Source organism: Dasypus novemcinctus, chromosome 9, assembly GCF_030445035.2.
Source record: "Dasypus novemcinctus isolate mDasNov1 chromosome 9, mDasNov1.1.hap2, whole genome shotgun sequence".
Classification (NCBI taxonomy): domain Eukaryota; kingdom Metazoa; phylum Chordata; class Mammalia; order Cingulata; family Dasypodidae; genus Dasypus; species Dasypus novemcinctus.
In genome coordinates this window covers 14,281,560-14,349,915 of record NC_080681.1, presented here as the reverse complement: position 1 = coordinate 14,349,915, position 68,356 = coordinate 14,281,560, and the positions used below count along the sequence as shown (strand labels likewise).

The 68,356-nt window shown below is 53.5% G+C and overlaps 3 protein-coding genes and 1 long non-coding RNA gene across 5 annotated transcripts; 1 reads left to right on the top strand and 3 right to left on the bottom strand.

Annotated features, from left to right (window-relative positions):
• The first annotated feature begins 3,320 nt into the window (after positions 1-3,320).
• Positions 3,321-8,376, top strand: LOC101437898 (glutathione S-transferase Mu 2). The gene is made up of 8 exons (XM_004448946.5): positions 3,321-3,545; positions 3,825-3,900; positions 4,282-4,346; positions 4,661-4,742; positions 4,837-4,937; positions 5,684-5,779; positions 5,867-5,977; positions 7,855-8,376. Exons 1-8 carry the CDS (start codon positions 3,336-3,338, stop codon positions 7,942-7,944), a joined length of 831 nt encoding a protein of 276 aa, XP_004449003.2. The 5' UTR covers positions 3,321-3,335; the 3' UTR covers positions 7,945-8,376.
• Positions 8,377-24,932: 16,556 nt separating this feature from the next.
• On the bottom strand, positions 24,933-27,915 carry GSTM3 (glutathione S-transferase mu 3). The gene is made up of 8 exons (XM_004448942.5): positions 27,780-27,915; positions 27,378-27,453; positions 26,983-27,047; positions 26,211-26,292; positions 26,017-26,117; positions 25,581-25,676; positions 25,380-25,490; positions 24,933-25,130 (listed from the first exon to the last, which is right to left on the bottom strand). The coding sequence occupies exons 1-8, from the start codon at positions 27,831-27,833 to the stop codon at positions 25,032-25,034; spliced, it is 684 nt and encodes a 227-aa protein (XP_004448999.3). The 5' UTR covers positions 27,834-27,915; the 3' UTR covers positions 24,933-25,031.
• Positions 27,916-33,598: 5,683 nt separating this feature from the next.
• EPS8L3 (EPS8 signaling adaptor L3) lies at positions 33,599-46,572 on the bottom strand. 2 transcript variants are annotated; one of them, XM_004448939.3, is made up of 19 exons: positions 46,432-46,572; positions 44,592-44,646; positions 44,361-44,425; positions 42,716-42,874; positions 42,289-42,438; positions 42,141-42,196; positions 41,541-41,755; positions 41,337-41,452; positions 40,943-41,066; positions 40,798-40,859; positions 40,494-40,568; positions 39,981-40,129; positions 36,474-36,558; positions 36,195-36,229; positions 35,534-35,729; positions 35,192-35,320; positions 34,793-34,866; positions 34,154-34,286; positions 33,599-33,893 (listed from the first exon to the last, which is right to left on the bottom strand). In XM_004448939.3, the coding sequence occupies exons 2-19, from the start codon at positions 44,620-44,622 to the stop codon at positions 33,882-33,884; spliced, it is 1,866 nt and encodes a 621-aa protein (XP_004448996.1). In that variant the 5' UTR covers positions 44,623-44,646; positions 46,432-46,572; the 3' UTR covers positions 33,599-33,881. The 2 variants fall into 2 exon arrangements, with proteins under 2 accessions (XP_004448996.1, XP_004448997.1); XM_004448940.3 differs by having other exon boundaries at positions 41,541-41,752.
• A 3,942-nt stretch (positions 46,573-50,514) lies between these two features.
• On the bottom strand, positions 50,515-53,792 carry LOC131279898 (uncharacterized). Its single transcript, XR_009187395.2, has 2 exons — positions 53,679-53,792; positions 50,515-52,084 (listed from the first exon to the last, which is right to left on the bottom strand). It is a non-coding gene; the product is annotated as an uncharacterized lncRNA (long non-coding RNA).
• Positions 53,793-68,356: the final 14,564 nt, after the last annotated feature.

Sequence of the window (68,356 nt, the reverse complement as noted above, 5' to 3'; positions counted from 1 at the left end):
AAGCTGTTCCTTCTAAAATCTACTTTAGCTGCATCTTGTACATAGTGATTTTTGTTTTCTTATTTTCAGGTTTTTCAAAAATAGTCTTTTACTATAGCCTGGATTTCCTAATTTACCCAGACAACATTTAAAAGATTTCTAAAAAATGTCCGTGGAGTAGAACACATTTTAATTCTACTGTTGGTATTTATTTCTAATATATTGTCTTGTATTCTGTACCTATTGTGTGTGGAATTGCTGTTAACTTGGCTTCAGAATGTTAGGAGCTGGCAGAGGAGCTGCAAGGAATTATAGGAATCTAGTCTGAGGTGTGACTATAAGCCATTTGGGTAAAATTTGACCCTAAATTTTATATCAATTGTCCTCCACCATGTTTGTGTGTTTTACAATTAGAACACTTGCAAACAATATAAAATCAGGAGTGAGCACATATAAATTCAGAAAATCTGGCTGGCAGCTCTATGCCCAGATACAATCAATTTTGTATCAACTTCAGACCTCTTTCAGGCTCCCTAAACCCCTCCCCTCCCTATTGTCTTCCACAGAGTCATTTCACCCATTTGCCGCCTCCTCTTGGTCCCTTAGACCATGGTTCTGAGGGCCCTGATTGCCTGATCCTTTTCTTCCTACAGAACTGTAATCTGCCTTGGGCCCATCTTCCTGTCTCTTGCAGATTCCTTGTCCCAGGAAGCATTGGCTGGTTCTCCTGCCTCTGGGTGTTTAAACACATGAAAACGTGTCCTGTATTTAAATCGATCTATCCCTTGTGGTCCCCACCCTACCTCTAGTCTCTAACAGCCAAAATATAATCCCCTTGAAGGCTTTTCTTATTCTCAGTGCCTATTTATCGCAGAATCTCCATACCAATTTTTTTTTAGGCAAGGGAGTAAAGAGTTTATTAAGAAACAAGAAAACAAGAAAAGTACAGTCCCCATGCTACAGAGTGAGACATGCTCCATACCATCTTTGAATAAACAAGTGACCAAATAAATGCATACAATGTGAAAGTATCTGTTTTAAATGTTATTACACTACTTTATATTAGCTTCTTTTCCCCATCTGTTGTAGTTTGAGACTATCTGTACCCCAGAAAATCATGTTGTTGAACCCGTTCTGTGGGTGTGAACCTATCGTAGATGGGATCCTTTGATGAGGTTACTTCAGTGAGGCGTGGTCCAGGGTGAGTCTTAATCCTCTTACTGGAGTCCTTTTTAAACAGATGAATTCAAAAAGGGGGGATTGCAGAGATACTCAAGAGCTCAGAGAGAAACCCCTAGAGGCTGAGAGAGAGGTGTTGGGAGACTGAGGCTGGAATTGGCGGAGAGAGGAAGCTGCAGAAACCGGGAAGCTGAAAGCGACGAGACAAGACCTGGAGGAGCCTGTTGCTTTGATGTGGACATTTTCACAGCCTCAGAACTGTAAGCTTGCGACCTAATAAATTCCCATTGGAAAAGCCAACCCATTTCTGATATATTGCCTTGGCAACCTGTAACAAACATCATTTACACAACTGAATACAGTAATATTTTTTTCAAGCTCAATATGTATAAAGCTCAGAATGGCAAACCTTTAAGGTGTAATGAGAAATGTGACTGTTCAGAGGGCTGTGGATCATAGCATTGTCTCATGCAGGCAGACTACCCAGGAATGCACTCTACCTCCAAAGGTGCTTCCCCAACTTGGGCTGGGCTGGACCCCAGAAGACTGGCAAGGTCTGAGTGGGTATGGAGCAGGTGCCATAAGAACTGTGCACTGCTGACAACTCTCTGAGCTCCACAACATTGCACAGACATGCAGACCCTCTGCCTTCCATGGTAGAATGGAACAGGATGAAGTCTACTTGTCCTCCTCAACCCCCACTCCACACTTGATCCTAGCTAATTTTTAAACTTAGTTTTTTGTAGAGTGCCGCCCTTGCCCTTTGTTAACTTATAAACCCATTTTCTTTTTAAAGTTCCTCTTGACTGTTTTCATAGCCATTAAATCTTGTAATATCATATAAACAAAGACAAGTTAACCAGAGGCCAAATTGTTTCATGTCCTCATGGTTTTGCAATAGTCTTCTGCCTTCAAAGAGAAAAGTTGGCAGGTAAGACATGGTTCTTGTGGAGGCCGTACTGTGGGTCACACATCACAAACTGCCCTCAAAGGGCACCTTCCTTTCATTTTTTAAAAAAAGGATTTATTATTTATTTCTCCCCCTCCCCCCTTGTTTGCTGTGTCCATTCGCTGTGTGCTCTTCTGTGTCCACTTGTATTCTTGTCAGCGGCACCGGGAATCTGTGTCTCTTTTTGTTGTGTCATCTTGCTGCATCAGCTCTCCATGCATGCAGCACCCCTTCCTGCACAGGCTGCACATTTTTTGTGCAGGGCAGCTCTACTTGAGGGGCACACTTCTTGCGTGTGGGGCTCCCGTCGTGGGGGACACCCCCACGTGGCAGGGCACTCCTTGTGCACATCAGCACTGCGCGTGGGCCAGCTCCACACGTGTCAGGAGGCCCCGGGTTGGAACCCTGGACCTCCCGTGTGGTGGGCAGATGCTCTATCAGTTGAGCCAGATCCGCTTCCCACCTTCCTCTCATTCTACAGGTGATGGGGCTCTTAGGAACACACACGGGTCAGGAACTAGAGCTGGGGTGGCAAGCCGCAGGCTGGACAGAGAGGGTCCTGCAGAGGACAGTGCCTGAGGGCCTGTGGGCTCCCCGGCTCCTCACTGCCCCACCTCTGAGGACAAGCTCTTCCCACTCGCTCGCATTCCCTCTGCGGCCACCCTTTCAAGATCACTGTCCAGATTTGGGGGCCCGGCCAATGCCAGCGGCCCCTAAGGGTATTTCAGGGGCTGCGTCCCAGACACGCCGCCTCGCTGCCGGGTCTGGTTCTCAGATTTAGAGCCACCAGTTGCACCAAAATGCTGCTTGGCGCATGTGCAGCTGACCCTCACAATCCCGACAGAGAGCGCGGCCCTCCCACTCCTAGAAAGGCGGGCGCGAGACCCATTTCCTTTCTGCGCCCCTAAACGACGCCAGCCTTTCCCGTCTCACTCGTCGCGCGCCTCTCATGGATTGGAAATGCTCCGCTTTGCTTTTCAGGACATAGGGCCCTTCTCTTCCCGTGCTAAGTGCTGGTCTCAGCGCCCCCAGCACGGCCCCTCTGGGGCCAGGACCCTGCGGCCCGAGCCAGGCAGGGGGCACCTTCCAGCCAGGGCCGTCCTCGGTGCGAGCCCGACCCCGGCTCCCCGAATCCCCGGGGCCGGGGGGGCGGGGGCTGCAACGGACTTGACTTCCTCCAGCGCCTCGGCTCCGGGCCCCGGGAGCTGCCTGGGCCCTGGACAGGGGCATGGGGGGGCCGAGCCGTGGCGGCTGCGCCCGCAGCCGGGCGGCGGGCGGGTCCCGGGGCGCGGGAGCCGGGGGCGGGGTCTCAGGCCAGCCCCGCCCCGGCCCGGGACACTTGGATAAAGTCCTCACCAAGCTCCGCAAAGGCGCGTTCCCCGAGTCCGCGCAAACGAGCACCATGCCCATGACCTTGGGTTACTGGGATCTCCGTGGGGTGAGCCAGGGTCCGCGTGTGCGAGGGGGGGGCGCGGGCGGGGGCGCGGGGCAGCTCGGGGCCGGCTCTGGGAGGAGTTCCTGCCGCGGACTTTGCAGAAGCCGAGGCTGCCCTGCCGCCCGGCCTCCGCGCAGGCCGCTCACTCCCTGGACGCGACGCGTGCTTCGGCCTGGGTGGGGTGGGGGGCGTGGTGAGAGGGCATCCGGCGCGGCGCTGGGGTGTCCAGCCGGCGGCCCGATCTCCCCTCCTCTGCCCCCGTCCCCGTGCTTTGTCTTGCAGCTGGCTCACTCCATCCGCCTGCTGCTGGAATACACAGGCTCAAACTATGAGGAAAAGAACTACACGCTGGGAGATGGTACTGGCGCCCGCGTTTTCTGCCCTCTGCCCAGCACAAGCTGATTTGGGGGCCATGCCCAGGCCGCCTGTTGCTCTCCCTGCAGTGCCTCCGTGGCTGGGGCCCTCCCCGAGACGCTGTGGCGTGCAGCCCTGGCCTTCCACTGCGGGGGGCTGGGAGGGCATTACTGGGCCCCGAAGCAGAGGCTGGTGCAGCCTTACTCGTGTGTGCCCCAGAGCCCGGTGTTTTCGCGCCGCTAGACTTGAACATGGGAGCATTAGTGGCTCCATCAAATCCAGACCCAGCTGATTCCAGGGGGCCTTCGCACTGACACACTGTGTGCTGTCAGGGAAAGAGCTGGGGTCAGGGAGGTTTGTTTTCACTCCACCTTCTCCACTACAGCTCCAGACTACGACAAGAGCCAGTGGCTGAACGAAAAGTTCAAGCTAGGCCTGGACTTTCCCAATGTAGGTGCCGGGTGGTGGGTAGGGGGGTGGGAAGGGGAAGGGTGGGGGGTGGTGGTGGCGAAAGAGAAAGCCGTCCCTACCTCCATCTCCTACCCCAGCGTGAGACTTAGATAGGGTGCCTGCCGAGCCCCTCGTGCTGGGCTCTCTTCCCCCTTCCACGATGCCCTGTGCCCAGCTCGGGCATTCCTTACGTGTGAATTTATTTCATGGGTACCCTGGGCCAGGCACTATGGGTGCTGGGTCCCTTCCACCCTTGCTTAGAGGAAGGGGTGCTGGGGAGTGACCCCACCGACCTGGCCACACTCACCTTCCAGCTGCCCTACCTGATCGATGGCGCGCACAAGATCACCCAGAGCAACGCCATCCTGCGCTACATTGCACGCAAGCACCACCTGGGTGAGTGGGGGGGGCACAGGAGGCTGGGCGGCCATTCCCCGGGGCGTGCCTGGGGTGGGAGACTGAGGGCCGGTCTCTGTTGTGTGGGCCGTAGGTGGGGAGACCGAGGCAGAGAAGATTCGCGTGGACGTGCTGGAGAACCAGGTCATGGACACCCGCATGCAGCTGGCCAGGGTCTGCTACAGCCCTGACTTTGTGAGTCCCTCTTGTGGGCACGGGGCTAGGCTGGTCTGTCGGTCATTTCAGCTCCTAAGTGCTGCCCCTCCAAGCAGGCCCTTGTACGGCCACCAGAGTCACCTTCATAACCCAGATCTCGTCAGGTGAAAACTCTGAATCGCTTCCCACCAGTTTTAGGGCAGAGTCCAGACTTCTTGCGGTGGAAGACAAGTTCCCCAGCAGCGCAGTCAGCTCGTTTACTCTGTGCCATTCCCTTCATTTCCAGAGGGACTAGCATTTGCCCAGACGGGCAGGGCAGGGTCCAGCTGCCGGGTCTTTGTTCCTGCAGGAACCTCTCCCCTCCCTCCTTCCTGCTGCCTCTCAGAGTCTCCTCGTGTTTCAGGAAACTCCTCAAATGTCTGCTCCATTCTTCTACCCGAGTAGCTAGAACTTATGCTTCTTTCCCTGAGGTCATTTATTCTTTGTTACTGTGTTTCTGCCAACATCCGAGATGAGGGCTCCACCACATGCTCCCAGAATCCTCCGCTGAACAATAGGTGGATTGTTTGGAAGTCGGTGGGGACCCATGGACAGTGTCCTGTTCCTCTCCGCTTTCCCATTGCTCTCACAGGTGGGGTCGGGTCCCCAGTAGGAGTCTGATAAATACTGGGTGGATTAAAGCAAAGTCTGGGGAAGATGGCTGCTCCCCCGTGGCCGGCTGGGGGGCCCTGCATCTGCCCAGGGAGCTCATGGCTGGGGGTGCTGACGGCTCTCTTTTGCTGCAGGAGAAGCTGAAGCCAGAGTACTTGGAGGGGCTCCCTGAAAAGATGAGGCTCTACTCAGAGTTCCTTGGAAAGCGGCCGTGGTTTGCAGGGGACAAGGTAAAGGGGGAAGGACGTGGGGATGGGAGTGGTCATTCCTGGCAGATTTCAGAGCTGCCCGCCCGCTCTCCCTTGGCCTTCCTGCAGATCACCTTTGTGGATTTCCTCGCTTACGACGTCCTTGACCAGAACCGTATTTTTGAGCCCAAGTGCCTGGACGCGTTCCCAAACCTGAAGGACTTTATGGCCCGCTTTGAGGTGATGCCTCTTTCATGTCCCATTTTTACGCCACCTTCCCAGGGTGCGTTTCTTGTTCCAGGGCTCAGACTAGCATGTATTGTGTTATCGTTGATCTTCACAGCATTCATATGAGGTAGAGAGAATGATCGCCCCGGTACAGATAAGGTCTGCCAGCTGAAGAGTGTAGTCAATTGCTCAAGGTCGCAGAGCCACTATGGGCTGTGCTGGTTCTTCCTGCTTCGGCTGCAATGGGCAGTGGGCGGCGGCTCTCCCTTCCCAGCCCAGGACGGCAGGGATGAGGCAGACATTGGAGGAGTGGGATGGAGCTGGCAGTCGTAGGGTTGAGACAAGGTAGGAGTGATACTAAGTACCGAAGACACAGACAGAATTTATATCTCACCTCCTGCTAGCTCAGCTCCACTGGGACCCATGGCCGGGCGGGGGGGGCAGGGTACGGGATTCCCGGAGCTGCTGTTGGTGCTGGATTTGGGGGTATATGTGGGTGCCCTGCTGCAGGATTTCTTCTTGAAGTGTGCTATAATGGGGCAATGCCCTCCCCCCCCCCCCCATTTTTTTTTCCCTTCATTTTAACTCATAATCACTGATTGTCTCCTCGGTTTGAGGCACTGTGTCAGGACAATGGGGGATGCAAAGATGACTCAGACCTGGAGTCCCCCTCCACCCCATCCCGCAGCCGGGGTAGTTGGAGAACTAGGGCCACAGCAGGCTGTGCGGGGCGGGTGGGCCCCCGGCCTGGACCCCACCTCACAGCCCCCACGCTGGTTGGGAAGCAACAGAATCGTCTTCTACAGATTTGAAAATGCAAGGCCTTCATCCAACACGTTTTCCTTTCCCAGTTCCCATCAAGGGAGCTGCTTGCTCAGCTGGTTGTCATCAACTTCTGGTTCAAGTTCAGGCGGAACACCTTGGAGATTACATAAGCGAGGGAGGACTGGGAGGGGCGGGCAGAGGGCTGGGGCCCAGGCGGTCGGGAACCCGAAGGCGTGGATCTTTTTAAATCTTTTAAAAATAATCTGGGCGCTACACTTCCTGGTACGCTGGCTCACAGAACATGCCAGAATGTCCTACGGCCTGTCCCCTGTAGCAGTGGCCGGAGCCGAGGAAGGTTGGGGCACAGTGAGACCCGGCTCAGTTACCAGGTCCAGAGGCTTGGACTCTCCTCTAAATGAGACCCTGGCTCAGCCCGGCTTTGCCGGGGGGGCCCCCTCCGCCACCACCGCCCCCCCCCCCCCCCCCCCCCCCCCCCCCCGTCAGCCTTGAGCCAGTTTTGCTGAGTCATCCGGCGAGCTCTGCCCGCGCATTTAGGCTTACCCTGGGCTCCTTTCTCCGCTAGCGGCACTCCTCAGTGTGCCAGGAGCCTCCCTCAGAACAAGGGGGGCGTTTGTCCCGCGGGGATTGACAAGGCCTCCCGTGGGGTGGGGGCGGGGGGTTCTGGAAGGGTGCAGAGTGCAGCAGCAGGAGACAGGACTGGGGAGAGCCAGAGCAGGGCCCGTCTCCACCACTTAGGTGCCCGCGAGGAACTTGCTTAACCTCTTTGTACCCCGCTTTCCCTACCGATGAAGGCCCACAGTAAAACCCGTCTGCAGGGTTGCTGGAGCATTTTCTGGTCATCCAGTGGTTCTAAAGCACCTAGCATGATACAGAGTCTGCATAAACGATCGCTCTTTTTGAAGTGAGAGATTAGTTACAGAGAATTGGAAGAGTGGACTTCCCCAGGCTAGGGGTGACCGGCCGACTCTCTTATGCCCTAACACTTGGCCCCCCGAGGGAGGGCTGTCACCAGGGCCCCTGAGCTCGCCGGCCTGGATTGGGGCTACTGGAGCCCCGTGGGGCAGCAGAGCCTGAGCTGGGGCCTTCTTTTCTTCCCCCCGCAGGGCCTGAAGCAGATCTCTGCCTACATGAAGTCCAGCCGCTTCCGTCCGGGCCCCGTGTTTGCAAAGATGGCCCTGTGGGGCAACAAGTAGGGCTCAGGAGGGCCGGAAGATGGGGGCGAGGGCCCAGCTCTGCGCCCGCTGCCAGGGGACCCTGGAGACCAGCCGGCCTCCCCGCGCCTCTCCCCTTCGTCTCCCCGCTCTGTTCTCCTCCCCAGGGCCTTTTTTGGCCTTTTATATCCCATCCTAACCCCACCCCCTGCGCCCCCTTTTAAGCCTTGGTTCCCCACGTGCCTTCAGCAGACGCCCCCTGCTGACATGACCCTTCCCTGCACGGACGCAGGCCAGCCCCTCCCCTCCCCGTGGTCGCCTCTGCTCTGAGGACCCCGGCGGCCCCTGCGCCAGTAGACAAAGTCTCTGTGGAGACCGAGACCCCTCAGCTCCCCCGGCGCTGCCAGAAGCACCCTGCTCCTCGCCGTGCCCTGCCCTGGGCCTTGTCTGCCTCCCAGTAAAGTCTGAACCACACCTGCTCTGCTTGCCTTATTCCCTTCTGGGTCCCTGCACTCGGGACTGACCGCGGAGGCCAGGGCGGGTTTCCTTGTCTCTGGCCTCCCGGCCCGGGTGGGGTGCACAGGGATGTGGGGGAGGAGAGGAGGGCCCTCATTTCTGTCCCTAACCGTGGGATCTGCACAGCAGGGACGCCCCTCACTCACTCAGCATTGCCTCCTGTGGCCGTGGAGAACTCCTGACGGTCCTGGGGGCTCTGGGGTGGTGGGGTGGGGGCTGAGCAGTCCTCTGGTACTGTGGGGGTCCAGGAGGACCGCCTTCTGTGTTCCTCTCCTGGGGACTTACCCTGATTTAGATGCCCCTCGTCTCTGTTCTCCCAGTAGAGCGTATCCCATCATACTGTAATTGGTACTTGTTTTTCTCCTGAAGTAAACTGTAACATCATTGAGCAGAGAACCCATATTATGTGACTTTTATCTCTATCATAGCCCAACATGCAGGAAATATTCAATAAAAGTTGGTAATTTGAAAGAAAGATCTCTAGGTATGGCCCTGACACAGTCGACAGCCGTTGCTGGGATTTACAGTCAGGCTTTCCTTATCTCAGCTATTGGAGAGGTAAAGTTCAGGAGATTTTAGATCAGCTGCAGGCGGGGAGTGAGCCACTGGCACTCTCCAGTGTACGCTGCTAGTAGGCTCTGCTGTGGGGTGAGTGACTTGAGACGGGCAGGCCTGGTGTGCTGGGCCAGAGTGTAACCGATCTGTGAGGTCAAGAGATGGTATCAGCGTTTCCTGTCCTGCCACCCGCACAGGGGCGTCGGATGACCATCTGGCTGAGCGGATTCTGCACACCGTGGCTGGTGGAGGAGGTGAGACTTGTTACCTCACAGCCTGGAGACTCAGCCCATTGCAGGGAGAACGTTGGGGCAAGAGTCCCACGGGGGTGTGCTTTATGGGCTCTGGCTGCAACCTGGCGCGCTTCCTGCAGGCACTGAACTAAAAAGGAGCAATAGGAGTAACGTTAAAAGTGATTAGGAAATGAATGATTAAGTTTAGAAAGATAAAATTGGTAAGGTAAGGGTTCAGCAAAGCGAAACGTTTATGATGAGTCTGGTTAAGATAAAAGTTGGTTCAGCTAAAAAATTTTCAACTTTAAATTTTAAGAACTTAGGGCAAAAGCGGTCAAATTCAACAGCATTACTAGAAGTTTGGTGTGACATTATGGTAAAGATAGTGGTCAGGATAAAAATGTTAAATTGGATTAAATTAGCTACAGATCTAGAAGAGAGCTCGGGAAAAGTTTCCGAAGGGGCCAGGTAGTAAATAGTCAAGGCTTTGTGGAACGTAGCGACTCTGTACAACGTTCAACTCTGTCGTTCAACTCTGTCGTTGAGTGGAAATTATTTGCAAAAGCAGGCAGGTGTAGTTTGCCACTTCCTGTCTAGGAGCTTAAATGAAAAGGGGCTAACTGTCTGAGAGCTAAAGTGGTAGAGTTGAAATTTAAAAGGCGAGTAATTATCCCAGTGAAAGAGAGCAAAACAACTCAATCTTTAAAAAAGGTGAACGTCTAATAAATGAAGACGGTTGCAAATGAAGACAATTTCAGAAACATTTTAATTAAAATGATAATTTAATAGATGAAAATATGCATTTTACACTCTGGTGTAGAAATAGTACATTCTATATGCTTCAAACTGAGGTAATAAGAAAAGGTGCTCCCCTGTGGGTGAGACGCATCAGAGATCCCACGACTCGGCACTGTTCGGGCCTCCTGAGAGGGTCCATGTACTGTTCAGGGTGCACCTTCCCCTCTGGAGTGGGGAAGGAACTGCTCCTCTGAGAACGGCTGCCTGCCCTGCTGTCTTCTGCATCCATCTGCCATCTCCTGCGGTTAATGACGCGTTCCATGTCCACTATTCTCCCATCGTCGCTGTATTAAAGAAAAAGATGCCATAACAGAGAGACCCCACTGCAGTGACTTACAGAAGAGAGAAGTTCATTCTTTCTTCACCTAACATTTCCGTGGGAAACGGTCTAGGCTGGCAGACAGCTCCACTCCACACATGGATTCAGGCTGAGGCTGCATCTGTCTCCTGGCTCGGCCCCTGCAGGGTGCTCCCTTGTCTCATTGGTTGAAGCAACTTTGCATTATGCAAGTGCAAGGGAGGGAAACTTGCATACCCCACCACTCTCGTTGGTGAAACTCGGGTGTTTGGCTGTCCCTATTCACGAGGGCTAGGCACCCCATCAGTGGATGGGGAGAATGGAATTTGGAGGACAACTGCATTCTCTGTCCCACCCAGAGACTTGGGGATAAAGGATAATTATATTCAAGTCCATGAGAAACTCTGGATTTAAGCCAAAGGTTTAAAGCAGGTAGGACAAGGCCAGGTATTAAAGATAAAGATATTTTCAGATAGACCTAAGGGGAGGGGCATATCAGGTAAGGTCACTGTTTTGCTGAAAAGGAAAAGAATTTATTAGAGGTGTTAGCCCATTGAGTCTCTGAGGGTCAGGGGCTGGTCTTGGAAGTTGTGATTGTTCTAGAGAAGATCCCACAGCCATTGCTGGACACAGGCCCTGACACCCAGCCCTGGACGTCAGCGCCTCACCACTGCTGCCTCTACAGCCTGATCATTTGTCCCTTGCTAGAAACAGATTCTGCTCCAGCCCTGTCTTTAAACAGCTTCCCTCAGAAGCGGGGTCCCATGCCGCTGTGTGCCATGAGCCGGAGGGTGTCTGAAAGAGCAAGTTAATTTGTTGGCAGTAAGTTCTGCTAGGTATAACAGTGAGTTAAATAGAATGGAAAATTTTCTCATGTAAGAAAAAAATACCTGCAGGTTAACGGTCAAGGCCCAGGGATGCTGGCTTCACAGGAGCCTTGAGTGATGGACTCAGCTTCCAAACTCTCTGCTTCACCATCCTCAGCACGTGGTCTCCATTCTCTAAGTTACTTCATGGCCCAGAATAGCTGTGAGAGTCACAACCATCACATCTATGTTCCAAACAGCAGGAGGGAGAAGGCGGAAGGGCGTGGCTCCCTCCCTTGTAAGGAAATTTCCTATAAGTAACGTATAACACTTATGGTTACATCTTGTTGGCTAGAACGCAATCATTTTGGAAACCACATCTTTTGCCTGAGAAATTATGTCCCTAATATAAATGGGGATTTTTAAAGTAAAGAAAATGGGGGTCAACTAGCATTGTTTTTTTTTTAAGATTTATTTTCCCTCTCCCCCTCCCTGTTCCCCACCCCCTCCCAACTGTATTTTGTTGTTTGTGTCCATTTGCTGTGTGATCTTCTGTATCTACTTCTCTTTTGTGTCTTCTCTTCTCATCTTTCTCCTCTAGGATTCAGAGGGATTCGATTCTGGGGAACTTTGACGTGGAGAGAGGTTCCCTGTCAATTGCGCCACCTCAGTTCCTGGCCCTTGCTACACTTCACCTTGACTCTTCCCTTGTCTCTCTTTTGTTGTGTCATCATCTTGCTGTGACTCACTTGTGCGGGCACTCGGCCATGCAGGCACTGGCTCGCCATGCGGGCACGCTTTCTCTTCCTTTTCACCAGGAGGCCCCAGGGATGGAACCTGTGTCCTTCCATATGGTAGGCAGAGGCCTTATCACTTGAGCCACCTCTGCTTCCCGATTGGCCTTGTTCTATGTGTGGCGCTTATAATATGAGAAATTCCTCAGCCGTAAGTAAGGTTTTTAAAAGACTAGGAGGATGAATGCTTAACACACATTCTTCCAAAATGCACACTTCCGCATGAGGCAAGTTAGAATAGGGACAGGGGGAAGGCGGCTGGGACCTGGCAGAGAACATGGTCGTGGGGCCCTGCCTGGAAACCCCCTGCGATTAAGAACAAAGCCAGAAAGACCCCACCTAGACCCTGGCCACTAGGTCCTATTTAGAACTCTTTCTGGGGTCAAGGGGAAGCCCCGGATACCTCCAAACAGCAGGCCTCCCCATTGGCCCCCTGAGAGCTAACAGGTGGGCAGCTAATCAGAACAGCAAACAGCTGCCCCCCCAACATTAGGAAGGGGGAGGAGGAAAGGTCTGAAGAGGCCTACCCCGGGGTCGCAGTGTGCGTCTCACCCTGCGGCACGCCTGCAGTCGCGTCTGTGCTGTGTACTGCTCTTCTTTTCTTTGTTTCTTGATAAGCGCTTTACTCCCTTGCCTACCCTATGGCATGTCCTTAAGTTCTTTCATGCAACGTAGCCCAAGAAATCTAGAAGCCCAGAACCCAGAGCGATCTGCTAACACAATCGTAACTACAACCGCCACCACCATAAAGTGCTCCTGCCTGACATAATCGCACCTTTCCCCTGTACAAATGAAAACTCGCTCACCCTCTTTTCTCCAAAGGGAAAAAAACAAACCAGAAAACAAAGCACAAAAAACAGTATCATCAGCTACTGCACCCAGCTCCAGGCCCACGATCTCTGGATAATGTTTATATTGGTATTTGGAAAACGGCAGAGTCAAGGATAATGATAGTGACCACCAACTCACCCTATGAAATAGTAAGAGAGAGGGAGGTGGCAATAAGGGACAACAGGTGAGTCTATAGCACGGTATAAAAGAGCCTGCCCTCAGGTTCGCAGACAAGCTGTCTTGTACTCATCTCTACTGCTTAGAATATGCCCTTCCCTGGTGAGAGGATTCCAAAGAGATGTTGCACAGTTAAGCTTTTTTAAAAATTGTGGTAAAATGCACGTAACATTTGCTGTTTTAACCTCTCCGAAGAGTACAATTCAGGGGCTTAATAATCTTTTTATACTCAGTGTTGACGTGGGCAAACGGAAGTCCCTCCCTGGCTTGGCTCTGGTCTCCACCCTCAGGTGGCTCCACTCTAAGGCTCGCTGTCTTCCCACGCCACTAGCTGACATTTCCCCCCTCACGTGGCACGCATGGCAGCGTGAGGGACGCCTTTCCTGGTGAGCGGCCCGCTGCCACATGGTAACTGAAAGCAGAGAGGACACGGCGGGTCCTGATGGATCCCAGAGCACCCCTTGCTGTGACGCTAATTGTCATACACCTGGTGGTCAGATCTCGCTTTCCCCAGCCGACTCCGCTCTGTGGGGTGCTCCTCAGAAACCCGGGGGGGGGGGGGGGGAGCATTGTCCTATCCAGGAGGCCCCGTGGCCCCCTGATGTTTCCGACAGTCCTCTGGTTCTCTTGCCATTTGAGACATCTTGGAAGGAAGCAAATGGGGTTTGGGTGATAGCTTGACAAGAATTCCTGTTAATACATTAATACCATCGAAGGTAAAATACAGACTTAATAATCCTGCCGGTCCCTCAGACCTCTGCTGTGACGTGAACGTTACCTTGCTTGCTCTCTTCCCATCTCGGGCTGGCCCTTAGCGCCATGCCTGGCCACGCACGCAGCAGCACTCTTCGTTTAATACTCAAAATACACACACACCTATGTGTCCTTTCTTCTGGATTCAAGTCCCACGTGTGAGTCACCGCTAATTCTATCCTTTGAAAAACCCCTAATAACATCAAGAGCGCACCCTTGTTCCTTTGCAGAAACATTTTGTTTCAGCTGGGCCCACGCGAGGCGTGAGTCAGACCCTGTCCTTATCCTGCCCTCCAGACACAGAGGCTTCGCCCGCCGCCAGGACACCCCTCCACCTCGCCTTCTGTCCTGACGCCAAGCACGGCTACCTCGGCTGTCTCTTGTAAGATCAGATCATTCCGTTCTTCTTTTTCTGTCTCCAGACAGGAATAGAGAGAAATTTAAACAAGGTTTTTGAGGGCCCGTATGTACGTAGAAATTCTAGGATTTAGAGGCCTAGGAATTCACACTTCACTCCTTCACATTATGGAAATTCACATCAATAGTTACTGGATTGAAAAGATTATCTTCAGCTTTCTACCTCTTCTGGTCAAAGCCTCCTCTTACCCAAGGCACTGGCCTGACACCCAACAGTAGCTTGCAGGGGTGGCTAAAGGTGGCGGTTGGGGGTCTGCTAACGTCTTGTGTCTGTCCGAGCTCCTCCTGAGGCAGCCTTCCTGGAGCCTGCTCTCCTTCACCAGATCCCAGGCTCCTGGTCCGCTGGGACAGCCGTGCCCTCAGCCACTCTCTAAGGCTGGAGACTACACAAAGACTTCGCTCTGTGAGACTGATGCCAATTCAGTCTCCACAGGAGGCGGTTTCCCTTAAGTTTGCTTTCTTTTTAAAAAGTTAGCTTCTGTCACACAAGTAATGCATGAATACATTCTTCTTGTTAAAAAAGAAAAGCCTCAACCTTATCTGCAAAAGTGCCCCCTAACTTCCACCTTGATACCCACTTGCTTGAGGTAATCCTTGTTATCAGTTTGGTGTGTCCTTCAGAGCTTTTTCCATGCAGCCACATACATACACACTCTAGGAAACAGACTTACTTTGTGGTTGCCCTATTTAAACCATAAAAGGTATCCCAGTGGACACACTAATCTGCAACCCAATCTGAAAAAATTCCACAATGTGTCCTGGGGCTCTTTCCAGCTTCATACCATTACATGTTATTCTTTAACTGCCATGTGGTATTCCACCATTTTGATGGGCGTTTACATTATTTCCACTTATTTGCTATTATAAAAATACCACAATGAACACCTTAATATATGCCTTCTGGGTATATGGGTGAGTTTTCTTAAAAAGGATTTGTTAGGTCATAGGCTATGATTTACATTTTATAAGATATCCTCCAACCAAGATGGTGTAGTAAGATACTTATGGTAACGTCCCCCCACAGAAACTTTGAACAACCAACAAGGACTGGTAGAAATATGCTTTCCTAGGCTCAAGAAAACAGCTAAAGGACTGCAGTATCATGGTGAGTGGCAAATCAAGAAAACAGTTACCTAAAACGAGACCATCTCGAGGCTCCCTGGCCAGCCCCTGCCCCACCCGCGCAGGCTCAGGTGGGAGCCGGCCTGTGTTCTCAGTGCAGACCCTCGTCCCAGGTCCAGGGGGAGCAGAGTAACCACTGCGCACGTGCTGGGGACACGGATGTCTGGCCCAATCTGGTGGTGGCCTGAGGGACTCATCCCAGAACATGGCCGGTGTGGTAGTTTGAGTCTTTTTTTTTTTTTTTTTAAAGATTTATTTTTATTTATTTAATTCCCCTCCCCTCCCCCGGTTGTCTGTTTTCTGTGTCTTTTTGCTGTGTCTTGTTTCTTTGTCCGCTTTCTGTTGTCGTCAGCGGCACAGGAAGCGTGGGCGGCGCCATTCCTCGGCAGGCTGCACTTTCTTTCGCGCTGGGCGGCTCTCCCTATGGGTGCACTCCTTGCGCGTGGGGCTCCCCTACGCGGGGGACACCCCTGTGTGGCAGGGCACTCCTTGCGCGCATCAGCACTGCGCATGGGCCAGCTCCACACGGGTCAAGGAGGCCCGGGGTTTGAATCGTGGACCTCCCATGTGGTAGACGGACGCCCTAACCACTGGACCAAGTCCGTTTCCCAGTTTGAGTCTTTTGTGGACCCCAGAAAATTATGTTAAGACAGCCCATTCCTCTGGGTATAAACCTTTTGTAGGGGGGGGGACGCTTTGATTAGATTAGATTAGATTTAGTTAAGGGCCCTTTGATTACATTGCTTCACTGAGGCATAGCCCAGTGGGGTTGTGGCAGTTTGATATTATTTATGAGTTCCAAAAATAGATATTGGATTAGGTTTGTAAACTGGTCTGTTTAGATTCAGTATTAGATTCAGAGGTTTCACTTTTACTTGATTAAATTAAGATTGGGGCTTTGATTCGACCATGTCATTAGAACGTTGAGTCCTGGCTGCCTTGGTGGGGGGACACTCACACAGAAAAATGACACAGCAGAGAAGAGAACTTAATTTTGGTTGCCAGAGCCCTGGAGCAAAAGCCAAGCCATTCTCCTGATAGTTTGCAGCTGCAGGGACCTGGGAAAGACGAGACCTCCGGTCTACAGTTGAGTCGAGATCTGAAGAGGCTGGGCCCACAGAGCCTTAAGAGGAAGAGGCGCTTGCAGACGTTGTCTGCCATCTTGTTTCAACATGCGGCAAATGACGTTAGGTGAGAAAGTACCTCTTATGGTACCTTAAGTTGGACTCTTTAGGGCCTTATAACTGTAAGCTTCTACCCCAAATAAATATCTTTTTAAAAAGCCAACAGAGTTCTGGTACTTTGCATCAGCACCCTTTGACTCACCAATACATGGGTTCTTACAGGAGTCCTTTATAAATGGGATGAAAAGGTGACAAAGAACAGAAAGAAAAGATCCAGGAGCACAGGGAGGAACCCACAGAAGCTGAGAGAGGAGGCCATGAGAATAACAAGCTGAAATCAATGGAGAGAGAGCCACAGAGGGAGCAGCCAGAAGCTGAAGGCAATGGAGCCTGGAGGAGAAGGCAGAGACCCACAGATGCCACCATGCGCCTCTCTGCCCACAGCTACAGCTCAAGAGAAAGGATCTCATGAGGATGCCTTGATTTGGACATTTTCACAGCTTCAGAACTGTAAGCGTTTAAAAGCCAGCCCATTTCTGGTATATTGCCTTGGCAGCCTTTAGCAAATGAAAACACCCTGTGTATAGAGCAGCTCACAAAACTCTCCTACAGATGTTATGGGAGAGCAGTCCTGAGGCAAGGGATTGTTGGTACAGGATATGCAGTGCAGTGCCCTGGATGGCGAGGAAACTGTTTCCTAGGGGAGAGGGACATTTGGAACTGTGGAAGTGGGAGAATTTCTAGGGCCACACACATATGCCCAAGACCAGATGGAGGCCCAAAAAGGATCAGGGAGGCACTCACACTTTGACGTGGAACTATTCTCTAATTGTATGGATAATTCCTGAAGGAGAGCACTTGCACAGGTCAACCTACAAAGACTAAGAAAGGTGTTTTTTTAATTTTCTTTCTTATTTTTCTTTTTGTTAACTCCTGGCAATCAAGAAAAGCTCTGTCTTAACACTAGATGGATATAAACTCAAGGAACAGATGCCTCAGAGGCTAAATTCCAGCAATAACACACTAAAATATCAAATTGTCCAGGTTTCAACAAAAGCTTACAAAACATACAAAGAAACAGGAATCAATAGCCCAGGCAAAGGAGAAGATTAAAGCATTAGAAAACTACCCATGAGGAGTACCAGACCTGGGGCAAACCATAGACTTAAAAAAAAACAAAAAGGCCTAAGTGTTCTCAAAAGAGCTAAAGGAAAACATGGACAAGGAGGTAGAGGAAATCAGGAAAATAAGAGACGAATACAAAAAGAAGTATAAATATAGAGATGAAAATTTATGAAAAGTAACCAAACAAGGCTGAAAATCACATAACAGAAATAAAAAATTCCCTAGAGGGGATCTATAGCAGATTGGAACTGGCAGAAGAATCAGAGAACTTGAAGATTAGACATTTGAAATCAATCAATCTAGGAGAAGAGAAAAGAAAGAATGAAGACAAGTGACAGAGCCTGAGGAATCAGAGAGACCAATATACTCATTGGGAATCCCATAAGAAGAAAGAAGGAAAGGGACAGAGAGCATATTCAAAGAAATGATGACTGAAAATTTACCAAATTTTCCAAAGACATGAATATACACATCCAAGACATGAAATGAACTTCAAACAGGATAAGCCCAAACAGACTCATGCTATAGCATATTATAATAAAACTGTCAGATGCTAAAGATAAAGAGAGATTTCTGAAAGCCACAAGGAAGAAGCAATGTGTCGTACCAGGGGTCCTCAATGAGATTAAGTGCTGATTTCTTATTGGAAACCATGGATACAAGAAGGCAGAAGGATGGCATATTTAAAGTGCTGAAAACAAAAAACTCCCAGTTGAGAATTCTATATCCAGAAAAACTTTTAAAAATAAGGGAGGGATTAAGACATTTCTAGAAAAACAAAAACTGAGGGAGTTTGTCACCACTAGACCGACCCTGCAAGAGATACTAAAGAGTTCTGCAGGTTGGAAGGAAAGGACTATATATAACAGATCGAAGCTGTGTGAAGAAATAAACTTCTTCAGTGAAGGTAATGACAGGTAAATGTGCCAATACTATTGTATTTTTGGTTTGCAACTCCACTTTTCACTTCCTACAGGATGTAAAAAAAGACAAATGCATAAATGTAATTAAAAGTCATTTTGGGGAAGCAGACTTGGCCCAATGGATAGGGTGTCTGCCTACCACATGGGAGGTCCATGGTTCAAACCCTGGGCCTCCTTGACCCGTGTGGAGCTGGCCCACGCGCAGTGCTGATGCGCGCAAGGAGTGCCGTGCCACGCAGGGGTGTCCACCGTGTAGGGGAGCCCCACACACAAGGAGTGTGTCCCATAAGGAGAGCCGCCCAGTGCAAAAGAAAGTGCAGCCTGCCCAGGAATGGCACCACACACACGGAGAGCTGACACAAGATGATGCAACAAAAAGAAACACAGCTTCCCGGTGCTGCTGATAAGGATAGAAGCGGTCCCAGAAGAACACACAGAGAATGGACACAGAGAGCAGACAACTTGGGGGAGGGGGGAAGGGGAGAGAAATAAATAAAAAATAAATCTTTAAAAAAAAAGTCATTTTGGACTCAATGTATAAATGTTTAGTTTGTTACAAGAATTACATAAAAGTGGGGGGATGGAGGGGTATAGGAACATAGTTTGTTTATACTATTTAAGGTAGGCTGGTATCAAAGTAAATGAGATTGTTATAGATTTAGAATGTTAAATGTAAGCCCCATGGTAACTACAAAGAAAATATTGGAGAGAAGAAAAAGCAAGCTTATAGATACAGAAATTAGAGTACAGGTTGCCAGAAGGGGGCAGGGGCATGGGGAGTTAATGCATACTGGGCACAAGGTGTCTGTTTGGGAGATGGGGAAATTTTAGTAATGGAAGGTGGTGAGGGTACCACATTATTGTGAATGTAATTAATCCCATTGAATAGCATGCTGGGGCGTGGTGGAGATGGGAAAGTTTGTTGTATGTATGTTCCCATAATTAAAAAAACAAACAAACAACTAAAGAGACAATAACAACTTTGATGCATGATCTCGGGTGGGATCTAATAAGGGATGAGAAAAAGACTCAAAAGGACATTATTGAGATATATGAAAAAAATTGGAATATAGACTGTGAGCCTTATATCAATACTTAATTGCTTGAACTTGATAACTGCACTTAAGGTGGTTATATAAGTAAATATCCTTGTTCTAAGGAAATGTACTTGGCCTTATTAAGTGTTCAGAGAGCATGACATATTTAACTTACACCAAAGTGGTCAGAAAATGTATGGATAGAAAATTGGATAGATAGGATGATACGGCAAATGTGGCAAAATGTTAAAATTGGTGAATCTGGGTATCTGGAGGTAGGCATATGTTGGGAGTTCTCTATATGGGGTTTGTATTATTTTTGTGACCATTCTATAAATTTGAAAGTATTTAAAAAACAAAATGTTTTTTAAAAAATACAAATGATAGTTGAAAAATTCTCCTTAAATTTGCTGTACCAACTTACAAGCTCTCCATCGGGAAGTGAATATCATTTTCCCAAGCCTTGCCTATACTTTATATTATATACTTCTTAATTTGTGTTCACTGGACAGATAGAAAATGACTTCTCACTGCTGTAATTTGCAGTTCCTTGGATTATAGTTAAAAATTTTAAAAACATTTTTTGGCAACCAATATTTCTACTATAAATTGTCCCTAGATTTTGTCCATTTTTCCAGTGAGTTGTTAATGATTTATAGGAGTTCTTTATATAATCTTTATACCAGTCTTTTGTCTCAGTCACCCATCTTTTTTAAAACATTTATTGAAATACATCACTCATACATAAACATACATAAACAATAAGTGTGTAATAGTTGTGAGCTTACAAAACATATATAACATCAAACATATATAATATCTCACCCTACCACCAATAACTTGCATTGTTTTTAAACCTTTTTAACTAATAAGTAAAGAGCATTGTCAAAATATTACTACTAAGCTAAGTATTTTTCCCCTAACCAACCCTATTATTATCTTTACATCATTTATATATGAACATATATAAACAATTAAGTGTATAGTAAAAGTTGTGAACTTACAAAGCAAACATGTATAACATCGTACAGGGGTCCCATACATCAACCCTCCACCAACACCTTGTACTGTCATGAGACATTTGTTACAAATTATGAAAGAATATTGTCAAAATCTTACTACTAATCATAGTCCTTATTGTACATTTGGTGTGTTTCCCCCAATCTACCTTATTATTATTTTTTATATATTTTTTATGACAGAAGTTGTAAACTTATAAAACAATCATGCACATGTGCAGAATTCCCAAACAACACCCCTCCATCAACACACCACAATGTGGTGTGTCATTTGCTACAGATAAAAGAAATATCATCTGATTGCTGCCATGTCCATAGTGTACATTTGGCTCACATTTTCCACCCTGCCTCAGTATTAACACAGTACATCTTTCACATAGATGCAAGAATATTATATTACTGCTAACCACAGTCCATAGGTCACTCCAGCTGTATTTTTCCCATGCTTCTGCACATTCCCAACATCCTGCAGTAGTGATATACATTTGTTCTAGCTAACAAAGGACACTCTTGCATCTGTACCATCAACCACAATTCTCATCCACCTCTTGGTTTACTGTGCGTTCCAGTTCCTTATACTCTAACATTCTGTCAATTGGCTCTTACATAACTAGACTACCATTTTCAGTCATATCCCCATTTATAAACTAGGTGTTATTTGCTGTGTGCTACCATCCACTCTATGCATTTCCACCCTTTTGCAGCAAAGCTAATTAAAACTTCTACATAAATTAAACATCACTAGTCCACTCAGCCCTTATCTCCTTTAAAAATCCACCACCTACCACCAGGGCTTGAAGATATTTTCCTACAATTTCTTCTAGAAGTTTTATGATTCTTGCTTTTATTTTTAGTTTTTTGATCCATTTTGAGTTAATTTTTGGATAAGGTGTGATATAGGGGTCCTCTTTCCTTCTTTCAGCTATGGATGTCCAATTCTTTCAGCACCTTTTGTTGAATGGATTGTTCTGTCCAAGCTGTGTGAGTTTGACAGGCTAGTCAAAAATCACTTGACAATACCTGTGAGGGTCTGTTTCTGAACCATTAATTTGGTTCCATTGGCCTATTGTTTCTATCTTTAGGCCAGTACTATGCTGTTTTTACCACTATAGGCAGGTACTATGATTTAAAGTCTAAAGATGAGGGTTCACTTTTCCTTTTTATGATGTTTCCGACTATTTAAGGCTCCTTACCATTCCAAATAAATTTAATGATCATGTTTTCAATTTTTTCTTAAAGCTGGTGGAACTTTTATTGGGATTGCAGTAAATCTGTATATCAATTTGAGTAGAACTGACATCTTGATGATATTTAGTCTTCCAATCCATGAGCATGGAATGTTCTTCCAGTTATTTAGGGCTTTTTCGATTTGTTTTAACATTGAGTTGCAGTTTTCTGAATACAAGTGCTTTACATCATTGGTTAAGTTTATTCCTGACTATTTGAGTTCTGTCATATTTTATTTGCAGCACTCTTTTGACACTTTCAGTTACTTTTATTGATAGAATCTTCATTCCTAGACTCTTTTCCATGTCCCTCTCTTGTCTTTCTTTTTCAGGCTCTAACATACCCTTTAGTATTTCCTGAAAATCTGGTCTCTTGCTTAGAAATTCTCTCAGTTTCTGTTTACCTGTGATTAATCTAATCTCACCCTCATTTTTGAAAGACAGTCTTGTTGTATATAAGATTCTTGGCTGGAAGTTTTTCTCTTGTAGTATCTTATATATATCAGACCACTGTCTTCTTGCCTCCATGGTTTCTGGTGAGAAATCAGCACTTAATCTTATTGGATATCCTTTATATGTTATACATTGCTTTTCTCTTGCTGCTCTCAGAATTCTCTCTTTGTCTTTGGCCTTTGACATTCTGATGAGTATGTATCTTGGAGTTGGTCTATTTGGATTTTATTTGGATGGGAGTATGTTGTGCTTCTTGGACATGAATATCTATGTCCATCAAGAGGGCTGGGAAATTTTCTACCATTATTTCTTCAAATATTCCTTCAGCTCCTTTTCCCTTCTCTTCTCCTTCTGGGACACCCATGACATGTATGTTTTCATGTATTTTGCTGTCATTTAGTTTCCTGAGACCTTGTTCAATTTTTTCATTCTTTTCTTTATCTGTTCTTTTGTATGTTCACCTTCAGAGGCCATTTCGTCAAGCTCACCAATCCTTTCTTCTGCCTCCTCAAGCCTATTATATGATTCCAAAGTTTTTTTAAAATTTCATTTATTGTACCTTTCATTCCCATAAGATCTGCTCTTTTTCTATGTATGTTTTCAAATTCTTCTTTGTGCTCATCCAGTGTCTTCTTAATATCTTTAATCTCTTTAGCCATCTCATTGAATTTATTAAGGAGATTTGTTTGAATATCTATAATTAGTTATCTCGACTCCTTTATGTCATCTGGAGGCTTATCTTGTTCCTTTAACTGGGCCATAGCTTCCTGTTTTTTGGTGTGGATTGTAATTTTTTGTTGGTGTCTTGGCATCTGGCTTACTAGAGTATTTATTCTGGGTGCAGTTTTTCTCTTTAGTTTAGGGCTTCCTGCCCTTTCTCCCTTGCTGGTTGTGCAGTAGGAGCCAAGGATGTAATTGGTGCTATGAACTGTGGGGGCTCAAGCTGCCCATTTGTGCCAGGGACCAATGAAGCTTCTTCCAACTTTCTCCTTTGCCAGGGGTAGGGACAGAGTCACAGCTGTGTGGAATAATCCAAGTGCAGGCCAAGACTGTAGTTGCCCAGAGAGAGTGATGAAGCTTCACATCCCTTTCTCTTCTGCCTGGGGAGGGGGTGGAGCTGCAGGTGTGGGCAGCAGTCTATTCAGTGTGGGTCCAAGATGACTGCAATTCGCCCTGGTAGACTTCTGATTTTAGTCTATTCCTGCCAAAGTTACCTGCCGTTACCTGTATAGGCTGGTGCAGGACTCCTCAGGCACTGAAGCCTAGGCTAGGGCTGCAGGCTGATCTGCATCTAAGAAACTGATTCCTGCTGACCCTGAGAGTTTCAGTCAGCCCAGCTTCCTCTCAGGCTGGGGGTGGAGTCAGAATAGGGGCCACTGGCCTCTTTCCGACTTGAGCTGGTTCAGCCCCCAGCTGTTCCCAGGGTTATCTCTTAGCCAGCCAAGTCTCCCAATCAAGAGCGGAAATCGGCAGCTGACGGTCTCCTCCTCCCGTTTCTGGGAAATGGAGCTTCCAGTTCCAGCCACAGAGCAGCTCCTGGAGTGGCTTGTGCTGCCAGAGTAGGATAGTTACCAGCCTCCACAACTTGGCTGGTAAGTTCCCAGAGAGACCAGTGCAGGACCCTGCAGCTTCCTCCCTGCTGGAGGTGGCCCTGGGGCCTAGGCTAGAGCTGCAATCTGTGCTGGGTGGAAAGAAGCCGGTCCCCACCAGCCCTGGGATCCTCAGTCCTCCCCGCTTCCCCTCGTGCCAGGTGCGGAGTTAAGATGGCGGCTCCCAGCCTCTTTCTGACCCGGACAGGCTCTACCTTAGCTGTTCTCAGGGTTAGACTGCAGCCCGCTGAATTTACTCATCAGCAGCTGAAGGGGTGCCCAACCGTCTCTTCCTCCCCCATTTTGGGAAAGTGGAGCTTTCAACTGGAACCTTGGAGTAGCTCCTGAGGCGGCTTGTGCCTCCAGTGGAGGATGGGCACCGGCCTCCAGGGCGTGGAACCTCGATTTATGAGTCTTCTCTGCAGATGGGCAGTCTCCTCCTTCCACTCCTTTAAGGATGTTGCAGGAAGCTCCTCCGGTCTGGAGCCCCCAAACAGGTGCTTCAGCTAGCTCCAGAGAGCTCTGGGTGTTTGCTAACTGCCCTGTAGCAGGAGCTGACTCTAGGAGCTCCTTACTCTGTGCCATTTTACTGGTTCTCCTGTCATCCATCTTTTAAGTTTTGCTTACTTGTACTTTGTATCACAGATAAGTTTTAAATTTTGATTCTGTTCAGTCTGTAAATCTTTCCCTTTATGGATTTTTATGTCTTAGAGGAATTTTCCTTACCCTGCAGTTACAAATATTCATGCTGTTTCATTAATACTTGACTGCTTTGTGTTTAATGTTGGGCCTTATATTCTCAGTGAATTAATTCTAGTGAATGGTGTAAGGGAGGGCGCTAATATTTTTAATTAGTATGTACTTGTCCCAACTCCATACTGGCTGGCCCACCAGTGAAATCCCACTTTACTGTGCTAAAATCCCATATATACCCAAGTCTGTTTCTGAACTCCAGTTCTGTGAAGTCCATCAGCACTACACAGTTTTAACTGATCTCTTCCTCAGGTCTTCTATGGGAGCTCCAGTTCCATTTAACATACCTCCCCTCTCCAGCTGTTCACTCTCACTCTATTTCTAGCACTCACTCTCAAGTGAGCTAGTGAGTTCACCGGGCATGAACCTCTCTCACCCTTGAATTCAGCTAAGGAATAACCAAATTCATACCTTGACAACTCTCCACACATCCTTACTCTTCACTGGCCTCTACTCCCAAGAGAAATTCACTGGACATCAGTAGCCTAAGTGCTATTTATTGAAATGAGCGGACAAGATAGAGAACAAGGCCCCTAGGGACAGAATGGACCACAACAAGCTGTGCAACGATGCCTCCTGCTCAGCATATCCTCTTGTTGCCCCACTGGGCCATCTTGTTGTTGATGGGCATCTTGAAGAAGCGGTCAGACTGCAGGTATGCGGCTATTTTCTCCAAAGCCTGAAGGGAAAGCACACCAAACCTTATAAAGACCCTGATGCCAAACCAGAACAGCAGCGTGCACATGCTGCCTACCTCTACCGCACCCCCATTTCCTGCACACAGTCTTCAGAATGTTTCAATCAGGCCCTCCCCAAGGCCGAACGGCTTAGACATGTCCACCCACTGATCCCTTTAGGCAAATGCTTGTGTTGGACCCAGGGGAGCACGTAGGCTATTTCTGTAAGAGAAAGGTACAGGGAGCATCACCTCAAAACGGCACATGAAAGCCTTCAGATTGGGGAACTCATCCAGGCACTTGGGCTCAAACATTCGGTTCTGATCCAAGACATCATAGGTGAGAAAATCCACAAAGGTGAGCTAGAAGGGAGAATCAGCTGATCAGGGATGGGCAGTTCATCGTTACCTGTAGACACCGGGAGGTTTCCTCTCTCTTTCCCTACTCCCTACCTTTTCCCCTGCGAACCATGAGAATTTCCCCAGGAACAAGGAGAATTGTTTCAGTTGTCCAGGGAGCTGTTCCAAGTACTGAGGCTTCAGCTTTTCCTGGGAGAGAGGAAAGAGAGGGAGCGATAATAGCTGCCATCATCTTCCCAGCTCATCAACATAGGGGCCCGCGAAGGACACTTAGCAGCCTGCTCTCTGGGTGCCTTGAGATGGGTGTGGAAAGACGGGAAGGGAGAACTTGGAAAGGAAGAGAGGCCAGCTCCAAAGTTACAGGAAAAAAACCAAACAGAAAAAACAAGAGTTCAGTTACCTTGTCTCACTGACAGACTGGATTGATGGGAAGGCAGCAAGCAACAGAATGAAACAGAAATAACCCTCGTGCCCCTCGATGCTTTTTGCCTGATATTCCATTCCGCTGGTGCCTGCTAAGGAAACTCACATGGTTGGGGTCATAGCAGAGCCGTGTCAGTTGCATGCGGAAATCCATGACTTGGTTCTCCATGATGTCCACTCGAATCTTTTCTTCTTCTGTGTCGCCACCTGTGGGTCAAATGACAAGAATGCACCCTCGGCACCCCCCACCACCAGGTGAGCAGCCAGCCTGGTCTCCTACACCAGCCCGACCCCACTCACACATATTGTGCTTGCGAGCAATGTAGCGCAAGATGGCATTGCTCTGAGTGATCTTGTTCTTCCCGTCCACAAGGTAGGGCAGCTGGAAGGAAAAGGAGGACAGGGCAGATGAGCAAGCTGGCTCTCTCTCTCGCCCCCCCAGCCCCTTCCCGGGGGAAAGATGAGACCTGCAGGGAAGTGGACAGGAGAGAGAACTTGCTGTGCTGGGAGAAAGGAGCAAATGAGTAGAAGGTAGCGGGTGGGTTCCCACCTGAGTCTTGACAGAGGCCTCTTAAGGGGTGTGTGTGTGTGTGTGTGTGTGTGTGTGTGTGTGCGTGCACGCGCGCCATGGACCCTTTCTCAGCATGTTAAGTGAAAAAAGCAAATTACATATATTAACATAATGATAAAAAAGTAAAAGATTTATAGAGTCTTAAGTGCTTACTAATGCATCAAAAAACAAGCAGGCCTAATTAATTTCAAAATCGTGATGAGCATAAATATCTTTTCTTTATATGTGCAGCAAATTTGCTAAATATGCAGATAACTGATTTCTATTGATGATAAAAGTCACAGACATGGCAGATAACCAGTGTGGTTTATTGCCTGGCTGGACAATAGAAGGAAATGCTAACTTTCAGTTTCCTCCGTCCAATATCATGGACCCCTGAATACTGTCTATTCTTTCCAGGCTAAGAGCCCCTCTTCTAGATCCTCCCGACCCAGAGAAAAAAGCCGCAAGAATATACTTAATGCCTTCCCTTCGCCCTCCTCCTTCTCTAGAGCCACTTACATTAGGAAAGTCCAGGTTTAGCTTGAATTTCACATCCAGCCATTGGCTTCTGTCATAGTCAGGAGCTGAAAGAGGGGGAATGAAATGGGACACGACCTCCATAATAATCCACCTGCGGAGCGGTTTAGTCTCGTGCCCACATGAATAAGCGTTAAGAAGGGCTTGGAAAAATAAAACATGTATTAAAAAAAAAAAGAGAGAGAAGGTCTTGGGCTATCGGAGGGGAAGAATACGCTCCAGGTAAAAGATGTGTCTCTCCAACACAGGACCCCGCTGCTCCAGGTGGCTGGGGCACAAGCCCCACCGGCCTTGGCATGATGCCCCCCCTGGGCACAGGGGGCGAGGGGCGGTTGGAGCGGCAGCTTGGCACCATCCGGTCGGCGGGGTGGCCTTACCTTCCCCGCACGTGTACCGTTTCTCCTCGTACGATGTATCGGTGAACTCCAGGAGCATGCGGATGGCGTGCGCCAGCTGGGGGAAGACAGCCGGGGTCGATGCCCGCGCGGCTAGCGCGCGCCCCGCGTCCGGGCCCCGCGTCCGCCAACGTCCCTCCCCGGCCCCTGGCGGCCGACACCCCGCGTCCTGCCGGGGCGGTCGTTCAGCGGCCGCTCAAGCCCGACCCCGGCGGCTCGCTCTCCACAGCCCCTCCCGCGGGGCCCGGCGATAACCCAGGCGGCGCCAGGGTCTGCGTCCCCGCCGGGGGGCGCGGCTGGGGCCGACGCCAGCGTCAGGCGACGGCCCCGGCCCTCCGCGCCCGTTCCCCCGGCCGGGCGGTTGGCCGTTGGCGGGGCGCTCACCCCGCGAATATCCCAGTAGCCCAGCACCACGGTGGACTTGCACGGAGCGCTCATCGTGCTTCGGTGCCGAGCAGGCGCCCCGGCGCGTCGCCGACTGGCGAGCTTTTATACCCGACGTGAGCGGGCGGGACCAACGGGGCGGCCCTGGCTCCGCCCTGCGCCGCTCTGACTCCGCCCCCGCCCACGAGCGCCGTGCGCAGGCGCAGCTAGCGTGGCCCGCGGGCTCGAGCCGCTCCGCCTCGAGGCCTGGGAGCCCGACGTTAGAGTTTTGGGGCGTCCCCACGTGTCGGAGCGGGAGGGCTCCAGGTACCCGGACGGTTAGAGTCATGCCACGAATATTTGCGAGCCAGGGGCAAGCTCCTAGAGTCGGACAGGCCTCTGACCATTCAGGGAATCAGTATCTTGGACACGCGCGGGTTGGGGGAGCAGGGCATGATAAGAAACCCATAAAACGTCAGATAAGCGATTCGGGGCTAAGAGACTTCGCCTAGAGTACACTGGTGGGAGAGATTTCTTCTGACTAGGGAAGAGGGTGGTTCCTAGAAAACTTCAAAGAGGAGGTGGGCGATTGAGCAGGGCCACTGAGGACCGGTAACGCAGGAAACGGCGTTCCAGGCAGTAGGAAGCACAGAGCAAATGCTGCAAAGTTGCAAAACGTGTGTGTAGAAGGAACCAGCAAGTGCTGTTGATTTGGGCTGGTTTATGGGTCTGTTGGGGTGTGAGGAGAGAGAAGGTTGGAAAAGTATATCGGGGTCAGGTTGTGCGGGGACTTGCATGCTGGAGAACAGAGTTTGGTTGCTTTTTTTTCTGGTCAGGGTGAGTCTCTAGTTGACCACTATCCAACAGAAATGTAATGCAAGCCACAAAGGCAAGCCACATATGTTATTTAAAATGATCTGTTTTTAGTAAAAAGAAACAGGTGAATTATTTTTAGTCTAATTTTTTTGAGGTACTGGGGGCAGGAGATTGAACCCAGGGCCTTATATGTGGGAAGCCAGTGCTCAACCACTAAGCCACCTCCGCTCCCCTGAGTTGGTATTTTCCTTTGTTTTGCTTATTTTTTTGTTTTGTTTTGTTTTGTTTTAATGGAGGAATGGGAAACCAAACCCGGGACTCTCATCTGGGAGCAGGCACTTAACCACTTGAGCCACATCCACTCCCTAATTTTTAATAATGTATTTTATTTAACACAACCTATCCAAAATACTGTAATTTCAACATATAATCAATATAAAAATTATGAATGCGATATTTTACATTCTTTGTTTTGCACTAAGTCCTCAAAGTCCAAGGTGTATTTTATACTCATAACATATCTCAGTTCAGATGAGCACATCTCCTGTGTGCAATAACCACAGGTGGCTAGTGGCTACTGTACTAGCAGATTTGGGTGCTTTGCTGAGGTGGGCAAGTTTCAGACTTTTTCAGGAAAATGAATCTAGCTGCTTTGAGTAGAGTGCACTGGAGGAGGGAAGATGTTGCTGTGCTTCTTTCATTCATGCATTCATCCCTCCTTCCCTCCATCCACCCAACAAATATATATTTACATGCTTATATAGGTAGGTGCTGTTTTAGGTGCCAAGAATGCAGAATTGAGCTCAACAGACAAAACTCCTGCCCTCAGGAAGCTTACATTCTAATGGCAAGAGGCAGACATAAATGAATAAGTAAACATATAGTAGATATATACATGAGACACATACTGTGACGAGAAGTAAAGCATGGAAAACTGATAGGGAATGCCCGGGTGGGAGGTGGGGACCCCAACAGGAAGGGCATTTGTGTTTTTTTTTTTTAATGAAGTACTGGGGATTGAAACCAGGACCTCATGCATGGGAAGCAGTCGCTTAACCACTGAGCTACATCCACTCCCCAATGAGTGCTGGTTTTGTTTTTGTTTTTGTTTTTGTTGTTTTTCTGGAAGATAGTGGGATTGAATGCAGGACCTCATATATGGGAAGCAGGCGCTCAACCACCTGAGCTACAGGGGCTCCCCTGTGTGTTTAAAGAGTGTGTTATGGAAGGCCTCACTAAGAAATTGGAGATGAGGGATCAAGCCACTCTACCGTGAGGTGCAGGAAGGGGCAGAGGTGTGTGTGCGCAGGGGACTCTAGTATTGGAGTCACTGCTGTGTAGAAGTGTTTAAAATCATGGGGCTAGATGAGCTGTCCAAGCGAGAGAGAGTAGGTGGAGAAGAGACGTGATCTGGGGGTTTTGGGTCTCGGGTCCATCAACACTCAGAGGTTGGGGAGCTGAGAAAGAACCAGCAAGGAGCCTGAAAAGGAATGGCTGGTGAGGGAGGAGGAAAACGAGAGTGTGGTGTCCTAGAAACCAAAGAAAGGTGTTTGCAGGAGGGAGCGGGCTGCGATGTCAAACAGAGCAGGCGGGTCAAGGAGGAGGAAGACTGAGAGTGGAAGTTGACTGTAGGCCGATGGGATTCACTGTTGACCTCCACAAGAGCAGGTGCCCTGTTTGGAGGCCCCTGCTGTCCTCGGAAGAACTAAGCTTCTGAGTTAAGCAGGGTTCATGAGAATGGACACATTTCAGGTGGCAAAGAGGGTTTGTTGGCTCTGGGGGCATGGAGAGGGGGTCATCCAGAAGCTACCCTGAGAGTTTCTGGCCAGGCCTCCTAGAATGGCCACTCATGACCCTGAGCCTCCAGCTCCCTGAGCCTGGGTATGGGAAATCACATTTCCCCACTAGTTCAGCAAAAGCAAGGTCGGGACTTTTTTTTTTTTTTTTTTAGCTTTAAATTAAATATGTGTAATTATAATTCGAGCTAGGATTCACACTGAAAAAAATCTCTTGGTAGTCCCATATGCAACCGTTTTACGTAAACAGCAATAATGAATGTTCTGCTAGCCACAGCTAACAAGCAGAGGTAACCATTCCCAAGAAGCACAGCTTGCTGAGGGTGAGGTATCCCTCCCTTTCCATGTTATGGTAACTGTAGTCCACAGTTTCTAAAGGTCCAAGCTGCATGGAGTTCTTTCAGGGATTAAAAAGGAGGGGGCGGGGGGAGCAATATCATCTTTGATGAAAAGGTGAATACAGTTCATAGTGACCAATTCCAAATCCATCTTCTCTGGCTGAACATCATCTTCTGTGACCTGGGATAATGTGTTCAGATACTGCCAGATTAGGGCAGCCAAGAACATGATAAATGACAGGGAATGGGAAAGGCTGGGGCTTTGAAAAAGAATATTTCACTAAAAAGAAGAAAAGGAAAAAGTGCAAATGCAGGACAGATGAATTTTTAAAAATATATATTTTTACTAGAGAAGTTGTGAACTTACAAAACAATCATGCACGTGTGTGAAATTCCCATACATCACTCCTCCACCAACCTTTGCGGCCACAATTCCATATTTAAACCAGTTGTGTTAGTTCTGCTCACTATGTGTTACCATCAACTCTATCCATTTCCACACTTGAAGGTCAAGTTAATGAAAACGTCTATGTACATTAAGCATCAATAACCCCTTTTCAGCCCTCTTCTTAATTCCTAATAACCTATACTCTAGGTTTTAACTCCATACCTTTTTTCTTTGTGTTTAGTTCATATTAGTGAGACCATGCAATAGTTGTCCTTTTTTGTCTGGCTTTTCACTTAGCGTGTCTTGAAGGTTCATCCATGTAATCATATGTGTCCCAACTTCATTTCTTCTTACAGTAGGATAGTATCCCATCATATATATATATACCACATTTTGTTTGTTCATTCATCAGTTGGTGGACACTTGGGTTGTTTCTATCTTTTGGCAATAGCAAATAACACCGCTATGAACATTGGTGTACAAATGTCTGTTCCTGTCACACTTTTTAGTTCTTCTGAATGTATTCCTAGTAGAGGGATTGCTAAATCATATGGCAGTTCTATAGTTACCTCCTGAGAAACTGCCAAATGTCTTCCGCAGTGGCTGCACCATTTTATAATCCCACCAACAGTGAAGGAATTTTCCTATTTCTCCACATCCTCTCCAGCACTTAACTGTTTCCTATTTTATAAATACAGACCATGCTATGTGGTGTGAGATGATATTGCATTGTCATTTTGATTTGCATTTTCCTAATAGCTAGTGATATGGAACATTTTCCTTGTGCCTTTTGTCCATTGGTATTTCCTCTTTGGAGAAATGTCTATTTAAATCTTTTGCCCATTTTCAAATTGGATTGCTTGCTCTTTTATTGTTGAGTTGTATGATCTCTTTATGTAGAATGGAAATCAAACCCTTATCAGATATGTGGTTACCAGATATTTTCTCCCATTGAGTGGGGTGCCTTTTCACCTTCTTGATGAAGTCCTTCGAATGACAAAGTATTTAAGTTTGAGGAGTTCCCGCTTATCCATGTTCTCTTTCATTGCTCATGCTTTTGGTGTAAGAAATAAGAGCCTACCACCAAACACCAGGTCTTGAAGATGTTTCCCTACATTTTCTTCTAGGAGCTTTATGGTTCTAGCTTTTATATTTAGGTCTTTGATCCATTTTGAGTTAATTTTTGTGTAAGGTGGGAGATACGGTTAGAAAAGCACTCACCCAAACTCTCCAGGGCTTAGTTTTGTTTCCCACCCCCACCCCCCATAAAATGAGCATAATACCATGTGAAGGAGTTGCTGCAGCACTTAAATTGAATAAATTAACTAACATACACGGAAGTACCTAGACTATTACCTGGCACATCATAGGTGCTCAATAAACGTTAGGCTTATACTTCAAGTTAATTAACACTCTTTTCCCCTGTTTTGGAAGGTTTCCCTGCTTCTAGGGCTCCTTCAGATCCGTGAAGTTCCAGAGGGCAATGGGTAAATGTTTCCCCCCACCATTCCCCCCCCCCCATCCCAACAAAGTAACTTCTTTGGTTAACTTTTGCCTTAACCCTAAGGGCCTCATCTTTTTTCTCTTTTGTAAAAGAAAATTTTTGCTTTCCTATTCTGGGTTACAGCCCCAGAGGGAATTTTCTGGGGCCAGAAACTTGAGGGAATGACACAGGCAGTCTAAAACTAGGGTAATGTCGGTCCAGATGATGTTAGGGTCATGGACGAATTCAGTTAAGAGAGACTTAAGGAAACATCTTGTCCAGGAGGGTCTTGGAATCCGTAAGTACATCCAGTCTCACCTCATCTGTAGACCTAATACAGGAAAGTACAATTACTGTTATTGTGTCTATGGTTGTCAGTGATGGTTTTGAGATGAAAAGTAGTCTCTCTTTGCTAAAATATACTAGAAGCCACAGATAGTACAAACTCTTAACATTTGAGAAAACAGAGTTCACACAGCCAGTTGGTGGACTTTTGACTCCCAGGCCAATGCTCCTTATTCTCTGCCACTGAAGAGTCACTCTGGGGAATGAATTCAAGGTTGGCTTACCTACCGAGAGCGGACAAAAGCTGTATTAAAAGAGGCGGTTACCAAGTACAGTCTGATGCACCTGGCAAGCTTGTGAATGTTCCTTTGGATCATAAACCAGTATAACTCATAAAAATCTATAACTGTCAGCCCCGGTGCTCTTTGTTCCTGTGAAGTGCTGTGCTTCCAGCTCTGCTGATTACCTTGGAATGTGCTGGGAGATATGTACCCAGGATAAAGACGGCAGCATAGCCTTATTTTGGATTTTGTTTGGAAAGGAAGTAAGGAGAACTTGGACCATAATTCTCCAATTCTGCCTCTCAGCTCCAGGTTGCAGTGGGAAGTCTCCCTCACATTCAGACAACCTGGCCCAGGGAGGGACGGGGTGCTGCTTCTATTTCATGCCCAGTGTCCCAGCCCCTCCTGCCTCCCCAGGTTTAGAGGAAGCTGCAAGGGAGGCACATGCCATGCTTGAAGTTGCTTTTATTGGGATAAAGAGGGGAACTGAGCAGGGTCCTGGTAAGCGTAGTTGGAAGCATTCCAGACTTAGGAAAGAGACTCAATAAATAGGAAGCAACCAGGGAGGGCTCCCAACACAGCAAGAAAGGGTGGCACTGGCCTCAGCTTCTGATCCTCTTTGCTGTGTGAGCTGGGGTGGGCACTTGGAAGCAGGATTCTTAGGGCTCGGAAAGGTATCAGGTCCACCGTCTGGCGTGTGAGAGGGCCTTGGATTTGGAGGTGTCTGAGCTGACGCCTAATGGCCCATCTGGAGAGAGAAAAGGATCCGGATGAGACTGGTCCCAGGTAAAGGAACTCCAAAGCTCTTGCCAACACTAAGCTTGGAGCCCCACGCCACGCCGTGTGCCTGGAGCCGAGCCCCTGGCGGGACGTCCTGTGACCGCTGCCTCCCACACTCAGTTCCACCCCAGCGCTGGGCCCTGCTGGCCTGTCCCCCTGGCAGGCTCACTCCCACCGAGAGAGGATCAGACAGTCCCAGTGGGAGAAGGGACCCCGAGATGTCCTCACCCCTAGCATCCTTCTCACGGCCTCCAGCCGGGCCACGATCCGTGGGGCCTCCTGGGGACACAGCATCTGCAGCTCCCCAGGTCTCATGTGAAGCAGCTGGCTCCCCATGAGGGACCCAAGCGTCTTCACCGTGCTGTGGACAAAAGCAGCAGAAGCTGTCAGCGGCAGCATGGAAGGACCCTGGGCCTGAATATTTGGGTGGAGAAGGGGACGTTTGCGCTTGGAGGCTGGGGTTACTGGAGGATTTCTGGAATAGAATATCTGGAGGTAAAGAAGCATTTTGGCTTCATCCAATTTCAAAACTCCCGGATCTGCAGGGAGACAGGCTCGGGAAGAGAGTCTTCCGTCGGGGAGGAGTGGCTGGGCTGGCAGGCTCGAGTCTTGTGAGTTCACTGCCCTGGGCCCTGCTGCCGTCCCCACGCCAGGGGCTGCCCGTTTCATCCTCTACCCTGGACACGGCCAAGCCTCTGCTCTTCTCTTTACTCGGCAGAGAGAGTGTGGGGAAGGGGCCGCCCCGGTGGGTCCGTCGTGTGCAGTGGAGATCAGGTTGCTTTTTCCGGGTCTCGGGGTGTCCTTGGTTATTATTCGAGCCCTTTCCAAAAGGTTATCCCTCCACACTCCCCGGGAATAGACACTCACAAAGTGGAGAACTTCTCCGCCCGCAGCCAGGCTGTGACCTCCTCAGGCCTGGAGCTAAGTCGAAGCATCGGAGCCTAGAATCAGGGGGCCCTGGGGTCAGTGGCCGTGTCGTCTCACCGCCACCCACGTGCCCCGCCTTCCGGGGCCTTTCTCTGAGCTCCCATCAAATCGCTTCTCTCCCGGCGCAGTTTGCTGGTCTGGCAGGGACCCTGACTTGGCCTTGCTCGTGGCCCCAGAGCTGAGCGTGATGAAGCCTGGCCCGTCGTGAGAAAGCAGGGACATTGATTGCACTGGGCCACTCTCTCCCCCACTTGTCAGTGACTTCCCCCTCCACCCCCCCCTCCACCTCCCACTCAAGGCTCATAGCTTCCCGGGGGGGGAGTCTAAGCTGGGTGGTACCCGCGGGGGCGACTGGTTCCGGTTCCCAGGGGCCCCCGGCTGTAGTGGCTCCAGGATGTTGCTGGGGATGTAGCCGCTCCGGCCCGTCTCATTCTTCACCAGCCACCACCGCTTGCTGTGGTCCAGAACCTGCCAAGAGTCACTGCCCCGGTCACCCCTGGCCTCTGAGGAGCCAGGACCCCACGCCCGGCAAGCCTTTCTCCCTCCTGGGCCCTCCTTCCCCCTTTCTTCTCCCTCTCCAGGCCACCCACGCCGGCAGCCCCAGGCCCGCCCGCCCGCCGCAGGCTGCCTGTAGCTCCGGGTGCCACCGCCGGCTCTTCCAGCCCCAAGTCCTGGCCTCACCTCCAGCACTTCTCCCTCGACCACAGTCAGCTCCTGTGGGTTCCTGGCTTCAAACTCATACAGGACTTGCATCTTCAGGGCTGGCTTGGCAGGTGTGGGGCTGGAGGACCTGAGGCCGGGGTCCCCAGGCCGAGGGCCGTGGTCGTGTGCCTCCTCCTGTGCGAAGTGCAAGGGGCTCCCTAACCTGGGACTTCCCCTCCAACCCCAGAGACAGAGTCAGAACGGTTGGAGACGGGGCTCAGAAACTCAGCCCCTGCCCCAGCCCCGAGAGCCCCGGGCCCTGGCGGTGACTTCGGGTTCCCGCGGAGCTGCTTGGCAGGTGGGTGTTGGGCGGGGGCTTTTGCAGGCAGGAGGGGTCTGAAAGGTCACTGAATTCTAAAGACTTCCAGCAGTAGAATTTTTTTACGTCCGAGCTCCCCTCTGATCACTTTACACCTGAGCTCTGAGAAACCAGAGGTGTATGTGGGTAGTGTCAGGAGAAGAAGGGACTGGAACCTATAAGGGTCAACAATTGCTTGTTGCACCCAAGGCGGGAAGGGATGTGCTGGTGCAGGTATTTGGCTGAAAGAGCGCCCGGAGGGTCTCTGAGCTGTCGAGAACCAGAGATCCAAGAGATGAGCCCGTCCCTCCCTCCCCAGTCCCTGCTGAGCCCAGGGCCTACCGGAGGGAGCTGGAGTCCTGGTATCCCAAAGGTGCCTGCAAGGAACAGACAGGGAGTCAGCAAGAGCAGGGCGTCAGCTGGCGCGGTGGGAGGAGCGACGCACCCAGCCAGCACCTGCCACGCGGCGGCCTTGCACCCCCTCCCCACCTTCCCACCGCGCAGATACAGGTGCCCGCGTGGGCCCACCCACCCACGTAGTCGCCGTGTGGCATGGGTTGGCCTGGGAGGGCAGAAACCAGCAGGAGAGCAGGGCTTTGGGGAGAGCTCTGCACCCCTTACCTGGTTGGAGAAGGGCTCCGGGGGCTGCCAGCCATCTGAGAATGTGGGAAAGTAGGGCTGGGGCTCCTTGCCTGTCCATTCGGCCCTGGGGGGAGAACAAAGCGGAGTCCGTGCCCGCTCTGCGCCCCACTGTGGGATGGAGGTGCCGGGGCCTAGCCCTGGGCGTCTCCTCTCTGATGGGGCCCATGGCCCATGTGCACAGGCGGAAAGCTCACCAAGGAGACAGGATCCTGCAGGGCCGGTCCCACGAGGTGCAGACACACCAACCCCATAAGGACAGGCTGGGCCCTTTATCACACGGATTAGGGGTTTGGACTAAAGTGGTAGAACCACAGGAGGTTAGAGCTGGAAGAGCCCCTTTGGATCACCTTGTCCAGTGTCTTGTCTTTTCTTTTTCAATTCGTGTGACTTCTATTTATTTATTTATTTATTTACTCCCCTCCTTGTTGTTTGCACTCGTTGACTGATCATTGTCTGCTTTTTGTGTCCATTCACTGTGTGTTCCCTGTGTCTGTTCATCTTCTCCATAGGAGTCACCAGGAACCGAACCTGGGACCTCCCATGTGGGAGAGAGGCACTTAGTCGCTTGAGCCTCCCTGCTTTGTTGCGTCTCTCATTATCTTTCGTCTTTGTGTCTCCTTGTTGGTTCATCTTGTTGAGTCAGCTTGACGCTTGTGCCAGCTCCCTGTCTTGCTCATCTTCTCCAGGAGGCCCTGGGAACTGAATCCTGGACCTCCCATGTGGTAGGCGGGAACTCAATTGCTTGAGTCACATCCGCTTGCCTCAGTATCTTTTCTAAGCTTTTTTTTTCTTTTTAACTCCCTAGCCTCAGAAACTTTTCTTCTAACTAAAGAGTTTAGAACTCTCAGCTTGTGAAACAGATCACAGCGGAGCAGCTCTGGTTGACTCTGGGGTGGGTGCTGGCATTTGCCTACTCAGGGCGCTGGCGGTGGACTCCAGGCTTGCTCTGCTCGGAACGCCCATCTGGGGAATGCCCACTCGCTTCCTTGAGGACGCGCCCCTCCCTGACTCACTGGGGCAAAGGTGACCATTCCCTCCTCTACGCTGCTGCTGACCTTGGCACACAGCTGGACTACAGCTCCTTCCCACTGCAGTGCAGGTGGTTCTCAGGTACCTGCGTTTCTTCCTACGTTGAGCTCCTTGAGGGCTAGCTCCAAACAACTGCTGGCACCCCGAGGCAGCTGGTAAATGTTTGTTCAGTGCGAGCAAATGAATTAGTCCCTCTTCTGTGCCTTTTTAATTGGTTCCTTCGCTTTGGCCAGCAAACAGGCTCAGGTCTCCTCTTGACCAAGGACACTGTCGTTTCTATTACCTTCTTTTTTCTTTTTTTAAAGATTTCTTTATTTCTCTCCCCTCCCCCCGCCCAGTTGTCTGTTCTTTGTCTATCTGCTGCGTGTTCTTCTTTGTCCGCTTCTGTTGTTGTCAGCAGCACGGGAATCTGGGTCTCTTTTCGTTGGATCATCTTGTTGTGTCAGCTCTCCCTGTGTGCGGCACCATTCCTGGGCAGGCTGCACTTTCTTTTGCGCTGGGCCGCTCTCCTTACGGGGCACACTCCTTGCACGTGGGGCTCCCCTATGCGGGGGACACCCCTGCGTGGCACGGTACTCCTTGCGCGCATCAGCACTGCGCATGGGCCAGCTCCACACGGGTCAAGGAGGCCCGGGGTTTGAACCGCGGACCTCCCATGTGGTAGGCGGACGCCCTAACCACTGGGCCAAGTCTGCTTCCTTCTATTACCTTCTCGTTACCCAATTTCTTGAGAATGTGCTCACCTCCATTGTCTCACATCTGGTTCTTTCATTATTCCTCACAGCCTGATTTCTACCTCAGCGATTCCTCTAGTGAAACTGGCTTGTCTGAAGTCCCGGTGATCTCCTGATAGCCAAACCCAGTGGCCTCGCGTGGTCGCCATCCTTCCTGTTCACCATAGCTTTTAGTATTATTTACAGTTTGGGGTCAGTTTGCCAAAAATCAAGTTGCCTAAATATAGTTTGTCTAAAATACAACTCTTTTGGGGGTGTTTATACCTTTCTAGCTGTTCTATTTTCAGTATTCTGCCTTTCATTTCATTCATTAGTGTCCGGTTATTTTAAGAAATTCAAAAATATCTTTCTAAGAGCACAACTGCTATCATTTTATATTTAAAATAGAAACAGTTACCAAAGGTATGCCCTTTTATGCAAGATGGAGTTGTTTTGCCTGTTCGCGGGTATCTTTTAAAAATTGTATCAGTTGATCTGTTTTCCCAAGATCTCAATTTCTCGAAGGGAGATTGGATTTTGAAACACAAAGATAGATCCAACACTGCTACTGAATGTTAAAGCGACTGAGTGACAGGATTTGAAGGTCTGCCATAGACCCTCTGGCCTGAGTCCCCTGCAGAACCTCTGTTTTCCTTTCTCGCCAGCATGCGACGGATGCCAGGGCTTTGTCCAGAAGGTGAACCCGGCGCGGCCGCCACGGCCAGTGCGCTCAGGGCTGGCCCGTGCGCTCAGGGCTGGCCTGTGCGGCGGCTGTTAGTCCCAGTGTCTGGAACTGCACGGGCTTACAAGGCGGAGGTCCAGAATCCATCAACGATTTCACTGTTGCGACTAAACCCAGAGAATGCGTAAAAGTGGATTATCCTGAATTATCCTTCATGTCTCCAGACAAACTGGACAAAACCCCCTTTACGCGGGGCTGACTTGAAAAGAACTGGTTGTTAGGCAGAAAGACTTGGTAGCTAAATTGGCTTCTTGCCCGGTTGCTCTCTCTGCCTTCCTAAAACCTTCTTCTCCCTTGGTTTTAGGCCTCTGCTCTTCGGGCGTCCTGTTAACTCTTTTGATTTCTCTCTGCCTCCTCAGCCCTTCGTCCTTTCGTCAACCACATGTGGATGTACTCTCGTGACTAGAAAGGTCCCTGCTTGTCAAAGGGAGGTCAGAGGCCTCCACGGGAGCTCTCCCCTCTTGCCATGGCTTCAGCCGCCCTTCTGGTCCTGCCACCCGAGGGCCGGGCTGCTCGCTCTCTGCGGGGCGTCCCACGGGCCCCTCGGCTCAGGGTACCCGGCTGCCTGTGGTCCCCACCCATCTGCCCTTGTCCAGCCTCCCACCTCGGTTGCACGGGTGTGGAGTATCTTTCTCTCCTAACTCCCCAGCCGATGGGTTGCTAAGTCTTCCTGATATTATGCCTGTAGCTTCTCTTACCTCAATTGTTTTTAAATGATGGGGCTGGATTAAGACAACCTTTTCCCTTTGCCCCTGACAAAAAATATTTTAGCAGAAGTTTGCCACTGTCTTTCCTTGGGAAGAATGGTTCTTTTGTTTGTTTGTTTTATAACTGTTTATACTTAGCTGAGTAAAAAAGCTGGGAACTCCCTGTCGCAGCCTGGGAATTTGCTTTGATACCTTCCTGGATTGTGACAACACAGAGCCTGGCCACACCGCTGTCCCGCCCCGACCTCCCCGCGTCCCACACCCCTGGGTCAGGCCGGGCCTCAACTTCACTCACGGGCTGGTGGTCCAGGCCGCTCCCAGCTCCCTCCAGAAGGTGGTCTCCGCGGGGCTAAGGCAGGAATGCAGCAGGTCGATGGCTTTGGGGGTGAGCAGGGGTGAGACCACTTGGGTTTCCAGGCCGGGCTCGGGGCAGTGTGCCAGGATCTGAGGGAGGGAAGGAGGCATCCGGGAGCCGAGGCCCCCACACCACCGAAGGGGGTGGGCGGCCCCCCCCCCCGAACGCCTGGCTGCCCCCGCCCGCCTCGGGCCGGCTGCCCCTCTGCCTCCTCGGCGCCCTGATGGCCTTGGCTCTCACCCCTCCATCTAGCCTTCAGGGGCACGCCGGGCGTGCAGGGCTGGGCATGCAGGGGCTGAGGAGGGGGGCACGTTGGCGTGCCCAAGGGGTGGCCCCCCGGGCTCCCTCCGGCCCCTGCTCTCTCTGCCCTTCTCCCCCAGCCTCCTTCACTGCCTCTGCTCCTGCCTGACTTCAGCCTGCCCCTCGTCACCCCCCCGTCCTCCCCCAACTCACGAAGTCCAGAGTTTGGAAGACCTTGTGCACGAAATCGGGGGCGCTCATCTCCTGCAGCCTGACGGCCAGCTTCCCCTGGGGACAGAGGGCGAAGCCTGTCACCCCCCTCCCCAGGTCCCCCGGATGCCCCGTGATTGCTTTCGACCTTGGTTTGGAGCCTGGCACTCTCCAGAGTTCCCAGGGGTGGGAAGAGGGTGGTTCCAGGGGGAGAAGCTGGACTCTGGGATGGCTAGGAAGGCAGAGGGTGGCTGGAGGTGGAAGGGGAGGAAGGAGGAGGAGAAGGGAAGGGGCAAGAGCCACCTACTAGGAGGTTGAGGCTGTACTTGATCTTCTGGAAGCAGCTGATGTACTGAGCCCGTGTCAGGCCTGTGCAGGTGGACGGTGAGTCACTGCCCCTCCCAGCACGCCTCTTCCCCGCCCGCTCCCCCCTCCCGGCCCGCAGCACGCACCGCCCTGATATTTGTGCTTTTTTATCCCCAGTCTCATCTTCTTCTTTTTGCCAGCCTTTGCCTGGACCTCCCTCAGCTTTCCCACGAACAGCTCGATGTCGGTGAGGACGTGGTTCAGCACCTCCTGCGCCCCAAAACAGTGCATGGCCTTGACCAGGTGCAACGCCCAGCCTGGGGGCTCCCCACCCCGCGCCCCTGCTCTCACCCACCCCCACCCCCACCCCGCGCAGCCTCAGGCCCGGCCCAGGCTCAGGCCAAGCCTCCGCGGCTCTCCTTAGCCCAGAGCCTGTCCTGGCCAGCCTGGGGGGGCCCTGGGGAGGGGGGTGAAGGGTTGGTGTCCTCCCTTCCCCCAAGCCCAGAAAGCCTCAGCCGCCCCCAGACAACCTGCAGCTACCTCGTCCATCTCTGGGTCCTCGGGAGATGAGGACCGTGTTGGAGAAGGTGGAGAGAAGGCCCTTGGCTCCCGGGCGCTGGGCTGGCGAGACGGGGACCTCGGCGACGGGGGTTTGTCTGCAAGGTAGGGGGGCCGTGGAGCTAGAGCCTCTTGGACCTTCGAGGAAAACCTTCTCCTTCCACCTGACCTCCCGCCCAAGCTTACTATGCTCTGCGGTCATCCACTGGGGCTGCTCCAGAGGGGGTGGCCGCTCCATAGGTGGGCCTCGCACCAGAGGGGGTGTCCGCTCCATAGGTGGGCCCCTCTCCAGAGGCGGTGGCCGCTCCATAGGTGGGCCCCGCTCCAGAGGGGGTGCCCGCTCCGGAGGGGGCCTCTGCCATCTGTCCTGGCCTGGGCGATGGACCCCGAATCTGGGTCTGCTGGGGATGTGGTGAGAGGCACATCTTCGACGAGGTTTTTGGGACGGGTTTTTGCCCCTCCTTCCGCCCGAGGACCCGGGGGCACCCGCACCTCCGTCCAGAAGCCGCTCCCCTCCCTCACCGGTCTCCACCTGCACCCATGCCTGGCTCCACCTGCCTCACCTGCCTGGCCTCTGGGCCCCGCAGGCCCTGTGTCCAGCTCCAGGCCCGGCCCAGCCCCTTCGCCATGCCCACTGCTGCTCTGCCCCCAGCCCGCCCCCTCCCCAGCTCCAGGCCCATGCTGGGGGGGGGCATCGGGCTCCTGGACTCCCCAGGGTGTGGAGCTGGCCCCCCCCCCAGACCTGAGCGGAGGTCCTGTGGGCAGGGGAGGGCAGAGGCGGCCCACCTTTGCTGCAGCTCCTCCTCCAGAGCCCTCTGCAGACTGGCCTTCAGTCGCTCCGCCTGGGGGGTGCAACAGGGGAGGCCGTGGGGGTGGCTGCTGGTGTCTGGGCCCCACACCCACACTCTCCCTGACCCCGGCCCTGGCCACTCACCCCTACTTCCTGGCACTGGAAGAGCAGCGTGCTGCTGCCCGGCAGGCCCGACTCCTGCACGGTGATGGACAGGACAGAGTTGTAGGAGCAGACGTTGAGCGCCGCGTCCACGGCCTGGACGCTATCCAGGCGGTAGGACTCGAGTTCCTCCTGGGTTAGGTGGAGAGGTCGGCGGTGAGGTCACTGCGAGCCTGCCCTGGGTCCTGGGACCTCCTGACTGGGGGCGCTCCAGCCCCCAGGTCAGCGGGGGGCCGGGCGTCATCTCCGCTGACCCCCGGGCCCATGTCCCCGGTCTCCTCTCAGACCGGGGCGTGTACGTTAAATGGCCTGTGCATTTGGGGCGTGGGGGGGGGTGGTGGGTGAAGAGCCTGCTGCTGGTTTTTCCATGCTGGCGGTGCCCATGGCCGTGCTTGGTGGGAGGACTGACCTTGGTCTCGATGTCCAGCAGCTGGAGCCAGCCGTCCTTGACCTGCAGGAGCAAGTCCTGGCTCCACACCCGGCCCTGGGCGTCCATCTCCTGCAGCTTCTGCAGGGCATCCTTGGGCTGCTGGATTCTGGGAGTCCCCAGCTTACACGTCATCAGGTGCTGAGGGGAGATGGTTTGGAGACAGGGGGCGAGGAGGGGTGGTGGGTGGAGATGGGTGGGAGGAGAAGGGCGGCGGATGAGGGAGACAGGCCCTGGCCTCCCTGAGAGGGAGGTCCCAAAGACCCCAAAAAGCAACCTTCAAGGGCCTCCGGGCCTGGGTCCCGGGCTGCACGAGGGGCTTAGCTCCCTGGAGGAAGGATGGTTAGGGCTTCTAACAGTCCAGGCCAGGCCGGGGGCTGGGTGGCGGTGGAGGTGGCCTCCAGCCACCCAACGAATAAAGCCTCCACTCCGCTGGACCCTGGAAATTCTGCATCCTTCGCTCCCTTTGGGAATCCGCCGTCCCAGAAGTCTTCCTCCCTGCTGAGCCAAGTCTAGCATTCCCATCTGCCTTGGCCACGCTGCTCCTTGACCCCGGAATGCGTCTTCCACCACTGCTGGCCCATCGCCTTCCGGTGCCTCGGGAAGGAGTCCCCGCGCCGCCTTCCGCCTGAGTCTTGCCCAGCTAGGTCTGTGGTGAGCTCAGCCTCCACGTGAGTCCCTGACCCTTGCTCACGGTCATCCCTGGAGGTCGTGGCCCTCCTCGAGACAATCTCTCCCTTCTCTCCGCCAAATGCTGGCTTCCCAGCAGCCGCCCTGCCCCGCCTCTGCGTGGGGGGCAGATGCAGCCAGTCTCCTGCCACCTCTGCCTTCTGCACGCCTCCTGGCTCCTCTTCCTGGGAGTCACCCTTCCGGCATGCGCAGGGGACCCCGACATCCTGAGCAAACTCATCCTGAGCGGGACTCCTCCCTGCTCCTGGTCTGCTGGGCCTCCTTGGGGCTCCCCGCTTGCAAGGAAGCCCAGGAGTCCCGGCCTCTCCGCAGTGGACCGGGGGAGCCCTGCCTCTGCTGCTCCAGAACCAGCCCCCTCGGCGTCCCGTCCTGCCTCTTGGACATTTGATACCGCCTGTGGCATTTCTAGCCCAGATGCTGCCGTCCGCCCAGGTTTGCCGCACCCTGGGAGCCTGGGCTGCCGCTGTGGTTTTGACAGCCCTCCAGGCCGCTAGGTATGGCAGGGAGATGCCATCCCAGCTTCCACGGAGCTCACGCCCGCCCTGGGAACTCCCCGGCTCCCCTGAGGCCTTCTCAAGCCTCGCAGGAACTGCTGACCTCTCACATTCCTTCCTCCAGCCACGCCAGATCCTGGGCAAAGAGCAGCTGCCCGGGCTGTGGACTTGCGTGGCAGGGAGATGGGCAGTGGGGCGGGGGGATGACTGCCAAGGAAGGTGTCATGGCACGCACCTGCCCAGGCCCCTGCTCCTTGTTCCCGCCTCGGGGCAGGCCACCCACTCCCTGGCCTGTGCTGCCAGTCCCCAACGGCCCCTGCCCCCTGGCACTTAGCAGGTGTTTCGTTAGGCTTGCTGGACCCGAGCCCTCCAGGGCACGCTAAGGGCTCCTGTGGTGGGGCAGTGGGCACACGGGAAATACCCAGGGCCCCGGGGGGACTCACCTCCACCCTGTGCTGCAGGTGGGTGGGCTCTGAGGCGAGGCTCTGGGCATACTCCTTCCGATGCACTGCGCGGGGAGAGGGTTGCGGGGACAAAGCAAGGGATGGGTGGGGGAGAGAAGAGTGAGAAGTGGGCAGCTGCGGGGGGAGTTTGGGATGGGGAGGGGGAAACGGGGAGGGAAAGGAGCTCAGCGGGAGGACAGGGCAGGGACTTGGGGGGTGGGGAAAGCTTACAGTAAATGGCTCTGCTGCTGGGCCGGGACATGCTGGCGCTGCCGAGGATGGTTTACTAGAACCCAAAGTGAACAAGAGAGACGGGAACTGGAGATGGCTGGGGCCCGTCGGGGCCGGGGAGAGGACGCCCGGGGGAGCTGCTCCCGCGGCTCAGCCTGACCTGGACCACTTGGACGTGAGGCCTTTCGGGAGCTGTCCCCTGCTAGGAGCCCTCCATCCTGGCTGGGCCTGGAGGCGGTGGGCACGGCTGGGGTCCTGGGCAGGCGCCAGGCCACTCTTATTGGGTCATTAAGGCTCCCTTCGTTGGGCCCAGGAAAGGGGAATGAAGAGAGCTGGGACCCGAAGCTGGAGCCCCAGATCGCGTCCTGGGCCTGGGCGTGGGGACACCCGGAGAGTGGGCTGACCCGGCGTCTGCAGGGAGGACCCTGCAGAGGGACAGCTCTCGTCCACGCGGAAGGAGGCTGCCGTCGGCTCTGGGGCCGGGACCCTCCCAGGAGGAGTGTGCTGTGAGCGTTTAGGAGGGGGCTGTATGGGGCTTATCAGCGGTGGGCTCCCCTTCTGCACCTCCCTCTGCTGTTCCGTGTTCTGCGTTCCCACCACCCCACCCTTCAATTCCCACTCAAGCATCGCCTCCTCGGTCAAGCCCTCCCTGGCGCCCGCTGCAGCCCGCCGGCAGATTGCCCCCTTGCCTCTTCCTCCCTGAGGCCTCAGCCGGGGTGGGAGCTACCAGCCTCGTGCCAAGTCCCTCGGAAACGCAAGAGCATTTCATTTCCACTGATCCGCCCGCCCTTACGTGGTGCCGTGCCAAGCACTGTTCTAGGGGCTTCACGTTGGGGGACTCATTTCGTCCTCAAAACGGCCTTAAAAAATGGGGGCTGTTATTAGTCCTGCTCCCAGGGGAGGGCCCTGAGGCTGCAAGGGGGTGGCAGGCCTGAGGTGACAGTATTTAATGCAGAATGAGCCGGACCTGCCTGGCTGCAGATTCCACGCTTTTAGTGTTGGCTGCCACGTGTGCCTCCCCAGGGGGCTTTGAGCTCTGAGGGCCTTCCTAGCGCAGAGTGGGTCTAGAATAGCTGTATGTTGGGAGGGCGCTGGATTAGGTGTGGTGCGTGTACGTGCCGGCGGGGGGCAGCCCGTGGGCGCCGGGCAAGGTCCGCGGTCACTGAACGAGGCGCCCTGCCTCCCGGGCACAGCCTCGTTTCGTGGGTATCCACGCCACCCGCGTGATGCCCCTGGGTCGTGCGGAAACCCTGGGATATCCTGGGCAAAGTGTAAAAGGGCAGCCCACGCCCCTGCTGATGACGACCGTACGAAAATAACAGAGGATCTGAAAAGACGCCTCGGTGACGAGGACGTGACCGGCGATTGAACAAGGAAGGGAAGGCGGATCTGCTCCTCTCCAAGGGGAAGGGGTGCTACGCGCCTGCCTCCCCTTCCCCCCCGCAGCCGCACCCCAGGCTGTTTCTAAACAGCAAAGAGGAAGGGAGCTCTGCCCTGGTCAGCCCCTGCGCCCAAAGCCCCCCAACCCCCTCTTCCACGAACACACCCCGGCATGGTGCCTGCGGGCCCCCGGGGGCCAACACCTGCAGCTAAACACCCCTGATGGTGGGCGCCAGGACGGGCCATGGCCTGACCTGCCGACAGCAGGGCTGGCTCTGTGGCCGCCCAGTTGCCTCCATTCATCCCCCAGATGTCGGGGCTTGGAGCGGGGAGGGGTGAGCTCCCCACCGCCATCCTGGGGACGGAGCTGCCTGGGACGGGCTGGAGACCCGGGCTGGGAAGGCGCTGAGCGGCCTCTACCGCCCCGGGAGCCCCTGCGGCTGGGCGGCCCTGACCTTACCTGGGTGCCAGTGAGGCCTGGTGTCGGGTCCCCCCGGGGTGCTGGTGGTGGGAAGGCAGCGGCCTGTCTGACGGCGGCCACAGGCAGGGCAGCGCCGGCAGAGCCCGGCGAGCAGGCGGCCCCGTGGTGTTGAGGCCCAAGAGGCGGCCACACCTGTGCTCTTTGGACCCTGGTGGGTGGAGAGATCTCCTGGGGCCGGTGCAGCCAGGTGCCGATAGGTGCCCTGAGCTTAGCCAGGGACCCCTGCTTCCCAGCCTCCCTCCTCTGTCGCCTCTGGCCCCTGGTGTGGTCCCCCTCACCCTCTGCCTCTTGGGCATGTCTCTTGGGCCCCCAGGTCAGTGTCAGCCTCCAGGCCTGGGACAGGAGGGGCCACCCCACCTCCCCAGGGCAATCCGGCATTTGTGGTCAGGGGACAGGTGGGCTGGGGGTGGGTGCAGGCTCGGGGGAGGCTGCGGGCTGGTGCGGGCGCCGGCGTGCCCATTGTGCTGCCCCCATGGGTGCGTTGTGCCCGGGTGGCACCGGTAAGCAGGTCACGGGGTTCCTCGCGGGGAGCGGGCGTGGCACGTGGGACCCCAGCGGGCCTCACCCACCTGGTGGGAGATTTCTCTCTGGCGGCCCACTTTGCTCCCCCCTTCTGGCCTCACCCACCCAGGGTGCCTTCTCACCCACCTGTCCTTGGTCTTCTCATTCCTCTGCCACCCCCCTCCCACCTAGACCCTGATTGACACTGGGCTGGCTTCGGCAAAGACGGGAAACTGAGGCCCGCACCTATCCCCTTTCACAAACCTACCCAGGACTTCGTTTCCTTTATTGTTATTTATTTATTTATTTTTAAATATTTATTTTTATTTATTTCTCTCCCCTTCCCCCCACCCCACCCCAGTTGTCTGTTCTCTGTGTCCATTTGCTGCATGTTCTTTTTGTCCACTTCTATCCTTATCAGTGGCACTGGAATCTGTGTTTCTTTTGGTTGCGTCATCTTGTTGTGCCAGCTCTCCGTGTGTGGCACCATTCCTGGGCAGGCTGCACTTTCTTTCGCACTGGGTGGCTCTCCTTACGGGGCGCACTCCTTGCGCGTGGGGCTCCCCTACGCGGGGGGACACCCCTGTGTGGCACAGCACTGCGCATGGCCAGCTCCACACGGGTCAAGGAGGCCCGGGGTTTGAACCGTGGACCTCCCATGTGGTAGGCAGATGCCCTATCCATTGGGCCAAGTCTGCTTCCCTTCTTTGGTACATTTTCCGTTTGGGATGATGGAAAAGTTTTGGTAAGGGATGGTGGTGATGGTAGCACAACACTGTGCCTGTAAGTAACACCACTGAATTGTATACTGGAAAGTGGTTAAAATGGGACAATTTATGCTGTATATATGTTCCCTCAGTAAAAATTCAACAAACCAAGTGAAACAGGGACCTTCTCTGGCATCCCAGGGTGGATACCCTCTGGAGGCTGGGAGCACACAGAAACCGGGGATGCCAGGCAGAAGGGGCGCGGTGGAGGGGGCCAGCCAGGGAGAGGGTGGCTTCTCGTGGGCCGGGGCTCTGGCGCCTGGCTGGTGCAATGGTTTGTACCAGAGTCCCGTGGAGACTGGGGGCTGGAGCCTGCCTCCTGCACCCCCAACCTCGGCTCCCTGAGACCCTCCCTGAGCTCTCAGCTTATCTCCCTGCCCCCGCCCCAGCCAGCACTGCCCGTGGCCTGGAGCCCCGGCACTGGATTCCGGAAGGGGCCTCCCTACCAGGGCTGGTGCGGGCCTCTGGCGCCCAGGATCAGGGCGTTGGGCCTGACCTTCCCAGCCCTGGCCCCGGGGTCTCAGCCTCTGCCCTCCCACCTCCTCCCAAGCTGTGGCCCTACTTCAGCTTCTTCAGGATGGCCTGTCCCCTCAGGTCCTCCCCTTGTCCCAGGCTCAGCTTGGTCAATCAAGACGAGAAGCACGTGCCGCCGTCATCACTCCTGCTCTGCTCGGCCCAGGCTGTCCTGCCCACGGGCCTCTCCCTAAGTCCTGCAAACCCGGCACTGTCCAGGAGGACCGGGGGGCAGGGCCAGGGAAAGGGGCCGAGCTCGGGGGCCGAGATCTACGTGACATCTGTGGGCAGAGAAACAGTGAGTGCCACCTGGGGTCCTCAGCACCTACACATTGCAGCACCCTTTGGGGGTCCCTGGGGGCTGTTTGGGTCTCTGCAGACAGGAGCCCTTTGCAGCCTGGGTGGGAATGGAGTGGCATCGGGTAGGGGAGGGATGGAGAGAACAGGCCCACGCACCCCTGGGCACTTGGGAGCCATCATCGGTGCTTCTGTACAGAGAGGTCCAGGCGCCGAAACAATTCTTTGGCAGAGTAACCCTGGCCCAGGCTCTGGGGGGACGAGAAGGAAGCAGAGAGCCTTGCCTGGAAAGCGTGAGGCTCCCTAAGGCTGTGGGTTCGCGTGCATGCATCGTTCAGTTGACAGCTATCTACTGGGGCTTCCTGCCTGCCAGACACTGTGCCAGGTGCCGGGACACACCTGGAGGGCTGACAAACGCCTCAGGATGCGACCTGAGCTCAGCATCTCCCTTCCAGCATCATCCTTGTTCCCCATCTTGGTGAAGGCACCCACACTCACCCAGGTATGCAGTCAGGAAACCTGGGAGGCCCCCTGGCTCCCTCCTCTCCCCTCCTGCGAGGACCACCTCTGGGTGAGCTCCCGTGTGTCCGCCCTCCTCTCCACCCCACGGTTTCTGCTGAGCTCCACCGGCTCTGACCACTGCTAGTCTTCTATTCCCCCCGCTGCCTCCTGGCTTGATTTTGTCACTGCTCCCTCCTGGCTGCAGCCAGAGGAGCTTTCTTTCTTTTTCATTTTTTAAAGACTTATTTGTTTATTCTCCCCACCCATCCATTGTCTGTGCTGGCTCTCTGCTCCCTGTGTCTGTTAGTTGTGTGCTCGTCTTCTTCGCAGGAGGCACCGGGAACTGAACCTGGGACCTCCCATGAGGCTCTCTCTAAACTGGATATTGGATCATCCACTCCTCTGCTTGAACCCATCACTGAGTCCCTGCTCCCTCAGGGTAGAATCCAAGCTCCTTCTCAAGCCAAACCAAGCCCATCGGGGCCTGGAAGCATCTGCTGGCAGCCAGGCCTTATCTCCCACCACTCCCTGTGCACTGAACTTTAAACTCAGCCTTAGAGAGTGACAATGACTCGTAGTTCCGAAGAGTCATGCTTTAGTACCTGGGTACCTGCCGTTCTGTCTGTCTGGAATGTGCGTCCCTGGAAAACACTGACCACATCTCCGTGTCTCCCTGTAAGCGCTGCCCCCACCGCGGTGCCTCCCTGCTGCCCGGGGCTGGCGGGAACTCATGGCCCCTGGCATCTTCCCCAAGCAGACTGGGATCCCCAAGGACCCAGAAGAACCTTTCACCCCAGGCTGGAGGAGAAGTGACCTGTAAACAAGTCATACCCCATGGCACCGCTGGCAAAGAGGACAGCCCGTTTCCTGGGGAGACAGTGCTGGAGACAGCTCGTAAGGGTGTCAGCCGTGCCGCCAAGGGCGCGGCGTAGCAGACGCACAGGCTGGAGGGGTGAAATGACGTGGAGGGACGTCGCGTGTGGCCAGCGTCAACTGCATGTGCGTCTGCGGATAGAGGGGAGAGGTGGGGGCAGGGGACGGGGTGTGTGTGTCTTCACCAGCGAGGAGACTCATTGCGTGGTTTTGTGCAGGGGCGTGACAAGGATACTACTGGGTCTCGCCACTTGCCGGTTCACAGGGTATCTAGAGCAGGGATTCGTAACTTTTGTTCCCTGGACCCGTGGACCCCTTCTCAGAATGTAGAGACAGATAGTTTTATGACACTCAACATCAGCATGTCTTTAAATTAATTAAGTACGATTATTCAAAATCACATCTGACAACTTCCCCATAATTTCAATACCTGATAACTTAACATAGTTCAACATCTGTTCAACCTGTTGTTTTCGGCAAACATTTAGAAATTCGAGTTTTCCCACGGCGTCGTACAACCATCTCCACCATCCTTACCAACCTTTTTGCAGGCAGTTATCCACTGCTCTCAACCTGCTACATCAAAATAAAAATCACACTAAGTCCACACTATACTGTGTGTTATTTAATAAATACATCACACCCGCACAAATATGTCCCCACAAGAATGTTTTCTTGAATTTTCTTTTTTTTTTTAAGATTTATTTTTTATTTATTTCTCTCCCCTTCCCCTTTCCCCTGTTGTCTGCTCTCTGTGTCCATTCGCTGTGTGTTCTTCTGCAGTCGCTTGCATTCTTGGCAGCACCGGAATCTGTGTCTCTTGTTGTGTCATCTTGCTGTGTTGGCTCTCCATGTGTGCGGTGCCACTCCTGGGCGGGCTGCGCTTATTGTGTGGTGCGGCTCTCCTTGCAGGACTCATTCCTTGTGTGTGGGGCTCCCCTACACAGGGGACAACCCTGTGTGGCACAGCACTCCTTGCGCGCATCAGCACTGCTTGTGGGTCATCTCATCACATGGGTCAAGGAGACCTGGGGTTTGAACCCTGGACCTCCCATGTGGTAGGTGGATGCTCTGTCATTGAGCCAAATCTGCTTCCCTTCTTGAATTGTCAATGCAAGCTCAGGGACCCCTGGTTAAGAACCCCTGCTCTAGAGGGCCTGCTGAAGGGTGGGGTAGAGGGCGACCCCAGGAGCCTGTGCTTAGGCTGAAGGAGCTGAGGCCCCTCCCAGCCACCCTGGCCTACCCGGGATGTAGCCTGGGGACAGGGTGCCCCACAGCAGGGCCTCAGGCTCACGGCTGACCTGGATGTGGGACGAGGGCCAGGCCTGGGCACCCACGGTCACGTCCAGGAGCTGACACCTGGCCCTGGGGCTGGGGAGAGTCCGAAACAGACCCCTCCTCTGCCGCCGCTGCCCCAGCCGGGCACAGCAGGGACCAGGCGGGAGGCCCCTGTCTGCTGGCAGCTCACATTCTAGAGGACACAGAGAAAACCAGAGCCCTGAGAAGCTATGAGAAGGAACTAGAGGGTGACGTGAGTGGAGGCGTGGCGGGAGGGGGCTTCCTTGTGTGCAGCGGGGCAAGGCCTCCCTGAGCAGGGCGGTGTGACTACGAGGACCGCCTTTTCCTCTAGATAGGCCCGCCCGGTCCTGCGCTACAAAGGACAAGCGTGTCCTGAGCGAGAAGGCGATTTATTGCAAGGGTGCAAGCAAGGAACTGGGGGCATCTTCCCCCAGTGAGAATGGGAACTGGGATTTTTATAGGTGAAAGGAGAGAGGTAGATAAATAACAAAACAAAACAAAAACATCAAAAATTTAAAAAGTGAAAAAAATGAAAAAAAGAAGAGGGGTAGTAGAGAAGAAAAACAAGTAAAAAAAAAAGAAAGACCCAAAAAGTGATGCTGGGGTTCTTGGGAGGTGGGTACGTGCAGTTTCTCAGTCCTGTGCTGTCTCGAGCACATCCAACTTGTCCTTGACGTCAGCGGCTCATAATCCACAGTGTGATGGAGTCGTGCAGGGGCAAGGCTTTGTGACTCCTTTTTCAGACAACTGCTTGAGGAGATCAAGTTTTTGGTCCCTGGGAAAAGTTACAGGTTTACACCATTCTGTCTGGTTTTGCTTTGGGACATGATCTTCCTCCTGGAAGCAACACTGAGAAGGTCTGGTGCGTATCCTTCAGGGAACTAAGTGCAAAGAGTAAACGTCTCAAATTAGATGAAGGGAAAGCCATTTCCGTGAGTTTTAGAATGTTCAAAGCTGCTGAAGTGGAGGAATTCCAATAAGCACGTCTCCCAGCTGTCACAAGGGAAGGAGAGCGGTGTGATGAGCCCATGGGGAGGAGAGCGGCCGGGCCCCGTAGCTGGGAAGGAAGCCGTGGGGCTGGAGTGGAGTGAGGGGAAGGGTGGGCCAGGGCAGGGGCCAGGAGTCTGGCTTTTATTCCAGGGCAGCTGGAAGACGCTGAGGGGTTTTTGGACCCACCTCTCTGGCTGTGGTGGGGAGACTAGGGGGAGGGGGCAGGGAGACCCATGAGCAGGTGACTGCAGGGTCTAGGGAGATGCGGGGTGCCAGGCAGCCGGGGGACGGCGAGGCTGGTAGAGGGGCCAGGACGTGCTGTGGCCTGGGGTGGGCGGCGAGGTGGATGAGGGGCTTCAGGAGCTGCCCAACAACTTGGGGGGTGATGGTGACGCTGGTGAGAAGGGGTGCCTTGGTTTTCCAGGGCTGCTATGACAAAGACCCCACGACTCTCTGGCTTAAAGAACGGGAATTTATTCTCAGGCTGTCGGCTAGAAGCCCACTCTCCAGGTCCTGGCAGGGCCTGCGTTCTCCGGGAGGGTGTGGCGTGGCTGAGATCTCTCGCTTGTGGCTGCCCCTCTGATTTCCTCTGAGCTCTGGCTTCCACCGCCTGCCGTGACCCATTTCCTCTGCTTATAGGGCTCCAGGCATGGGCTTAAGGCCCTCCCTGATTCAATATGGCGCCATCTAAACAGGATCCTTGAGGGACGTGGATGTGGCTCAACCAATTTGGCTCCCGCCTACCGTATAGGAGGTCCAGGGTTCGATGCTCAGGGCCTCCTGGTGAGGGCAATCCTGTTGAGTGCTTGCCCATGTGGAGTGCCACCCTGTGTGGGAAAGCCACCCTGAGCAGGAGCGCCGGCCGACGTGGAGAGCTGGCGCAGCAAGATGACGCAACCAGAGACACAGGGACAGGCGAGGAAGGAGAAGGGTCTGGTGGGGGGTGGGGGGGTGGGTGGGGGGAGGCTGCGGCTGATGGGGGGGCAGGTGGTTAATTCTCTGGGGCCAGGGTGTTGTCAGCGGGCAGCTTCCCCAGGGGAGGGGTCCCGGCTGTAGTGCCCTGGAAGAGGGGGTTTGGGGGGGTGGGGTCGCGGACGGACCCCATTTGCCTGCCTTGCCCTGGGTCTCTCGGTCCTCCACCGCTTAATTTCTCTACCTGCTTCCACCACCCCTGGCGGCTGGGTGTCATTCCAGACGGGTCTCAGCGCCACCCCCACGTCTGCGCACTTGGCCCCGTGGGGCGGCTCCGCGCCCGCCTCCCGGCTCCCTCCCCTCGGTCCTGCCCCCAGGCCTGCCCCGGGAAGCCCTCCCGATGCCTGATGCCTGGATCTCTCCAGCAGCCCCGGAGGAAAGGCCTCTGGGGACAGGCCTGGGACCCTGCTTCGAGCAGGACAGGCTGGGGAAGGGCTGCTGAGGCACAGGCGACCTTCACGTCCCAAGGAGGGCCTGGGGGGGGGGGGGGAGGGGGTTGGGATGTCGCCTCACCCTGCCTGGCCCACGGGTCGCCCGGCCGGGAGCGGGGGAGCTGAGGCGGCCGGGCTCGAAGCTGCTCCTGGGCTGGGGACGACCTGGACGGGCCGGCCCTGCCACCTGTCGCGGGGGTGGAGGGGAGAGGCCTGAGCGGCGCTGCGCCTGCGCTCCACCGCACCCCCCCCCCCCCCCCCGCTCCCGCCCCCACATGAGACCACTGCCCAGGGCAGACCGCGGTGCAGCCACTCAGAGCAGCGTGGGAGAAGACGCTCAGTGAGGTGGGGAAGACTTCCCCGTGTATTAGGAGGTGAAAAAGGCGTGCCACAAAGGGGTGGAAACTGCAAGATGCCAGTTTTGTAAAAGTAATGAATCCATTAATCAGTACATCGAAATTATGTACCATGGGACATAGAAAAATCGAATCAAAATGTGTAATCATATCAATCGGAACAGAAAAAATTGCTGTCATGTAAATCTAAACATGGAAAACATGATGTAGTGTCAGGTGAGAGGCTTATTCCAAAATGGCGATGCTCAATTTTGTAAAAAAAATAAATAAAATGGCAATCACGAAAATCTAAATAGAAAAATTTAAACCATGTGAATTTAAACATGTATTCAGCACCCCGTGACAGGTACCTGATCTGATTGTTTATGTTGTTTATGATGAATGCTTACAACAAAATAACAGTACTTTTGAAGTAGGTCCTGTTATTTTCCTCTCCAGTCTACACATGAAGAAATGGAGGCACAGAGAGGTCAGGTAACTTGTCCCAGGTCGCACAGCCAGTAAATGGCAGGAGTGTGATTTGAACCCAAGCAGTCTGGCTTGAAGAAGAGATACTGGAAGAAACAATGTTCACTCTCCCTAGGGGTAAGTGGGTGGGGGTGGGGGTGGGGGTGGGGGGGCGGAGGGTTCCTACGTGGTTTTTACTTTCTTCTTTGTACTTTTCTACATTGCCCAACTTACTCCTTCTCCAAAACATGTTACTTTTGTCATCGGTGCCTCTCCACTCCCATTCCACCCTCCACGAAACAAAGGGTAATTTTGAAAGTAACAAAACCAGATAAAAATGTTCCAGGAAGATACTCCTGCAGCCTTGGGGCTGTCCTGCAGGGAGTGGGGGGTAGGTGGGCGTGCCCTGGGCGGCTGGGAAAGTCCCGGGGGAGCGCTCGCTCCCGCGCTGCCTGCCAGGGGACCCTGGGCTGTGCCCTCGAGGAACCGCAGGCCACCACTGAGGCCGCCCTCACCCGGGGCCAGGACGAGCCCGGCGCTGGCCGGCCTTGGGGGGGTCCCGGGACGTGCTGCGCCGGCCTCCCCGAGCCCCGGGGAGGCGTGGGGGGCAGAGCACAGAGCCGGCTGAGGCCAGCGCGGGCGGTTCCCGCCCCCCACTGTTCCGCCCCGCGAAGCAGGACCCCCCCCCTTCTGCAGCCCCCGCGGCCGGTGGAACTCCCTTGGTGCCCAGGAACTCGTCGCCTGGACAGCGATCCAGGCCGTGGGAGACGCTACACGGCACAGAGGGGCGAGCGCTGGCCTCGGCGCCAAGGACCCTCCGTTGGAAGGTCAGCTCCGGCTCTTAGCTCTGCGGCCTTGGGAGGTCTCCGAGCTTCAGGTTCATTATCGCTCCCGTGGGGTGATGAAGACTGTGAGGATTACACGCGGCCACATGGGTGCTCCATAAAACCCTGCCTGAAGCCAGCGTCCTTCCGGGAGGCCCCCCTGGCTGCTCCGGGGGCTCTTCCAGCCGCCTGGCCCGGCACGCTTCCCGGGTGGGCCGCCCTCCTGGGTCTCTCTAGACACCAGGCTCCCTGGGAATCCCCTGGGAAACCGGTGCAAGACCCTAGACCTTGCCCATGGAGAGCCTGATTCGGGGGGTCTAGGAAGGAACCCCAGAATCCAAATTCTTACCATCTCCCCAGTGGTTCCTGTGGGAGCTGATGCTCCACCGTTCCCCACTTGGCAAGGCCCGTCCTTAAGTGTGTCACCCAGAAGTGACCCGTGCCAGGCTGCAGCCTGCCAGGCTTGGGACCAGAGAGCTGTCGCTCTGGCTGCTGGCCGCCCTCAGGCCCCTGGGAGGAGGTGTGCCCGGGGCGTGTGTGCTTGTGCCGCCACAAGCAGTGTCGTGCCATGGAAGCTTGTCCTACGAGGCGAGGACCTCACCTGGGGCCCTGGCCTCCCTGCTCTGGCCCTCCGTGGACCCTGTGCCCAGGGTCTTAGACCACACATGGGACTGGGCGGGCTGCCTCGCAGGGCCCCCGGGATGTGTCTTGGAGCTGGACCTCGGTTCTGCGCCCCCCAGGCCTGCGTGCCTCTGGGCTGAGCAGACTTAACCCCGTGAACCCAGAGTGGGGGGCCCAGGCCGCCAAGGGCCCTGGCCCGAGACGCCTGCCTGGGAATCCGGAGCAAGCCCCCAGGGAAGTGGCAGGCAGGTGTGCGGCACCAGAGGGGACAGCTGTGGCGCTGGATCCGGAGGCCTGAAGAGAGCAGCTGGCTTCTTTGCGGTCACCTGTGTCCCAGGGAGAGAGAGTGTGCAGCTCTGAGGTCCCGGCAGAGTCCCCCGAAGGCCAGAGACCTTTGGGACTTGGGAAAGGCATGCGCTGCACCTGCTGCACCAACAGTCCTCTGGAACGTGGGCCCTGGGCTGGAGGGGCCTGAGAGAGGTGGAGGAGAACTCCTGGTTCAGTTCCCTCATCTGTGAAGTGGCTAACAGGGTGATTGTCCCAGCCAAGCTCTGTCCTAAGCTCGTCATGTGCCCCCCCCCCCCCCCCCCCCCCCCCCCGCACAGCAGTGATCGGCTCAGGTTTCCTGCCCCTGGGCCAGCCGCCCGCGGCCGCCTCCAGGCTGGCCTTGCGGGGGTTGCGGACGCCCTCTGCTGGACGGGAGGTGAACCGCAGGCAGGGAGCCAGAGGACAGGTGGAGGAGTCGCAGGCTCAAGGGGTGGCAGGGAACTCAGGGGTGACCGGGCCCAGCTTGGTGTTTTACAGACGAGGGGGCCGAGGCCAGGGACGGTCACCTCTCTGCCCGGCATCCCTGAAGCCTGCCCGTGGGTGCCCTGGGTTGGGAAGCTCCCCTGGCGGAGGGGAGCTGGCAGTTCAGTCCTGATGGGCTCCCCGGCTCCTTCCGTCCCCACTCGAGCTCATCCCGCCTGCGTGGTCTGACGCTCAGGCGCCCCAGAAAACGCGTCCTTACGCCTAATCCACTCCCGCGGGTGTGAACCTATTGTAAGTAGGACCTTCTTTTTTTCCGTCTTGAAGTAGTCAGAGTTTAATGAGAAGCGCAGTGATCCTTTAAGCAAATCTCCGGAGGGCAGAATGAGAGGGGAGAAGCTTAAAGTGAGGGAGAAGGGCTTTCCGTCGGCACCAGGAGCCTTCTTGCTGTGATGTCGTCCCCCTGGAACGGGCGCCCCGCTCGGGGGAGAGGATGCTGCTGGCAGAGGGTCTCCCCTCGAGGCCCGCTGGCTCAGGGGCTTCCGAGCCTTCTGAGAAGTGGGGAGCAGCTCCTCTGCGCCGGGCGGGCCTCCGTCCCGGGCGAGAGCTGAGCCTGGGGAGGGCTGGGAGCCAGGCCCTGGGGGACTGCAGGGTGGGTTCCTGCGGCACCGGCCAGCACCTGCCTCCAGGCCACCCCTGGGCCACTAGCACTGGTGAGAGGAGACGGTGGGCGAGGCACGAGGCTTCAGGTGGAAGCCCCACCTCGGGCTTGTCTTCTTTTCCCCAAAGGTCAAGATGGGGTACCTTGTTGTTAGTTTGTTTTTTTAAAGATTTATTTTTTATTTATTTTTTCCCCTTCCCTACCTCCCGCCCCCCATTGTCTGCTCTCTGTGTCCATTCGCTGTGTGTTCTTTTGTGCCTGCTTCTATCCTTATCAGTGGCACCGGGAATCTGTGTTTCTTTTTGTTGCGTCATCTTCTTGTGTCAGCTCTCCGTGTGGTGCCATTCCTGGGCAGGCTGCACTTTCTTTCGCGTTGGGCGGCTCTCCTTACGGGGCGCACTCCCTGCGCATGGGGCTCCCCTACGCGGGGGACACCCCTGGGTGGCACGACATTCCTTGCACGCATCAGCACTGCGCATGGGCCAGCTCCACACGGGTCAAGGAGGCCCTGGGTTTGAACCCTGGACCTTGGATGCTCTATCCGTTGGGCCAAATACGCTTCCCTTGTTTTTGTTTTTTTTTTTTCCAGGAGGTACTAGGGATTGAACCCAGGACCTTATGCATGGGAGGCAGGCACTCAACCACTGGGCTACATCCACTCCCCTGGGTGACTGTTTTAAAGGCCAGGCAGAGTCAGGATCCCTTCTAGCTGGCCTGACCTCCCTGCACCCTGACGTGCCCAAAGGCCGCTTTATTCCTGGGGAAAGGAAGACCCTGGGCCAGAGGGGTTCTTGGTAAATTTTACTTCCTTGGCCATGAGAGGGTGGAAATGGAGGAAAGAGAGGAAGAGAAAAGATGGGCTCAGAAAGTCACAAACCAATCGAGGGCCACATCCAAGATGGTTGCGCAAAGGCACGCGCCGGTCCCGTGGCGCGCCAGAGGGGTGGGGTGGAGGGCCAGCTCTGCTGACCGTGCCCCTGGCTGCAAGTGCTGTGCAGGACAAGAGCCCGTGCTAGCTCTGCTGGGTGGCAAGGGATGGGAGAGGTGGAAGGCTGCCTGGAGGAGGCGGCGTGTCTCAGGAGTCGGAAGGCTGGAGCTGAGGTGGAGAAGGCTCCAGGGCTGCATTGAGGTTCTGGGGTGGGCCGGGCATGGGAGAAGAGCAGGCAGTGTCAGTGGGGGGGGGGGCTGCGGCCGTCCACCATCGCCCCCACCCACCCACACCCGCACCGCCCCTTTGAAGGATCAGGATTTTAACTCGTCAACACCGTCCCTCACAGGTCAGAGGGGCCGCTGGGTCACCCACCACCGCCGAGCGGCTGGAAGGCTGTAAATTCTAGTAAACGGCAGGTGCCTCAGAGGACACCCACAGTTCGAGGTGGTTAAAGTTATAGAAGGGGGAGGACAAAACCAGGTCAGATGGCCTCAGTCCTGCTCCTGTGGCCGGTGGGCCGGCCCAGCCGCGGGCTCGGGGTGTGTCCACACCCGGCAGACCCCAGAGACGAGCCGCCAGCCCACCTGTTGTTCCTCAGACGTGGTCCCCCCCATAGGAGCCGAGGAAGGTGGGGGAGAGCGTCCAGGAGAGGAGACCCTTGGAGTTCAGGCAGGAGACAGAGAGGAGGTGACTACTTCCAGCAGGCCCCACCGATGCCACAAGAGCTTCCCCGGTGGACTGGTGCCTCCTGGGCCGGCCGAACCCTCGGGCTGAAGAGGTGGCACCTTCTCACGTGGCTCCAGGTGGCAGCAGGTCTGGGCTTGCCAGAGTCCCAAAGCACACTCCAGGCGTGACTCTGCGGCTTTTGTACTTGCGGTTCTGAGTCTAGACAGTGGTGGTCCTGCCCTTGGATCCAGGGCTGGGGTGCTCCACGGCCCAGGCTGGGTGCTTCTTGCCATGAAAGAGGCGACCCCGTGGTTCCACGTGACGTGGCCTAATGGGACTGCCTGCCTGCGGTTCTAGTTGTGGTCTCCTTTGAACTCGTGCTCTTATACCTACTTGGCTCTTGACTTTGTCCTCATATGACTAAACAAATACACAAGTCCCCGATCTGAAATCTGATAGCCGAGCAGGAAATCGGAGGTGCTCAGCCAAGCCGCAGAGCCGTCGCGCAGCTCCTCCCGTTCCACGGCGGCGGGGAGAGGCCGGCTGGTGATGAGAACCATCTTCTCAGCATGAACCTCTTTCCCTTGGCTGGTATTAAGCTGGATGATAAATTTCTTGTCTCCAGCTTTCCACCAGGGTGTATTTCATTTGAAATCAGAGGGTCTCAGCAGCTGCACCATCCTGCAAAGTTCAAAGGCACACAGGCGTGCAGTCAGCCGTGAAGGCTGTGGGGAGAGGGGCAGGGTGCACTGTGTGAGCAGCTGGGAGTCCCAGCCTTAGTTCTGTCTCTTTGAAAAGACCTGGTCATTCAATGGCCCGGCCTGCTGAACCTCAACCCAAGATACTGTTAGAAACACCTGCAGAGCTTCTAACAAAAAAAGAGGGAAGTGGACTTGGCCCAGCAGTTAGGGCGTCCGTCTACCACATGGGATGTCTGTGGTTCAAACCCCGGGCCTCCTTGACCCGTGTGGAGCTGACCCATGCACAGTGCTGATGCGCGCAAGGAGTGCCGTGCCACGGAGGGGTGTCCCCCGTGTAAGGGAGCCCACACACGAGGAGTGCACCCAGTAAGGAGAGCCCCCCAGCACCAAAGAAAGTGCAGTCTGCCCAGGAATGGTGCTGCACACACAGAGAGCTGACACAACAAGATGACGCAACAAAAAGAAACACAGATTCCCGTGCCACTGACAGCAACGGAAGCGGACAAAGAACACAAATAGACACAGAGAACAGACAACTGGGGTGGGGGGGGGGGGGAAGGGGAGAGAAATAAATAAAATAAATAAATCTTTAAAAAAAAAAGAAATATTTTTTGAGGTACCAGGGATTGAACCCAGGACCTTGTACATGGGAAGCAGGCACTCGGCCACCCGAGCCACATCTGCTGCCCTTGGCTAATGTTGCTAGTTCGGCCCCATGCTCAGCTGCTGGGGGCTGCAGGTCCCTGGTGGTTGAAGTGTGCAGCCAGCATGGAGGATCACCAGGAGCAGCTTGGCTGTTGACAGCATTGTTTTTTGTATTTTTTTAAAAGACTTATTTTATTTATTTCTCTCCCCTTCCCCCTCCATTGTCTCTTCTCTATGTCCATTCACTGTGTGTTCTTCTGCATCTGCTTGCATTGTCAGGCGGCACCGGGAAACTGCATCTCTTTTTTGTCGTGTCTTCTTGCTGCATCAGCTCTCTGCATGTGTGGCACCATTCCTGGGTGGGCTGCACTTTTCGCGCAGGGCGACTCTCCTTGTGGGGTGCACTCCTTGCACATGGGACACCCCTACGCGCGGGCGCCCCTGTGTGGCATGGCTCTCCTTGTGCACGGCAGCACTGCGTGTGGGCCAGCTCATTGAATACAGGTCGGGAGACCCTGGGTTTAAACCCTGGACCTCCATACAGTGGGTGGACGCTCTATCTGTTGAGCCATGTCCGCTTCCTGACAGCATTGTTTACAAACTGGCAGGCTGAGAACCCAGTTCAGCCTCAGACTTTTTTTTTTAAGATTTATTTATTTATTTAATTCCCCCCCCCCATTGTCTGTTCTCTGTGTCTATTTGCTGCGTCTTGTTTCTTTGTCCGCGTCTGTTGTCAGCGGCACAGGAAGTGTGGGCGGCGCCATTCCTGGGCAGGCTGCACTTTCTTTCACGCTGGGCGGCTCTCCTTACGGGCGCACTCCTTGTGCGTGGGGCTCCCCTATGCGGGGGACACCCCTGTGTGGCACGGCACTCCTTGTGCGCATCAGCACTGCGCACGGGCCAGCTCCACACGGGTCAAGGAGGCCCGGGGTTTGAACTGTGGACCTCCCATGTGGTAGACAGATGCCCTAACCACTGGGCCAAGTCCGTTTCCCAGCCTCAGACTTGATGTGACTGGTCCACAGTGTGAGTTTTACAATTTCAATTAGCATACCAAAATCATTGCTTTCCATATAATCCAGCACACAGCAATTAAAAAATATAATGGAAAAGATTTCATTCACAAGTGCTACAAAAAACAATGAGCCCTTGATGAAATGACTATGCTGATGAATGTGTGTGCCTGAAATAAGAACTAGGCCTAGAGCTGCAGGGTGCCTAAGAGTTACCTCCTGGGAGCCTCCATGTTGCTCAAATGTGGCCACTCTCTAAGCCAAACTCAGCATGTAAATGCATTGTCTTCCCCCCAGTGTGGGACATGACTCCTGGGGATGAGCCTCCCTGACACCAAGGGATTACTACCAAGTACCAGCTGATGGTGTGGCTGGAGAATGACCTTGAATAAAAGGGTCAACTCAGACTAGCAGAATATTTCAGCCTACATGTAATATTAGGAGTTAAAAATGCTTTTTGACCTTGAATAAAAGGGGGAAATGGAAAGGAAAAAAACAAAACAAAACAAGTGCTACAAAAGCCACACTATCCTTGGAATTAATTCAGCTGGGAATGTGCAAGTTATATATGAAGAAAACAGTCAATTTCTTCTAAAGATCATAAAGAAGACCTGGATAAATGAAACAATATCCCACATTCCAAATGAGAAGGCTGAATATTGTCACAATGCTCCCCCAAAGAAATCAATAAATTCAATGCAGTACCAATCAAAATCCCAACAATAATTGAATGAGATATGACAAGACAATTCTAAAACTTTTATGGACAAGAAGAATGACAGGGTATTTGCTTATTTTATTTTTTATAATTTTAAAAAAAAGATTTCTTTTCCTTATTTATTCCCCACCCCCTCATTGTTCAGTCACTGTCTATTCTCTGTGTCCATTTGCTGTGTGCTCTCTGTGTCTGCTCTTGTTCTCTTTAGGAGGCACTGGGAACTGAACCTGGGACCTTCCATGTGGGAGGAAAGCACCAAATTGCTTGAGCCACATCCACTCCCTGGTTTATCATGTCTCTCATTGTCTTTCTTTTTTGTCTCTTTGTTGCATCGTCTTGTTGTATCAGCTCGCCGTGCCTCCTCTTCAGGCCAGCTTGCCTTCTCCAGGAGACTCCAGGAACCGAACCTGGGACCTCCATGTGGTAGGCAGGAATCTAGTTGCTTGAGTTGCATCCTCTCCTCCATTTGCTCATTATATATCAGTATGTTCTGTTGAACTACAATAATTTAAATGGCACAGTATTACATTAGGAGACAACAAATCAAACAGGCAAATTAAAGAGTTCAGAGAAAAACCCAGGAATATATGGGAATTAACAATCCAATAAATGTAACATTTCAAAGCACTAGGAAAATGATATTTAATCAATAAAGTTGGAACACTACATCACTCCATACATAAAAAATTAAATTCCAGATAAATAATTGTGAAAATAAAGCCAAAAATTTTAAGATAAGCACAAGAAAATATTTCTATATTCTTGGGGTGATATGAAACCCAGTATCCATAACGAAAAGATTGACATATTTGGCTACCTTAAAGTTTTAGTGGTGAAAGGCATCTTAGAATTTAAAAAATTAAAGACTATGGAAGACTGTTTGCTGCAGAACACTCCTTTCTGTGTAAAGAGGGCACATGAATTAATATGAAAGATAAATGACTCTGCAGAAAATGGGAAAAGGATATGAAAAAAGCAATTCACTGGAGATACTCAATTAACATAAAAATATTCAGTCTCACAAATAATCAAAATGCACGTTAAAGCAACAATAAGATTAACCTTAGTTGGCAAAAATAAAAAAGATCTATTGGTGGAGCACAAATCAGTGCAATCTTTTGGGAAAACACTTTGGCACGATCAAAATGTAATTACAATCCCATTCTGGGAATTCACATTTCAGAAATACTTTTACATGTGGAAAGATCTATGTCTAGAGAGTTCATTTCTGTCCTATTTGTAAGAACTTAGACTCACGCCAGGTCAAAAGTCTGCAGCCGGGAGATGCCCAGGCTTTCCAAGGAGAACTTGGCGTTCATCTAAGAGACGTGCTGGGAATTCTTGAAGACACAAATGCAGATAAGCAGCGGGCCAACTCTGCCTGTGATAAGCATCTGCGGTGAGATGCAGGCTCAGTTTGTCCTGAGATTCCAGAGTCCAGCTAAGCACCAGCTGCCGGTAAGACTCCTGCCCTCGCCTGACCACAAGCTGGTGTGTTTGGAAATCCCGTGTGTGGTGAGAAATGGTGTTCCGCTCTTTCAGGAAGTCAACACAGAGAACCTGCAGATGGAGCTGAGGATATTAGAAAAAGTCACCGTGACAGATGTGATGGCTAAAGACACAGAGAAACTGAGGTCCCCACTAAAAAAAGAACGTCCACATTGGAGAATTGGTGATGGCCATCACCGTAGAGCCTAATGCGCACAAGCCCAAGGTCACCTCATTGCCCCCGGCTGTGCCCCAGAAGCGGTGCCACATCTTGCTGGCCTGGAGGTGTGTGCGGGGAACGTCAGCGGGAGTGTTGGGGTTGGCATCTGGGGACACAGCGCTGTGGGGCACAGCAGCTCTTGGCCATGTTGTTGGCTGTCGACCATAAGTAGGACCTTTTGATGAGTTACTTCAACCAGGATGGGTCTTTTTTTTTAAGATTATTTTTATTTATTTCTCCCCTCCCCCTATTCCCGTTGTCTGCTCACTGTATCCATTTGCTGTGTGTTCTTCTGTGTCCACTTGTATTCTTGTCAGGTGGCACCAGGAATCTGAGTCTCTTTTTGTTGTGTCATCTTGTTGCGTCAGCTCTCCATGTGTGCGGCGCCACTCCTGGGCAGGCTGTGCTTTGTTCGCACGGGGTGGTTCTCCTTGCGGGGCGCACTCCTTGCATGTGGGGCTCCCCTTCGCGGGGAACACCCCTGCATGGCACAGCACTCCTTGCTGTGCATGGGCCAGCTCACCACATGGGTCAGGTGGCCCTGGGTTTGAACCCTGGACCTCCCATGTGGTAGGTGGATGCTCTATCAGTGGAGCCATACCCGCTTCCCTTCCAGGGCTATGGCTGGAGTCCTTTCTAAGCAGAATGAAATTCGGAGGGAGCCGACAAGGGGAGAGAGAAGCTGAAAGTCAATGAATCCTGGATGAGAAGGGAGGAGCCCATAGAGGCCGCTGTGTGCATTGCCACATGACAGAGGAGCCCAGTGCCCAGGATCGCCAGCGGCCAGCCCGGAATGCCAGTCTTCAGGAAGGAAGCACAACCATGAGCTAATGAGTCCCCGTTGTTTAGGGTAATCCCATTGCATGGTATTTCCTTGAGCAGTCAAGGAAACAAAGATACGCCCTTCTTCCTTGGAGGCTGCCCAGTGTAGCAGGAGCCCGTGTGCCGGGGTCGACATTGCCAGGCCACGGCCCCAGGGGCTGAGGGTCAGCAGGGGTGGGCTCCTACCAGCAAGCTGCTCTCTGAGATAAGGTGAGGCAGGGGGTCAGGAAGGCTGCGGTGTCCATGCAGAGAAAACTATCCCCGGGCAGGGCAGAGGCCCAGGGAGCTGGGGTCACCCGGCCTGGGCCATTCAGCAAAGCAAGTGGCCCATCTGAGACAGGGGCCCCTGGGGCCTGCCTGGATTTGCTCAGTCACTGGTAATAAAATTGGCAGATGAGACCCATTGGGACTTTCAGTTGACTGTAACAGGGGCACTAGCAGACTTTGAAGGTTCTGGAAGCTTTGTAACATCTCTGTGTTTGCTCTTCTTGGTAGCAGCTCTCATTTATTGAACAACTCTCTTTCAGGAGCTGCGTGACACGCTTTAGGGGTATTATTGCTATTCCTTACAATAATACAGCAAAGTGTGTAACAGTAGGTCCGTTTCATGAATGGGAAAACTGAGGCCTGGAGGGTAAAGAAATGGCCACACACCTACAGGAGCTGGATGGGAGCCACACTGTTGGAGCAAATGCCTTCCTACCAACCACTACCCCTTGTTTGCTCCTGTCTCCCTGTCTCCTTGGTGTCTACCTATAGAACCCCTAAAATGAACAGGGCCCTCCTCCTCGACCTCTGCCCTCCCTTACCCACTCTCCAGGACGAGGGCATCTACTCCCGGGGCTTCAGCGATGGCCTGGAGGCTGATGATGCCATGGCTGATGCCTCCAGTCAAAGTCTCTCTACACTTCTGACCCAAACGCATGACCATCTCTTCACCATCTGCAGCTGGATGTGCCCGAGACATTTTCCAGCTCACCAGGCCCCAAACTGAGCCAGCTCTTTCTACGGCCCCTAGTGCTCCTCCTCCTGTGTCCCCATCTCAGTCTATGGCCCCATCATCGGCCCATATCCAGTCACTGAGTCCGTACTTTCTCTCCTCTCCCCCATGGCTCCATTGTCTACTTGCTTGTTGTCTGTTCATTGTCTCTGCTCATTGTGTACACTTGTTGTGTCCACTTATTGTCTGTGCATCTTCAGGAGGCACCAGGAACCAAACCCAGGACTTCCCATATGGAAGGTGGGTGCCCAACCGCTTGAGCCACATCCGCTCCCTGATCATTGTGTCGGCTCATTGTGTCTGCTTGTTGTATCAGCTTATTGCATATTCTTGTTGCATCTGCCCATCTTCTTTAGGTGGCATTGGGAACCAAACCCAGGACCTCCCGTGTGGGAGGCAGGTGCCCAACTGCCTGAGCCATATCCATTCCCCCTGTACTTTCTTTTTAAAGCTCCGGACCTGTTCACTTTTTTCTTCCCCATGGTTACTGCCTTAATTCAGATGTTCCCCCACCCCACCCCTCATTCCACTATGACCCCCCAAGCCTCCCATGCAAGCTCCCATCTGTGGGGACTCTCTCTTCTGATTCTTCCCCACTGCTGCCCAACAGATCTTCCTAAAATTCAGATCTACTCCTGTCACTCCCCTTCTTTAAAGCCTTCAGTTGTTCCCACTGCTTGGTGGTGGGGGGGGATAGTGGTGGGGGGAAATTAAACGCCTTAGCTTTGCACGTGGCGCTTGAGATCTGCCTTCTGCCTCTTCTCAGTTCACGTCCTTCCCACCCCAAACCCAGCTGTAAAGCAATGCCCTGCAGCTGCCTGAAAGTACCCTGCTGCTCTATACCTCCTGACTCCCCGCTCCTTCTGCTTTCTCTTTCTTTGCCTGGATGATGCCTCTGACTGTGAGATACTGGAAGAGAAGGCTCCGTGTCTTTTCTGGGCCAAAGCCGCAGCCAGCCCTGTTCCTAGAGGGAGTCACTGAGTGAGGAAATGAGGCAGGCAGGTAGAAAGAAGCCGGGAAGAAAGGAGAGCCAGAGGAGCTGGGAAGAGTGTGGCCAGCCTCCTTTTGACAAACTTCTCCCGGCCTGACTATGCCCCCACCCCTCCGCCCCCAGGCCTTTCTCTCCCTGCCAGTCTGGTGACCCCTGGACACTAGTCCTGGGGGGGCAGATGGGGACCCACCCGTTAAACCCTGACCACCCCAAGGCCCTCGGGGCTGGCAGGAGGAATGGAAGCGTGGGGTTCTGGGTGGGTCACCTTCCCAACCCAGCACTGATTATGCACCAACTGTGTGCAAGGCCCTGCTCTGAACCGCTGATCCTGTGCATGTTCCGATGACGCCATCCTTTGGTCTAGGTGCAGATGAGACTAAGGTGAGCACCAGCCTCCGGAGACAGGACTGAGCTCTGGCCTACGTGTGCTAGAGGACAAATCCACCAGGGCGAGCCTTCAGGGCGGAGGTGAGGCTTGAACGGGGTCTTGGAGCAGAGAGAAAAGGCCAGGGCACGCCGGGCGGGAGGGAGAGCCTGCGCAGAGGCGGGAGCTCGGGCTTCAGGCGCGCACGGTCCAGCAACAAAGAACGGCCGGTTTACACGGGGCAAGGGGTTTTGTGGGAGCCAGGGGGGAAATCTGTTTGGAAAGGAGCGTTGGAGCCAGGTCTGGAGGACTTTGAATGCCAGGGGGATTGCAGGGGGAGGGTTTGAGTTTCGTAGGCTGCTGGACGCAAATGCCGCAAAAGGGTTCCGTGGCAACAATGGGAATTTATTGGCTCACGCTTAGAGTTCAGGGAAATGTCCAAATCAAGGCATCGTCAAGGTGAGGCTTCCTTTCTGAAGACTGGCTGCCGGCGCGCCGCGGGTCCCCGGCGACAGCGCGGGGCACGCGGCGGCGTCTGGTTGTCCCTGCCTTCCCCCCGGGCTCCGTGGCTTTCAGCTTCTTGCTCCCGTGGCTCTCTCTCTGTGCTCGTTCCATTTACAAGGGACTCCAGTTAAGAGGACTAAGCCCACCCTGAAGGAGGCGGGCACCCCTCAACGAAGCAGCCTCCTCAAAAGGTCCTGTTTGTACCGGGTTTACACCCATGGGAATGGACTAGATAAGAACATGCCTTTCTGGGGTACAGACGCCTTCAAACCACCACAGGGAGACTCTCTGCAATGGGAAGGACCCTGCCCTCTTGAATAAAGCCACCCGGGGAAGCCGGACAGCCCCTGGGCCCTTCCTCCCCCGGCTCTCCACTGGAGGTGCCATGCCCATCGTGGCCAGCAGGGGGCAGGACTAACCCAAGTTCCTTTAGCCCAGGTCTGTCCTGGTTCCCAGTTCAGGGTCCCCGGACCTTCTGGGAGTGGGGGAGGAGCACCCGGCACGGAAGGCAGAGGCCAGCTGTGCGCAGCCGGCGGGAGGTGGGCCGACCCCTTTCCCCCAAAATGCCAGTTGGCGGCGGCTGAAGCTGTGAGCGCTGGTGGCACATTCCGGGGGTGGGCATCCACCCCCCACCCCACCCCCACTGTCGCCGTGCAGCCCAGCTCTCCAGCTGTGCCTTTAGTTTTCGGGGACCCCAGCAAAATCCCCCCCCCCGTTACACCCTCACAGTACAAGGAACCCCAGCATCACAGGGTATCTGCGTTGGGCCCCTGGGGGCACCCCAGCTCCTTTGGAACCAAAGGAACTGCAGGAAAGTGCCTGGGGAGAGAGAGAGATCCTGTTCCCGCCCCCTCCCTTCCCGGGGGAGGATGGGGGAGAGGAGCGGGGGTGCCCAGAAGGCGCTCGGGGAGGCATTTGACGAACATCTATCCAGCGGCCTCCGTGGAGGGACAAGGACAGACGGGTGGAACGGCGCCCTCCAGCCTGGGCCCCGGAGCACGGGAGGGCACACCGCTCCCAAGGCCTCGGCTGGCAAGGGCT

Bases quoted from the DNA above. Each gene is read 5' to 3' on its own strand.
- LOC101437898 (XM_004448946.5), top strand. From the start codon at position 3,336: ATGGGGGGGCCGAGCCGTGGCGGCTGCGCCCGCAGCCGGGCGGCGGGC. The intron at 3,901-4,281 runs GTACTGGCGCCC...TCTCCACTACAG, and splicing joins GAACTACACGCTGGGAGATG to CTCCAGACTACGACAAGAGC. The intron at 4,743-4,836 runs GTGAGTGGGGGG...TGTGGGCCGTAG, and splicing joins TGCACGCAAGCACCACCTGG to GTGGGGAGACCGAGGCAGAG.
- GSTM3 (XM_004448942.5), bottom strand. From the start codon at position 27,833: ATGAGCGCTCCGTGCAAGTCCACCGTGGTGCTGGGCTACTGGGATATT. The intron at 27,454-27,779 runs GTGAGCGCCCCG...GTCTTCCCCCAG, and splicing joins GCTACTGGGATATTCGCGGG to CTGGCGCACGCCATCCGCAT. The intron at 25,491-25,580 runs GTAGGGAGTAGG...TCTCCCTTCTAG, and splicing joins CATGGTTCGCAGGGGAAAAG to CTCACCTTTGTGGATTTTCT.
- EPS8L3 (XM_004448939.3), bottom strand. From the start codon at position 44,622: ATGTCCCGGCCCAGCAGCAGAGCCATTTACT. The intron at 44,426-44,591 runs GTAAGCTTTCCC...CTCCCCGCGCAG, and splicing joins CAGCAGCAGAGCCATTTACT to TGCATCGGAAGGAGTATGCC. The intron at 40,130-40,493 runs GTGAGTTGGGGG...TCCCTCCCTCAG, and splicing joins TCTTCCAAACTCTGGACTTC to ATCCTGGCACACTGCCCCGA.